Genomic DNA, 51,305 nt, shown 5'->3' with positions numbered 1-51,305 from the left:
AGGAGCAGGAAGTAAGGTCAGAGGATGGGGCCGGCTCCCCATGGCCTGTGGGCCATCGTAAGGACTTGGGCTTTTCTTCTGACCTTCAAAACTCACGGGATGGTGCGGATTCTATCTTTTTTTTTTTTTTTTGCCAGTAGCTTCTGTGTCTCGTAAGGGGGTACTTGGCTACGGGGAACAATAATGTAGTTTGAGTGACTCAAATAGAAGTTGATTTTTCTCAGTAACAATTTGTGTGATGGCGGCGACGGCACTGATTCAGCGGCTGGACGGTCAGGACCAGGGCCAGCGCCTCTGTGATCGCGTCCTTTCCCCATGTGCTGGATGCCTCGTCCTCAACAGCAGCAGCAGGTATGGTGTCCACCTCAGGCGGCCGGGAGCGGAGGCCGCGCTCGGGCGGTAACTCTGTGCCTTCCACCAGCAGGCAGAGGCCTTCCCGGGAGCCCCCGCTGCCTTGTCCCCAGGCCTCACTGGCCATTTCTCAGTCACCGGGCATCTCCCCAGCTGCAAGGCAGGCTGGAAAGGTGGGGACAGGACTGGCTCCACAGGGCCTGTCAGCCTGGGCACTAGTGCCGTTGGGCCGGACAGCTCTGCCACGGTGGAGGTGCTCCCCGAGGCGTGATGTGACAACCAGAAAGGTCTCCAGACGTTGTCCAAGGGCCAGAATCACCTCCAGGAGAGAACCCCTGGCTGAGACCACTCAGGATTTCTTGCTGGGGCTGGGCAGTTGTAGCCCTGAGCACACTGGGTTTGGTTCGCAAGGGAGGGGAGGGCAGCAGGGTGTCACGGGGTCCCTTGTGGAACTGGCACAGACTGGTCCCCATCCTTCACAAAGGCACTGGGGTTTGGAGGGGTGTAGGGGGATTGCCCAGAGTCACCGACCTCTCATGTGGCAGTGCTGGGGTACAGAGCGGGCCTGGCGACGGGCACCCCCGCTCCCGACCACTGGGGCTGGAGGCCAGCATGTGACACCATCCCAGTGGGGACATCACACCTGTGCCTGGAGTGGCACCGTGTGCCTAGGCCTCTCAGGAAGCAGCCTCACCTGGCGGCCAGGCAGCAGCATCTCACTGGGTTGTCAGGGCTTCTCTCACACTCTGTCCTCACAGCCTTGGAACCAGTTTTGCTGGACCCAGAAAAGCATCAGCTACAAAGTCGCACCGAGAAAAAGACCTGGTTTCTTGCAGTGGGTCCCACACTGACTGGCGGGTCCAGCCCGGCGCTTCGAGAAAGGGGGGCCAGCGGCCTGGGAGGCACAGCGAGCTGCTCTAGTGGAAACCCCTGTGGTGATCTCGGCACCAGTGTTTGCGAGAGCCGCTGGGCTTTGAGTCCCAGCTTCGCCACCTCCCAGCTGAGTGACCTTGGGAAAGTCACGTCCCCTCTGCAAGCCTCATCTAACCTGCAGACGGGTCTAATGGTCCCTAACCCACAGGGTGATCTGAAGAGCCCCTGAGGTACTGTGTGGGCCGTGGCCTGGAGGACGTGCACCGTAAGTGTTAATGTCACCGTCCCCCAGCTCTGTAACCGACCGACCTTCCCTTTTGGGGGGAGGTGGGAATTACCGACTGCCATTTCTGGGCAGTTTGGGACCTGCCAACCGAAAGGGCTCTGACGGGGCCCCAGCCGAGGGACAGCACAGTGCTTCTCTCCCCGTGTGGGGGCAAGGCAGTGCGTGTCTGCCTCCCTGGAGCCCGCCCGGGCCCTCCATGCTCCCCCGAGAGAGGGGAGGGCAGCTGACTCCCAGCAGCAGCTTGGTTCCCATATATGGGCAGCTTGGGGGCAGGAAGCACCCTTCCCATTCCTGCTGCAAAATGTCTCTGCGAGTCTCGACTTCTGGTCAAGTTGGCAGAACAAGTAAACGCTGGGCTCGTCCCCTCCCACAGCCACATTCAACTTACAAACTACACAAGTCATCCTCGAGAACCACCTGAAGCCCAGCTGAGCAAAAGCCCTACAACTAAGGACAGAGAGAAGAAGCCATGTCAAAGCCGAATATTGAATGCCAGCTGTAACTGAAAAATACATTTTAAAAAATGTCCCTGAACAGACCCTCTCACGGGTGTTGTCAGGGGCTGCCCCAATGGCCCCAGGTTCAGGATGAGCCTCTTTCTCAGGCTTTTGATGGGATGCTGAGAAGGGTGGCATTCATCCCGTCATGGTGGCCGCGCTGAGGGTGGAGCCTGGGGCTGTTGGGGGAACCTCTCTGAGAGGGACTCCATGCTGGGCAAACAGCCAGGAGCTGAGAAACCACCAGACCCAGGTGAGCCCCTGGATACAGCCATGCCTGAGTCCCTGCACTTCTGTGATAAGAACCAACGTGTTCCCTTTTCAGCTTACGTCAGTTCAGAAAGCTGGCAGAGGACCTCGATCGTCATGCCTGTACCTGCCCCATAATGTTGGGTGAGCCCTGGGCTCCGCTAAGGGACTGGCATCCCGGGGACCACCGGCAGCAAAAGCATGAGGCTGGAGTCCCACCTTTGTCACTAGAACAGCGATCCTGGGTACCTTACTTCACCTCTCCGAGCCTCAATTTATTTATCTGTAAAGTGGGATAATATTTCTCAGTGGTTATGAGAATTAAGTGAAATAAGGCTTATAAAATACCTGGCCTGGTGCCAGACGTGGTAAGTGCCTGATACAATGTAGCCATTGTCTGATAACAAACGATAGTGGTGAGTGGTGACAACAACCACTCCTGCTAATAAAAAGTAGGAGTCACAGTAGTCCCGTGGTGACTACCAAGAGGCTGCATCCCCGCCGGGCCCTGGGCTGGGACACTGGCTTCTCCCAGGCCCTCCCTACTCAGTCCCCTGTCGGAGATGCCCGTGGCCAGACTGCCGCCGAGTCTGCGGCACCTCCTTTCTCCACAGGTGCCACCCTGGGCCCTTGATGGGAAGCCAGCTTGTTTGCCCCCTGGGCCGAGACCAGCAGGGCTGGGCCCTCAGATGCCAGGCTCTAAAGCCGCAGCTCCTTCACCCCTGGCACCAGCAGGTGACAGCAGGTCCCTGCCACGAGCGAGCGGTCAGCTGTCTGCTCCGGCCACACCGATTCTTCCATAATAGGCTCCCTGACCTCTCTCTGGGGAGCCCTTCGGGTGGCCGTATTTGGCAGTTAAAAATACAAGATGTTCAGTTAAATCTGAATTTCAGAAAAACAGGTAATTCATTCGCATGATATGTCTCAGGTGTTACATGCACGTGCTTCAAAAATGTATTTGTTGTTTACCTGAAATTCATGTTTAACTCGGTATCTTTATTTTATCCGGCACCCCTGGGAGCCGTGTCCCCAGCACCCCCAAACCACGGGATTCTGCTGGGGGCCAACCGGCCTCAGGTGTGGGCGGGGTCTGACCAGTCCAGCTGGCCACACTGATTGGTTCAGAGGCAGGCATGTGACCCATTCAGTGACCAGTGAGAGCCTGGGAACTTGCTGTGACAGTTGGGAAGAGTTGCCCTGTCCCAGCTGTGCTTGCTGAGTTTGGAGTTGGAGGTGGCTTTTTTTTTTTTTTCTCTGTAATGTGAGGACAGCCTGCCTGGGAAAGTGAAGAGAGAGACGCGACATCTTTTGAGCTGCCTGAGCATCAGCCAGTTGGAGTGTTTCCCCTCCTCTCCCTTTGTCTCTCTCTGTCCTTGTAACCCAAAGAAGTCAGCGGGTGGCATTAAAAAAGTCGTAAGGTCACTCGTTCAGAGACAACATGAAAGGGACTTTCAAAGTCCCTGCGTGGGGCCTTGTCTTGTCCAGGCCGTGGCTGCCAAGCCAGCGTGGCTGTCATGGCATTGAGGTCAGGGCACTCTGGCTGCCCTGTCAGACGAAGAACACAGCTCGACTCGGTGTTTTCTCCTTTTCTACTTTTATTTTCTAGGACAAAACGTGCCCCCTGGCAGCACCCCGTGCCCCACGTCTGATGCTCTTGCACTGCCCTCATCCAGTCCCATCCACAGAGGCCAGCCAAGGCCACAAGGAAAAGGCACCGATTCTGGGGACTGACGACACGGCATGCCCACCTATTCGTCTCTGGAGCAGATGGTAACTGGCACTGGGAGGGAGGTGGCTGGTCCACGGGGAAGGGTGTTCTGGGGTCTCCGGAGCCCAGGGGGGCGGGGACCTGGCCTCAGGTTGGGTTGGGGGCTGGGCAGGAACCAAAGGACACAATTCCCACCTCCGTCCCAGCACTGACCCTATGGAGCCCTCAGCCTTGGAGTGGCCAGGGGCTGCTGGCCTCTCCTGGAGGGACACACCCTGGGCCGGGACACCCATCATCCTGGCCCTTTGCAGAGGGCACGATAACATGAAGCCCTGGGCACTGGTCTCGGCTTCTCAGGTCCGAGTTGTTGGGTTGCCCAGGGTGGGCAGGGCCGGGGGCTAGATGGCATCGCCCTCACTGTCTGACTCGATGACGTCCAGTGGTTGCAGACGCAGGGAGTCGTAGTTGGGGGGTGGGGTGCCCGGGATGGGCAGGGCCTGCTCGTGCGCGTAGGCGCCAGGGTCCGGGCCCCGGTCGGCCGGGTCGGGCTGGAAGGCGAAGTTGGTGTGGGCCTCCACGAGCTCGGCGACCGTGGGCGGCGGGCCGGCGTAGCGCGCCTGGGCCCGCCGCTGCCGCAGGCCCTTGGAGAAGGCCACCAGCTTGATGACCGTGATCCACAAGAAGTCGATGATGATCTCCGCGAACTCGATGAGGCACAGCACCGAGCCCCCCATCCAGAAGCCGAACTGGCCGCCCAGGTTGGAGAGCAGCCAGACGATCTGCGGGGAGTGGGGTCTGAGGGCCTGACGGGGTGGGGTCCGACCCCACCCGCCTGCCTGGAGCCCAGCTGTTGGCTGGGAAGGGGGAAGGGACCACCTCAGCCCTGGGACCTGCCTGACTCCTCTGCAGGGCTGGGAACCCTCCTCACCCTCGGGGTGCAGGGCGGAGGTGGGGGGCCCCCAAACTCACGTTGTACGCTGCTGACTCCTCAATGGTGCGGTAGTTGAATTCTTGGAAGTAGATATTGAGCTTGACGATCCCCTTCCTGCAGGAGGCAGCGCGGAGGGCTGAGGCCCTCTGCCCGAGGTGCGCGCACACGCACACACGAAAGGCAGCCAAAGGGCCACCTCTGCTCGAGCCTCTCACAGCCCAGCCCAAGAAGAGGCACCAGTGCAGCCCTCCCTGGGCCCTCTGGGTCTTGGGCTACGAAGGGCACCTCTGCCCAGCACCCATCCTGTGGGCCCCTTTCTGAACCAGCTCCCTAAAGCATGGGCTGAGGATGGGCTCTGAGCCCCCCTCTCCCACCCACCCCAGGAGGGCCCAGCCCACATGCAGTGGACTCTGCACAGAGGCCTAAACTTGCCCCTCTGTCGGGGGACCTGGGGCAGAGCCAGGGAGCCGGGAGGGCCTCCCCTTACACCTGATGGTCTTCCCAAAGGCTGTGCCCTCTCACCTCCGGGCTTCTGCCTGCACACCTTTGCCTTTTACTTGTCTGAATAGTTCCTACTCCTCCTTGGGGGGTGGGTTCAAGTGCCACCTCCCTATACGGACCGCCCTTATGTCTCAGGAGATGGAGGCTCCTTTCCTGCCGTGTGCCCCCAGGGAGGGTCTGGTACACTCATCACTGTGACCTCCGATTGCATCCAGGCCTCTAGACTTAAGCTTCCTGAGAGTGTGAGTCTGTGTCTTTCCTGTGCTCAATGCACGTTTATGTTGAATGGAAGAAAAGATGGATAAATGGATGGAGCCTGGGTGGATGGATGGATGGATGGATGGATGGATGGATGATGGATGGATGGATGGATGGATGGATGGATGGATGATGGATGGATGGATGGATGGATGGATGGATGCATAGATGATGGATAGGTGGCTGGATGGGCAGGTGGGTGGGTGGGTGACAGATGGAGGAACAGGCTCTCCTTTAGGGGGTGATGGACTCTGAGTCCCCCTGACTGGCCTTTCTCTCACTCCCAGTGCTTCTCTCACTTGCTCCTTGATCTGACCAGTGTGAGAAGGTGTCGGAGTAGCTGCCCTATGTCCAGACCCCTCTCTTGAGGCTCTGATTCCTGCCCTTTTCCGCCTTCCCCAACCCCTCCGCCCCCCAGACTCCAGACTTACCTGCTCAAGGTGATATTGGTGCTTTGGTCCCGCTCCTGAGACAAGACATGGAAAATCCAGTCCTGCAACCCAAGAAAGCAGCTGAAGCAGATGGCCCGCAGCATCCCCTCCCAACTGTGGGCCCTGCCAACTGTGCGAGCCAGACCACAGCTCTGTCTTCCTGAAGGACGGTGTCAGGACGGGAGCAGGAAGGTAACAGTGCACAGTGTGGTGCAGTCAAGCTCTCGGCTCTCCGGCTCATCCCCCAGAGCCCACCGTCCTCTGCCAGCTCTTTCCCACCCCGACCCTTGTCCTGCTGTCCCTCTGTCCGGGGTCTCCTCCCCACCCCTGCCCACGGCTGGCTCAGCGCCATCCTCCATTTTAACTCAAATGTCGCCTTCCTAAGGCGTCCTCCCTGACCACCTATCTAAAGAGGTTTCCCCGGTCATACTCTCATCATTGGTTTACTTCCTTCACAGCCATTATTACACTTGAAATGGCCTTACTTCTGTGTATCATCTGTCTCTCTGACTAGAAGGTAAGCACCGTAAGTCTGGGCCACTGCTGTGCCTCCAGCACTGGGGGAAAGAGGGAGCAGGGAGGGCAGGGAGGGCAGGGAGGCAGGAGCACCCTCTCCACGTTCCAGGCAGCCTGCGGCCTCCGCCCAGACCTGTCCCCCCGCCAGGTGCTTGGCCACTGCCCCTTCCCACCTCAGAGGCCTCAGAAGGCCAGTCGGCCATGGAGATGGTCATCTTGTACTGGGTGTCACTGGAAGAGAGAAGACACCCTGTGGCTGTCGGGTTGGCAGCGTTCCCCCCCACCCCGCCGCTGTGCCCTGCCCACCTGCACTCACTTGCAGGACTCCTTACACATCCGGATGCAGGACTCCCTCTGGTCCAAACTCCTGCGCAGCTCGGAGTAGCAGTAGGCTGAGCAGGGGAGGGGGGCAGAGACTCAGCAGTAGGCTGAGCAGGGGGGCGGGGGGCAGAGACTCAGCAGTAGGCTGAGCAGGGGGGCGGGGGGCAGAGACTCAGCAGTAGGCTGAGCAGGGGAGAGGGGGGCAGAGACGTGGAGTAGGGTCCAGGTGCTCTTCTCTCCCCCCGTGAGCCTCTGGCCGCCCTCTGCCCTCCGAGCCCTGGGCCCTAAGGTCTGTGGTTGCTGCTGGGGCGGTTGTCTCAGCCCCGACCCCCCGTCATCGAGACCCATCGAGCCCCTGAGCCCCCGCTGCAGCCATCTTGCCCCAGCCTGGCCTGGGGAGCCTCTCCCCGGACATCCAGACCCAGCTCAGCAGGTCAGGGCAGCTTCCTCCTGCCCGTCATCCCGCTCCTGGTGGAGGCCGGCGGGGGCTCCACTCATGTGAGGGGTCAAGTGTGCTGCTCTTATCCCCACATTTGTTGGTTTTAATAGGTGGTGGGACTCTGCCTGCCGCCTGCAACATCCACGGGCGTCTGGACTCCAGGCCACCAGGACTCCAGCGGCCCCTCCCCGTGGCCAGAGCCTTGGTGGGCAGTGCCCAGCTGGCTGGGTGCCGATGCTGGAGCCCCCACTCACCCCAGTCTGGGAACTCCTGGCTGTTGCAGTATTTCTCCCCGTGGGGCAGCGGGTACAGGTAATGGCCACAGGTGCAGTTCTGGATCATGTGGTCTTGGAAGCACGAGCGGATACAGGCCTGGGGGTGGGGGGCAGAGGGAGACACAGACAGAAGCGGTGATGTCCCCACCCGGCCCTGGAGGAGGGGCCCGGGGGGCAAGGACACTGGAGGAGGGGGGAGGGGTCTGGCGGGGAGTGGTGCTGAGGTGGCCGAGCTGTGCCTCCTGGCCAGCCCGGGCCTGGCCCCTGCGGAGGGACTCATGTCAGACCCCAGCTCTGTGAGGATGGCCCCCGCCGCTTTCAGAGCTGGGGCCCCACAGACGACATGGGGAGGGGTGGCTTGTTCCGAATACTAAAGCTGACCCTGGGATGGAGGGAAGATGTGGGCGCTGGCTCCGAGTGCCTGCTTCCTGGAGGCGAGGAGATGGGTGATGTCTGAAAGCCTAGCGCTAACGAAAGAGGAAGTGAGCTGCAGAAGGTCCCCTGGGAGGGGGCTGGATGTGGCGACTGTACTCCCACTGGGTTTCCAGGTCATTCCGACCGGGTTTCAGCCCACTCAGGGACCCGCTGTGTCCTGCGGCCAGCGACTAACTTCTGAGCCTCAGTTTACCCATGGGGGAAGGGGGCGGCAGTCGCACTGTCAGCTAAGGTCGTGAGGGCTGGGCCAGGCCTCTGCAAGCAGTTGGTCTGGGGCAGGAAACAGGGCGGCGCAGGGGGAAAGGCAGCGGCAGGGAGGAGCGGGGCTGGGGCGTGGGGTCCCCCGAGAAGTGCTGGCTTTGGGCACGTGTCCTGCATTCGTCCAGACCGCATGTCTCCTCTGGGAAGCAGGGGTCCCCCAGCCCCATGACTGAGGCTGGGGTGGGGCGGGCGGACAGAGCACGTGACCTGGGCCTGGGTCTTTGCCACAGTCTGGCTAGCGCGGCTACTGCCCTGGAAGAAGCAGTAATTGAGGTTTTTCTGGGAATGGGGTCTCGGGGGTTGGCGCCCCTGTGGCTCCGACTCCACGCTGCCCACCTCGCCATGCTGACTTGTCTGTCTGTCTGTCTGTCCCTCCCTCCAGAGGCTGGGAAGGTCCCCGAGTTCTCATCACAGGCAGGAGCCCCCCCCAGACAGGAGGTGGCCACACCAGCCAGGGCAGTGTGTGCGGTGGACGAGGTCTCACTGGACAGGGTGGGCAGGCGGGTGGGCACGGGGAGGGTGACTGAGGTGAAAGAGAAGACCTTGCCCTGCTCAGGACTCTCAGACACAGAGGTGGGGCACTGTGTGGCCCCCTGTGATGCCTCAGTTTCCTTTTCTGCCAAGGCAAATTGGGCTGGGAGAGGAAGTGTTAGTGAGAGGTCACTTTTGTCACCTTTGCAAAGATTCATTCTGTCCCCTCCACTGGGGCCAGGTCTGGGGTCAGGCCTCCTGGGATGACCCTGGAGGTCAGGACCAGAGGGAAACCCCCAGCGGCAGCAAGGGAGCTTGAGGCTAGATACAAAGAGGGACTTCCAGGTGAGTGGACGAGGTATTCACACTGGCGTCTCTACACCATCTCGTCACTCTTCAACAGAATAGAATGTACGTTTTAGGGTTGTGTGCAAATTAAATGGTTTAATCTGTGTAAAGCGCTGGGGAGAGTTCCTGGCATGATAAGCGAGCTATTCTTAGCACATGGCTCCATATAATAGTTAGTAACTGCGGTTAGTATATTATTGCCCCACTATTAATAGTGGGGGTGTTGAAAGGATCAAATGATGATGCAGACCCTTAGCACAGCACCTCACACTCACTCTTGGGGGACCCCTAGTGAGAGCACTGCAACCCGGGGCCTCCCCAAGGGCACGCCTGCTGAGTGGGGGCGAGAGGCGGGCAGCCCTGGGCCCTGGTGAGAACGCAGGGGCTGGACTCGCTCCACAGCCCCACGTGTCCCAAAGTCCACTGCACCACCGTGTGGTGACGAAAGCCCCGCAGAGCCAGCCTGCCGGGAGCAGCTCAGAGATCTGAGCCCTGGGCCGGGTACCGTGGACGGGCTCTGGGGTCACAGTGTCCCCACCTGGATGGAGTAGGTCGTGTTGTAGTCACTGTAGAGGTTTCGGATGGGGACGTCAGAGCCGTTCACGGTGCACCGGCTGTAGGGTTTGCCTTTGCGCTCCAGCTTGTCCTGTGTGCAGAGAGGGTGTTCGTGGGCGCCCCCCGTCACTCCCAGGAGGCCCCCTCTGCACCCACCTCCCATCATGCATGTGGGTCTCGGGTGCTGAAAGGGGCTGGAGGGCCGCAGGCCCCAGCAGGTGCCGGGTGGTCATCGGCCTCAGGGCATGGCCGCCCTGGTGGGGGTCCGGCCAGAAGGGAAGGCAGGCGTGGACCGTGAGGGAAGGCCGGGGTGGGGGAGGCCTGGATGCCCTCCTCTCGGGCCACGGAAGGTTGGTGCCGGGCAGGTGGGCGCCACCCTCATCCCCCTCAGCCCGCCCTGGCGCTGCGTCCGTACCACCAGCACCCCGATGGAGGTCTCCGTTCCAGACATGGCGTAGACGCCCTCATCCTTGACAAAGGGGTACGACCTCTGCTCGTGGAGCAGTAGCCGGGCGCCGGCCGTGGACGTGAGGAAGGGCACGTAGTCTTCCTGGCCTATGTCCAGGATCAGCTTCAGGCCTGTGGGGCAGGGGGGCCGAGCGCTGCCTGACTCACCCCCAGGCTGAGGGGACACTCACCACCCTCTTGTCCAGGCCCCGGGTACACTTGGGGGAAATCCAGTGTCATTGTCCTCTCCAAGGCCCCATCCTGGTCCAAGCCACCTCCGCCTGCTCCCGGGGCTCCTCTTGCCTCCCCGCTCCAAGATCTCTTTTCCACACGCAGGTAGATCCAGGGGAGCACACAGCACCCCCCGCCCGTGTGCTCCCACAGGTCCTTGCTCTCTCCATCCAATCCTTCTTAGCGCTCCTTCTTGCTGCTGGCCCTTTGGGAATTCTGTTCCCGCCCTCGCCCTTCACCTAGAAACTCCTGTTCTGCCTGTAGATCTCAGCCCCAGTGTCATCTCCTCCAGAAGCCTTCCTGGACTACCCAGACTAGGTCTCAGGGTCTCGGTTATATCCTCTCCCAGCTCTGCAGTTCTTCAAAGCACCTGCCTCACTCTTGTGATTCCTCTGTTATTGTCTGTCTTCCTTCCCCACTCGACTCTTCCCTCCCAGACCTGATATTTTGTGCACCCCAGGGCTGTGCCGGGGGCGTGGGTCCATACAGCTGGCGTTTATTGGGCATTTGCTCCAGCCGAGTGCTGGGCTAAGTGCTTTTCTGTACACAGTCTCACGGGTGCTCAGAAGAGGCAGATGAGGTAGGTATTGCTATCATCCCCGTTTCACAGATGAGGAAACCGAGGCACAGAGAGGTGACGGGACTTGTCTGAGGTCACCCAGCGAGGAAGCGGGGTCGAGGGGTTCTAACACAGATCCTCACCTGCTCCCCTGTAAAGCGAGGTGACTGGCACCTCTGATATGCAGTGTGGTGAAGGGTGGTCAGCCCACCCGTGTACCTCCAGACCAGCAGCCCTGATGGCTCCTCTCGGTGGCAACCCAAGAGCGGAGGGAGGATTTGCTCCTAGCTGTGCTGGCTCTCGGCCCGAAGGCCCCTGGCCTTTCCCTGAGACCGGTCTCCGCCAACGACCCTCCCACTTCCTTGCGTCCATCGGATCCTTCATCCTCTGTCTGCCCCTGCCATCCTCTCTCTCCGAGAGCTGCATAGCAACGAGGCTGAGTCAGGGCTCTGCCATGTGTCAGCAGGTGGTGTGGGTGAGTTATTAAAACTTCCTGGGACGCCCATCACGGGTTGGTGCCCGGTCTTGGGCCGGGCGGTTCTCCCGATTATGTCACAGTGACCGCATGACGGGCACACTGCATGGAGGCTACTGCAGGCCGCCGTCGCCTGGGCAAACTGAGGCTCCGAGAGCTTAAGTCTCGAGCTCAGCATCGCCCAGGGACTGAGGGTGGAACTGGGGTTTCACCTGAGCTCTTGACCACTAAGCAGTCCTGCTTCCGGGCCCTCGCTTTGCTCCTGGGCAAAATGGGGACACCTGCCGCTACCCCAGGGAGGTGGGCATGGGGCAAAGGGACGGCTGGGAAGGCACGGGGCCTGGCCTCCCTGCACACAGGACAGACTCCCCCAGGACTGCTCGTCCTCATGCTGGTCTCCCTCCAACCTGGGCCCTGCCCCTCAACGCCTGATGGCAGTTTGGTCTTTCAGCCCCGCATGGTGGGGAGTTGAAAGCCCCAGGAGGACCGAAGACTTACCGAACTCAACTCCGGGGTTGGCCGAAGGGAGTGCCTTCTCCTTCATGCCCCAGTTGAAGATGTAACAATTGCCGTAATCAGGAAGGAAGATGGACGTGAAGTTCCTGAAAGAAACAGCAGCAGCTGGAAGCAGGACCCACCCGGCCGGGGCCTCCCCGGCTGTCAGCTGTCCAGGGCTTGACAGCGGGGCCCTGCTCTTCGCTTATTGCTCAGACAGGTGAGCTACAGGTCCCCGCATCCATCCCCCTGCACCTGTGCACAAGCAGACTCCCTTGGGAAAGAGGAGGAGGGGGCCCCTGGGGTCGGGCCCAGGCTCTCTGGCTTAGCCAGGAATTATGAAAAAGAAGTTGCTTTGATGTTTTCATCTGTCTCATCTCCAGGGTCTTGTAAGCCACATCATGGGTTGAACGGTGGCCCCAAAAGATTTGTCCAGGTCCTAATGCCAGGGACCTGTGAAGTGACCTTCTTTGGAAAAACGGCGATGAAGGATCTTGAGATGAGATCAGCCTGGAGCACCCAGGTGACCCCTAAGTCCAGTCACAAGTGTCCTCACAAGAGACACAGGAGGAGAAGATACATGTGAGAACGAGACAGAGTGGAGTGATGCAGAACAAGCCGGGGGACGCCTGGAGCCCCAGAAGCAGGAGGAGGAGGAGGGAGCCTGGCCCTGCTACACCTCAGTGTCGCGCCTCTGGCCTCCTCTGTGAAAAAAGAAGTCCCTGTCATTTGAAGCCACCCTCTCCGGCAGAATCCAGAGCGGGTGGACTAGACAGCCTTGGGAACTCGGATAAAGAGGGGAGTGGACCGAGGTGGAGGATCAGGAGGGGTGTGAGTCAGGAGACAGTCCACGCAGAGGCCCAGGTCACACAGCAGCAAAACGAGGCATGAAAACGACCCTCTTGGGGGCCTGGCTTATGTCATGGAAGTGTTTCCTAAGGAAATAATCTAACAACAATGAGAAATGTTTCCATAAAGATGCTCCCAGAAGTAGAGAGACAGTATAATGTAGTTTCAGAGAATTCAGTTTAAAAAAAAAATTTTTTTTTTGGAATTGGAACTTTTCAAAATGAAAAGTTATGCAAGTGGAGAGAACGAAGCCTGCCACCAGCTTTAACAGTCGTCACCCCAGCCAGTCACATTTCACCTCCACCCGCTCTCCCTTCCAATTATTTTGAAGCAAATCTCAGACAGCATAATTTTATTTGTAAACGTTCCATACGTATCTCTAAAAGAAAGAACTCAAAAAGTCAGGCTACTACCAAGTTAAAAATAATTGGCAAAAATCTCTGCGTGTTATTAAATATTTAGTTGAAAGTTCCAGTTGTCTCATAAATGTCAATTTTGTTTTCACAAGTTATTTGCCTCATGATCCAAATGATAACACGTGATTGGCTAATATGTCTCTTAAGTCTCTCTTAATCCACATCTCCTTCCATCTGACTTTTTTTTGTTCTTGCAGTACAGCTGTGAAAAGGGAGCTCTGGTTTGACCCAGCTGATAATTGAAGAGGGAGTGACACAGTTAGAGAGGATACAAATTAGAACGCCACATAATACAAAATACAGGGTCATTTTGCTCCCTGGTGAGCGAGCGGCTTTGGGCAACATGTACCGGTGGTGACCAATCCAGCACAGACTGGTGAGCAATAGCCTCGCCAAAAACCAACCAAAACCAGAAACCAGCCCTGAAGAGGACGGGCATCTGTCTCTACCATTGACAACAAGTCCTGGAGACAGAAGTAGGTCTAGAGACACCACAGCAAGTCAACCTGCAGAATCCAGACCATAGGGAAGTCAACACCATAAATAACCCACGTTCTTCAGCAAATACATCGTGAGAGAGAGGAAAGGAGGCAACCTCTCGTTAAAAGGAACTCGAGTGAGAGATGGGTCACAATCACAGCGGGCGGACTGTAATCGGACCCTGATAGAAACAAGCAAACCAACGAAGAAGCAGCCCCTTTACCAGTGTGAGACGACAGGTAACGGATGACACTGAAGTCATCGCTACGTTTTCTCTCAGGTGGGATAAAGGGATGATGGTTCTGTTCACAGGAAAATGGCTTCCTGTTTTGCAGATACACCCTGACGTCTTTACAGGTGGCAGACAGAGGAGCAGGACCGGCTGCAGAATGGCACACGAGAGAGGGGTGAGCAGCACCCGCCGGGTCTGCGGGGGGGTGGGAGGGCCCTGGGAGGCCACCATGCTCTGTTCTGCCTGTGTGTGCACGTGCTCAGATCTCCATGAGAAACAGCTCCAAGTGTCTTTGGATGTTTTTATAGTCTTTTTCTTACTCTGTTAACAACAGGAAGGAATGGGCTCAGAGCATCCAAAGCACAGAAACGTCACTGCACGTGGGACTGTCCTCTGAGCCCTACATCCCGCAACAAACACTGACCGAGCACCCTTCATGGGCCAGGCATGGAACGTGCAGGCGTGTGTGCACGTTCTCTCATGTAAGCCTCCCAGGGACACCGTGAGGTCAGCGGCCGCATGTCCCTCCCTTCTCATCGGCTTCGGAAGCCGTTTCCTCAACCTTTTGTCTCACTGTCTGCGCTGGGAGGCTAAGGAGGGCCCAGGGCCGGCTGTGAAATCTGCTCTGGGAGCTGGTGTCCTCAGCAGTGAGAGGGAAAAGCAAGAAGAAACCACACGTGTTCACCCAGCAGCCATCTGTTAATAGGCAGACACTAGAGGCCGAGACCCAGTCCTGCCCTCGGGGCTGAGGGCCTCATGGAGGACACAGCCGGACAAGGCTCTCAATTCGCATGTGTCTCTGGCCCGGCCGCCTCTGGGCACCTCTCAGGCACCCACCCGGGTCCCAGCCACCAGCACAGGTACCCGGACCCCTGCAGGAGCCTGTTTCCACCCAGCTCCCTCCTGCAGGCGGTCAGGAAGGCTGCTTGTGTGAACCATGAATCAGACCCGGGCACGCCCCTGCTTAGAACCTTCCAGAGACACTCCAGGGAAACTCCAAGATGTTCCCCAGTTAAGGCGCTTGTGCCCACCGGCCGCGGTGCATGCCTGGGGTGTTCATTCTCTCTGAACAGCTCACCAAATAGGTACGGGGCTTCCCATCGCCCAGGTTGCATGTGCTCTGAGGTGTGTCCCGACCTGCCCACTACTCTGTCACTGCCCTGCTTGTTTCCTTGAAGTCACCTCCTGGATGGTACCTCTTACTCATACGAGTAGCTGCCACCAGTCAGAACGCAAGCCCAGAGAGGGCAGTGCCCGTCTGTCTTGAGGGAGAAAGGAGTCCGAGGCCGAAAGCCCAGGGCCTGGGGCCATCCAGCCCGTGGCTGTCACTGCGGAGTGAGCTGGTGAGCCTGGGGAGGTTCCTTCACCTCTCTGTGCCTTGTCACCCCACCGGTCACACCGGGGCATATTGGCATCCGCCCAAAAGGACGGGGTAAGGGTCGGATGCCAAGCACTGAGGTGCTGGCTGCCACCGCTCACGCTCTCCCCTCAGAGCCTGACACACAAGAGAGACAGTCAGTAAATATTTGTTAATATTGTGACTTAGAGCACGTGACCAGGCATCCACAGAGATAAGCATGGAGGAACGCGCCTCATTGGCCCTGGGTGGTGGGGAGGGTCAGGGAAGGTTTCTGGGCGCAGCTGAGGCCTGAGCTGGGGCTTCCAGGCTGAGTGACAGGCCGCGAGCTTAGGGAGTGGCGGGGGGGCGGGGGGGGGGGGCGGGCAGCACAGTCCAGGCCTGGAGGGGCGCGGGAGCTTTGGGCGGGCCCCGTGGCGTCTGCATCCTGTGTGGGCTCAGGGCTGTGGCCACAGGCCCTGTTCCACGGGACACGGTGTTCCCAACTTCCTGGGATGGTGCAGCCCAGGGGCGGGGGCTGCCCAGGGTGCGGTCCCCTCCTGCCCAGGGCTACACTCTTGGTCTGCAGTCCCCACCTGCCAACTATTTGCATGTTGATAAGACTCTTTACCCCGACAGGCTGCTCCCAGGACAGGCCGCCTCTGGCTCCAGAGGCAGGCGTTCCCTCCAAAACCTTTCCTGGGCCAGGGGCAGGCGTGCGGACAGAGACCAGCCAGCCTCCCAGGGGACCAGGGAACAGGGCATCCGAGCAGGAAGCAGTGTACCAGCAGCGCTGCCGTGTGGCAGGGGTTGGGCAGGCTCCCTGGGACAGAAACTAGCAGCTGCTGCCTGGCTTACGTAATAGAGGTAATAATAATAATAAATAGTTACCTGTGCCCACGTTCTGGTCCCCAAACACCACTGTCCAAGAAAAGGAACCAGAGCTCCTTGGAAAAATGGCTGATTCTAGGACGGAGGACCTCACCATGCCAGAAAGTAAGGAGTGCTCAAAAATAACAGACAAATGGATGGAGACAGGTCCACGGGAGTGGGCAAGCCCCAGTGGACGTCAAAGGGGTTCTGTAATAAAACTGACAGGTCCAGTGGCGGAATCTCCTCACAGGGTGATCTGATCGGGTCACCCCCCAGGCCTGTGACTGTTTAGTGAAAGGTTGGTCTTTGCCGTAAGCAGCCCTGTCCATTGTCCATGGTCAGCCGGGTTAGCAGCCTTTGAAATACCAGAGGGACCCTCTTTTCAGACCCCTCGGAAGACCACCTTCATGGAGCACACAGTCCTGTTAGCTGTCCTGTAATCCAGTCTCCACCTTGCTTTCTCCCACCTTCACGAAATCGTCCTCCACACGTCCCTTCCTTAATTCCTAGTGTAGAAAAGAAGCTGCGAAGTGTCACTCTTGGAGCATTTGAGATCTTGCTTCCTGGCATTGTGGTCAGGTTGGCTCACATAAACTGATAAAAATTCTCCATAGGGTTGGACATTCTTACGTCGACACTCCCAGTGGTCGAATTTGAGTAGAGAATAAATAGCGTGCTATTACTGGATTACAACCCAAATACACACGAGTCCGTACTGGTAGAAATAAAGGATTGAGCAAATAGAGGAGAGACAAACCCTCCTACAGAGGGTTCCAAATAGTATATGTTCCCCTCCGCAGGACACTGCTGCTGAGTCCCCCGCTCCCTCTGCCACCCCCACCCCAAGAGGGTCAGCTGGACCTGTGACTAGTCCTCCCGATACATACAGTCCATAGAAAGGGAAGGCGGTTCCCTCCCACGGGAGAAGCTGGCACACAGTCAAGGTCATGGGGGGTGTCACATGACTGACGTGTACCCCGATATGATGTGATGAGGACGTGTGCTCTTCTTCCCCCAAACCCATCCTCTCTACAGACCCACAGGGAGCCCTTTCTGTGAAACACCTGAGCCGTCCTCTGAAACTGTCACGGTCATCCAAACCAAGGAAGTCTGACAAGCTGCCACCGCCCAGGGGAGCCCCGGGAGACGCGATACCTCACTGCAGCGGGGTCTCCTGGATGGACTTCTGGAACAGGGTAAGGCCACCAGGGAGAGCCAGTGAAATCGGAACCAAGTGTTTAGTGAATGGTGATGTGCCAATGTCAGTTTCTCAGTTGTGACAAATCACCACAGGGAAACTCTGTGCGATCTCTGCAACTTGTCTGTACGCCTGAAATGATTCCACCACTAAAAAGTTGATTTTTAAAGTGCTCCTGTAATTCTGTGTGCCTCCAGGAAACGTGACCTAAGTCACCGAGGCCCAGAAAGGGATGGTGTGGACGGCAGGGCCCTCGCCCTGGTGCTCACCTGTAGCTGCAGGGCTCCGCCCCGAACAGGCAGGCCAGGATCAGCTGCTCGCCGGGGTAGCCCATCTTGACCAGCTCCAGGGGCGACACCTGCGAGAAGATGTTGGTGGCCTGCAGGGTGTACCACTCGGTCACGGCCTGGGTGGCGCTGGTGAAGTTCCGGAAGGTGCACACGGTCCCGTTGGCGGAGCACTGTGGGGGCCAAGAGGGGCTGCTCTGGGGGCGGGGGCTGCTGGCAGGGCCCCTGTCGCAACCCCCAAGTAGGGGCCCCAAGCACTGCCAGCCGCCTTCCCCTGGCTGCACTTTGGGCCTGGGCTACCCGCTGTGGCCCGTGGAGAACGTGCTCGGGCTGCACTCACACAGCTGCCTGGTGACAAGGACACGCGCACTGCCACCAGCCTCATGTGTGGCCTTACACACTCGTGCACACATACACAAGGCACATGTTCACACGTGTGCACACACGCCCACACATAACGCACACAATACGCACACACGCGCACAGACACGCCCACTTTCTGACACCACAACCACCTGATGTCTTGGTCACAGCACGTGCCCACACACCTGCATTCACACACGTGGCATCGCACTCACGCCCATGTGGCACATACACAGACAGGCACACTCGGACCTCTGACCCCGACTCCGTTCTGAGTCCCCTCCCAGGACGTGCAGAGGCAGCTCCCTGGAGGCCGCGTGGGCCATGAAGGACCCCAGACTCCGCCTCCGCCTCCGCCGGGGGAAGGACCTGGGGGTGGATGGCCCCAGCCTGAGCCACCACCAAGGGTGAGCGTCAGAATCGCCAGGGAGCCTCTTGCAATCCTGATTCCTGGGCCTGGGGCCCAAGCTGCCCATTCTGATCCTGCAGGACGGGGGCCGGGGATCTGTGCAATGACGGAGCCCCCAGGGCACCCCGAGGCACCCACAGTGAGGTGTGGCTTTGCTCTGGCATCCGCCGCGCCGCACCGCTGTGGCTTCCCGCCTGCCCGCGTTTATGCCCATCTTTTGATGATAAGACTGTAATTCCGCCTTCAGGAAACCACCCCTCCTCCCTCGCTCAGTCCACGTGGTCCGACAGGCTGACGTCACCCGCAGCTCCACGGCACATGACCCAGGACTGGCCAATCACAGGAGCCCATCCTCCAGCCCACAGTGATTGGTTTAGGGGTGAGCATGTGACCTGGTGATCAGTCCCAGGGCTTTTGCTGGGACCCCTGGGAAGGAGGAGCTGTGTTTTTGGGCAGAGGGCTGTGCTGGTGGGGTGCGGGTCTGGCATTGCCAGGGCCTCAACTGAGAGAAAAGCTGAACCACGAAGGAGAGAAACAGCCGTGATGACAGCTTTCGAATGCCTGGATCCCGCCACACCTGAACCCAACCCACCGCAGGACATCTCAGTATGTGAGTCAATGAATCCCCGGTCTAATGAAGCTAGTTTGAGTTGGGTCATTTGCATCCCTGAGTGTCTTGACGAACATACCAGCTAGTTCTATTTTTTAAAAAGCTTGGCAAAGACGCAAAGTGAGCGCTGGCTTCCAGCCTGCTTCTGCCCCAGCGGGACCCAGATTATGAAAGGAAAGAGCCCCCCTCTGCCTCCACTGCATCGGGCCCACTGCTTGACGTGTGCCCGGGCCCCACTTACTAGTCTCATGGCCACTTTGCACCCCTGGGCATTGCAGCCCCTTCTTAGGGCTGGGCTGCTGCCGGCTGAGCCGTTGTGATTGTCCGCAAAGAGGTCCAGGACCACTGGGTGGCGGGGGTTCCGCTCATCGATCAGGACCAGGGGCGTGTGGTTCCAGATGGTGAAATTCAGGCCCTTGGTTGCATTGGCACGGCTTGGCTCTGTCGCCACAATCCTCTCCAGGACGGCCTCCATCAGTTCATCCAGGTCCTTCAGCAAATGCCTGACTTTGGAATATCTGGGTGGGGGCGAGGACTGGTCAGCGGGGGCAAAGGGGCACCGAGAGGCAGAGCAGCTGCAGCCGGGGTCTCCTCTGACTCCAGCGTGGCTGTCACCACACGGGAGAAGAACACCCTGCCCAAGCACCCGCCCCTCTGTCCACCCACCTAGGCGTCCACGCGTCCACCCTCTCATCCACCCACCCACTCAGCCCCTCGTTCACCAAGTGTTTCATGAGCATCTACTGTGTGCCAGGCACTGTGTGAAGCAAAGAGGATATAACAGCAAACAAGACAGAGCAGGTCTGTTTCCTTACGAAGTTCACTTTCTAGTGAGGAAGAATCTATTTGCTCACAGGTACTTACTACTTATCACATGCCAGCTGCTAGGTGCTTCCTATGTCTGACTTTGTTTAACCTCTGCTGTGATTCTCTCCTCACCTCCCCATACAGATAAGGAAACTGAGGCCGTGGGAGTGGCTGTGATTTTTCCAGGTCCCCCCACTGATGAGGGGCAGATTTGAGCCTGGAACCTGGAGCAGGTGGGCTCCTGTGAGCGCACGGTGTGTGCCCGGGGGTTCTGCTGTCTCCCTCCCAGGATGGGGAGAGGAAGCGCAGGGAGAAGGGGCAGGTCTGTGGTCCCATGGCCCTAATTTTGCAGCAGTGATTTTGGGGCCAGGAGCCAGTTTCGGGGGGATGAGGAGGATGGGACTGTGGGGCAGGCTTTTAGTATCTGCTCTCAGCTCCTGGAGGCTCCCACGTTGGAAATGGCGGCCGGTCAGTCTGCAGACACGTGTCCGCACCGCCTGTCCCCGGAACAGTAAAGCAGCCCCGTGTGCCCACAGGGAGACAGGGCTTGTGGGTGTGGGGGCTGCTGTCGAGCTTGGTGGGTGCCAGTCCTGGCATGCCACTCAATGGCCCGGGGCAAGTGAGTCTCTCTGCGGCTCTGTTCTCTCCCCTACCAATGGGGAGGGGGAGGCGGGGGGTTTAAAACCTTTCCCCTGGAGGGCTGTTGGGAGGATTCGGTGAGGCGATGCTTGTACCCCGGGCAGTCCTGCTGTTCCTGTAATTATTAAGGGCTCTTTAGTCATGGCAAGGACCCACCCAAGCAGGCAGGGGACCTATTACCAGAAAGAAGGGACTTTCTGATGACCGGAAATGACATCAGGACATATGAATTCCCTTCTAGGCCCTCTTTTGGACAAGAATGTTCTCTGTGACTCAGCCACGCTGGTCCTTCTTTCAATTCCTTGAGTGCACCGAGCTCTCCCAGCGCAGGGCCTTTGCACGTGCTGCGTCCCTCACTTGGAGCCCTCTCTTCATCCTGCCTGGCTAACTTCTACTTGTTACTGGGGGCGTTTTTCTCTGGCTGACCCCCTGCCTCTCCTCAGCCCTGATGAGGTTGAGTCCCCTTGTGTGTCTGTCCCCTTCATAGGCCTTGCCGTCGAGTGGTTAAGCGGTGGCAGCTGTGGACTCAGATCAGGCCTGGCTGGCTTCCAGTCCCACAGTTTCCCCCTGGTTGTCTCTGGGTAAGTTCCTGACCTCTCTGAGCCTCCATTTCCTGACCTGTAAATTGGGGGCTACTACAGTACTACCCACCCCTAGGGTGATTGTGTGGATTAGAATGACATAAATTGACATAAATTACCCAAAGAACACTTAACACACTGCCTAGTATTTCGTAAGCCCTCGATGCATAATATATATATATATATCTATATATCTCATCACTTTATATTTAAGGGAAAAAGGATTAATGTTTGTTTTCTCTGGTAGGCTGTGAAGAGGGCAGGAACTTTGTTTTATTTACTGATGTATTCCCAGAGCGTGGAACAGTGACTGGCACATAGTAGGTGCTCAATAAATACGAATTGAATCAATAGCTGGGCACTGGGGTACCTGAAGGCAGGGAAGGCCAGATGCTGCTTTTTGAGGTTCTCTTTAAGCCTAGGAGGTTTGTGAATTTTGACTCTTACGTGTTGCCAAAGGGTAAAAGCGAAGAGGGTAAGGAAGAGAAAGAAGGGAAGGAAAGAAAAGGAATAGGGAGAGAAAGGAGGGAAGCAAGGGGAGTAAGAACAAGGAAAGGGAAAGAAAAGGGAAGGGAAGAAAGGGAAGCTGGAAGAAAGGGGACCAAACACAGAGAGAAACAGACCAGGACTCCTCCCCCTGCCTCCCCTGTATCCCCCCAGGCCGGTCCTGCGCCCCGGCGTCCACCTACTGGAAGGGGCTGGAGTTGCAGATGGTGACCGCGGGGAAGTACATGGCCTTGAAGCCCAGGGAGAGGGAGACGCTGACGTCCCAGCTCAGGTAGGTCCTGATGAAGACGCCCCACTGCCAGAAGACGAGGGAGGCGAAGAGCAGGGTGAGCACGAACCACGTGGCCTTCTTCTTGGGCCCCTCGCGGATAATGCGCTTGGGGCCGTGCGTGTTGGTGTTGTCGCAGTACCACACCAGCAGCTCCTGGTAGGTGTAGCCGGGCCCCTTCTGCAGCCGGTGCAGGCACTTCACAAGGTACTTCTTCACCTGCATCACCGTCCCTGCGGAGACACGGCGACGCTGCGTCAGATGTCCCAGTCGCGGCCAGGGCACCGCCTGGGGACCAGTGTGCCAGGGGCCAGCCCACACGGCCTCGTCGTCCCTCCCTCCCTCTTTTCTTCCCTCCTGCCGGCGATCACCCAACCAGCCCGCCAAAAAGCGTTTACTGAGTGCTTCCTGCATGCCAGGCATGGACTTAGTCCCTCTGGACTCAATGGGCAGAACAGTCGAGGTTTCTGCCCTCTGGGAATGCTCAGCCCAGCGGACAATTCACTTGAACTCTCCACCCCTCAGGTTCTCATCTGTAAAATCGCGACGGTTGCCTGTAATCTAATCGATAGGTTTGCCGAGGGGGTTACATTAGGTGACGCACAAAAGTGCTCAGCGTGGCAGCTGCCATTGTCCTAAGACATTAGCTGGTGACACGGGTTAAGGAAACAATCCGTCAAAAGCTCACGGTTCCTAAACAGGATGGATCAGAAGGAAACCTGTGGTGTGCGTTCCCCGGGCAGTAAGGGTGACGGTGACTCTTGTAGCTGTGAGGACGACAGAGGACTCTGCCACTTTGTGGAACAAATCGCTTTCTCACGGCTTCAGTGTCCTCCGGCTGGGGGTCCCTGAGGGCGCTTGTGAAGACGAACCAAGGTACTTGTCACGGAGCCTGGCACACGGTGGCTTCTCAGGAAGCACCTGTTTGCTCCTTCTTGTCCCTGGCTGCTGCAGCAGCACCCCGGCTCTATGCCTGGAGCCCCAGCTGGCCAAGCTCACCTCCTTCATGAGGTTCCTGAGGGCTGCAGTGACCCCGCCCTCCTCTGAGAGCCTCGCCTTCTGCCCCCCCCCCCCCCCCCCGTGGTGGGTAGGGAGGGGCCTGAGGTTCCTGCGGGCGAGTGGCCAGTCTCCGTCTCAGTTGGTGTGAGATACCAGGTCGAGGGGCTGCTCCCATGACCCCAGTTTGCACCACTGGGACTCAATTCTGTTTCTTTATGCTGGAATAACTGAGGAAGAGACTCCCTTTTAACTAAGGCAACGAAGCTGGTGGTATTTGGCACGACAAATGGGGAGACTGCCCGGGAAGAAAGCCAAAGCAGAGGAGTCACAAGATGGAGAGAGACAAGTGTGACATCCTTTGAACCCCTGGATCCAGCTATTCCTGAAGCCATTTATTCCTGGACTCATCAGATATGGGAGCCAACACATTTTCTTTCATACTTCATGCTGATCCAAATGGGGCGTCTGCCATGTGCAACCATTAGAATCGTAACAAAAAAGACATTCACCTCATTCTACCCAGTGTCATTGTCACCGTAATAACCAGTGCGAGAGAAACATCAAAGAACTACGCGTTCCAGGCACTGCAAGGGGCTTCTAATGTCATTTCATTCTTATACAATATTATCCACAACTTGGAAAGAGCTGGGGCTTTGTCCGTCCTGTATAGTCCAGTTCCCCAAGGTCTGGACTTGCACTTCAGGCTCCAATAAATAGCTGTGGGAGACAAGACTTCTCCGGTGTCCACATTTTCCCACTCTCATGGAATCATTCTGATTCACTCGAGGAGGAAATCGCAGCTTAGTCCAAGCAGGTCCTTACCACCATTTTAACAGCCCCGACAACCTCCCCATTTAACAGCGAGGCCTGGGGCTCAGAGCCTCAGCAGACAACAGTGTCTAGTTAGAAATAACAACCTTCTGTTTCCCCTGGCATTATTTTCAGGCAGGACCTGCTAATTATGTCAAGAGATACTAGCTTTTACTTTAGTTCTTAAACCCACTTACGAGAAAGAGAGAGAGAGAGAGAGAGAGAGAGAGAGAAAAGAAAGAGAAGAAAAGTATTCAGTAACAACAGTATCGCAGGCAGCAAAAACTGTGGCGATGACAAGCAAATTACAGAGGTTTGTTGAGTCCTGGCTTATCTTCTAACCATCGTTTGGCCTTTTGGGACGTTAGCCAAGTAAGAACCCATAAATGCTACAAAGGATTCTATGTCAGATTGCATCCCCACGGTGATAGATGGTCTGTGTTTGGAATGTATACACAGCTGGTGTGGAAAAGTTTAAATCTGTTTACAGCTCAAACCAACCCACGCAGGCCAAGTGGAGACGGAGCCCTTAACATGGACGCAGGAAGCATGGTCACCGCCAGGCTTTGGAAAGTCACACATGGCTGCCTACGTCTCGGCCCTTAACTCATGGCAAACGTTTCTGAGAGCAAGTTCGAAAACAATTAATGTCATGTACACCTGTTTCTGTTAAGAGAAAACATCCACTCACTTTCAGAGACAAAATTTCCCTGAGATTTGACTCAGTCTCGTGGTGGCAGGCTAACTGGCAACCCAGCACGTGTCTCTGCTATTATTTTGATACATGACATGTAAATACTATTCATAAGGTCAATTTGTCTGAACCTTCTGAATGAGACGTTGCAAAAAGAGGACCCAGGGGCTGTATTGGGTTTGCACAAGCTTTTTTTTTTTTTTTCTTTTCTTTAGCACAGTATTTTTTTTATAATTCCCTTTTTAACATAACAGCTTTACTGAGATAAATATAATTCACGTACCATAGAACGGCTCTGTTTAAAGTGTAGAATTCAGTGGATTTTAGTATATTCAGAATTATTCACTGATTTAGTACACTCAGCACAATAAATTTTAAAACATTTTCATTGTCCCCCCAAAAGAAACCCTGTACCCATCAGCCGTCACTCCCCCACCCTCCCCCACCCCGAGACAACTATTCAGCTACTTTCTGTCTCTATAGATTTACCTGTTCTAGACATTTCATATACATGGAACCATACGTTATGCGCTCTTTTGTGACTGGTTTTCTTTCAACTAACATAATGTTTTCAAGATTCATTCACGTTGTACCGTGTGTTAGTACTTCATTTCTTGTCACAGCCAAATAACATCCCATACAGTGGACATTTATTTATCCAGTCATCAGCTGGTGGATATCTGGCTATTATGAATCATACTACTATGAACATATGTGTACACGTTTTCGTGTGGATATGGTTTCATTTCTCTTGGGTACACACCTAGGAGTGGAATACCCACTGGACCATATGGTCATTCTATGTTTAAGCCATTTGAGACCTGCTAGACTGTTTTCCAAAGTGGCTGCGCCATTTTACCTCCCCAGCAGCAGTGTGTGAGGGTTTCCATTTATCTACATTCTCTTCCAACACTTATTATTACCCATTAAAAAAAAATGATTGCAGCCACCCTAGTGGGTGTGACGTGGTATCTTATTCTGGTTTTGATTTTGCATTTTCCTGATGACTAATGCTGTTAAAATCTTTTCATGTGTTATTGGCCAATATATCTTCTTTGGAGAACTATCAGATCCTTTGCTCATATTTTAATTGGGTTATTTGTCTTTTTATTACTATGTAGTAAGAGTCACTTACTACTATATTGTTCTATCTAAGCTCCTTATCAGACGTAGGAGTTGCCAAAATGTTCTCCTAGTCTGTGGGTATTGTTTCGCTTTCTTGATGGTGTCCTTTGAAGCACAGAACTTTTTAATTTTGATGATCTCTAATGTGTCTATATTTCTTTTGCTGCTTGCGCTTCAGTACACTAGCTAAGAATCCATTCTCTAAAGCCAAGGTCATAAAGAGTGATTCCTATGATTTAGTCTAAGAGTTTTATAATTTTAGCTCTTATATTTAGGTCTTTGATCCAGTTTGAATTAATTTTTGTATGTGACGGGAGGGAGGGGTTCAACTTCATTCTTTTGCATGTGGCTGTCCGTTTGTCCCAACACCAAGACTATTCTTTCCCCATTTCCCCTTGGTACCCTTAGTGGTTTTTTAAAAAACATTACTTAAATTCAAGAAAACTTAAATAAATGGGGAGCTATACCATCTTGTTGGGTCAACAGATTCAATATTGTTAAGATATGAATTAACCCCAAATTAAGCTTTGGAGTTAATTCAATCTCAGTCAACATCTCAGCAGACTATTTGCAAACGTCAACAAATTGATTCTAAACTTTACACGGAAAAGTAAAAGAACTAAAGTAGAAAAAAAAACACCTTGAAAAAGAAGAACAAAGTTGAAGGACATATACTATCTGAATCCAGATTTACTATAAGGCGCAGTAACCAAACAGTGTGATATTGGTGCAATGAGAGACATACTGACCAATGGAATAGAGAGTCCAGAATTAGACCCTCAAATGTGCCCCGGTAATTCAATGGAGAAAGGATAGTCTTTTCAACAAAAGAGGCTGGAACAAATGGATGTCCATATTTAAAACAAAAACACAAAACTGAATTTCAATCCCTCCCCCACACTACATACAAAAATTAACTTGAAAGGGATCAGAGACCTACACACGAGAGCTAAAACTATAGAACATCCAGAAGAAGTATAGGAGAAAATGTATGCGATCTCCTATCAGAGATCTTTGTGATAGGGCACTAAATCATGAATCACAAAAGAAAAGAATCTTATAAGCTGTACTTCATTAAAATTCAAATAGCCTCTTCAAAAGACACTGTTAAGAAAACGAAATAGCAAACCATTGGGAGAAAGTACTTGTAATATGTCTGATAAAGAACGTGCATGCAGAATCTATAGAGAATTCGTAGAACTCAATAACAAGACAAACAAACCAACAACCAATGGGCCAGAAATTTGAAAAGACATTTCATAAAAGATGATATGCGAACGAGCCAATAAGCCCGTGAGGAGATACTTCACCTCTTTAGTCACTGGGAAATGCAAATCAAAGCCACAGTGAGATGCCACCTCCCACCCGCTGGGACTTGAGCTCCGAGGGTCAGTGAGGACGTGAAGCCATGAGAACTCTCCTCGTGACCGGTCGGAATGCAAAATGGTACAGTCACTTTGGAAAGCACTTGGGCGGTTTCTCAGCAAGTTACATGGACTCTCATCACCTGACCTAGAAATTCCCCTTCTGTTTCTCCAAGAGAACTGACAACATGTTCACACGAAGACTTTCCCGTACCCTTTTATAGAAGCCTTATTCAGTAATAAGTCCAAACTGGAAACAAGCCAAATGTCCACCAACAGGTGAATAAATAAACAAATTGGGGCCTCGCCCTACAATGGAATAGCCTTCAGCAATAAGGAGGAACTGGCTATTGATAAGGCACAACCACATGGATGGATATAAGAACATTACCGTTGCGTGAAGAAGCCAAAAGAGTGCATACTATATAATTCCATGTATAGGAGGCCCTAGAAGAGAACTATTAATCTATAGAGACAGAAAACAGATCAACGAGTCCCAGAACAGTGAACCGACTAGAAAGATACACAGGGGAACCTTTTGGAGGTGATGAAACTATTCTCCATGTTGAGTGGAGATGGTGGTTAATTGGGTGAGTATACGTTTGTAAAAACTCATCAAACCCTGTGCTTACAGTAGTGGAGGCATTTTATTGTCTATCAGTGATGTCTCAATAAAAGTTTTAACAAAAATTTAAATCCACTGCCATTTCAAAATAGTGGAGATTGTCTTCGTCTTTTGAAAAATCACGAAGGCCCGACAGGTGTCCTCACATGGCAGCTTTCAGCAAAACTGGCTAGCAGCTGTTCCCTGAGGGGGAGCGTGTGTTCCCAGCTCACCCCAATTCTCCCCAATCTCTATTTTCTTATACCTAGCCCATGTTACTCATTTTTTTTTTTTAATATCCTGCTTTGGCATATGTGGACATCTGACTCTGTGACCCCTGTAAATAAATTGTAGGTTAGGCGCTTTCATTAAAATCCCCTGTACTTATTTTTGCATCCAAACCTCAATTATCCAAGGTTAGCAGGGAATAAGCATTCCGGGTAGCTGGATTTTTATAGTTAATTGAAGGTTCACCTGAAAATGGGTTTGACTCTGGTTATTGAAAACTCTTTCATATGTCTGCCTCTGCTAGGGCAGCCCCAGAACAGGGCTGGCTGTTCCCGAGGCCTCACCAAGGTGAGAAGCGTAGATGGGGTTCCCTGTCCCAGGCTAGAGAAACTTTAGGGGAGCGGTTAGATTCTCTCCAGCGCCCAGCACATCCACTGGACGTCATTTCTATTTGTAAATACAAATATTACGTGCATTGCAGACCCAGACTTCGGTCTCTACATTCCGTTCTCTATATACCAGGGCTTCGTAGAAAAATGACCACTTTCTGTGCAGGAAACGTACAAGATGAGTCTCGTCACACCAAAAAGCCAAGGAAGCCGCCAGAGGCTACTGAGGTCACACAGAAGGACTATTCGAAGGGGTTCTCACTGGCAAAGATGGGACAATTGGAGCAGCTTGGGAAAAAAACAAAAAACAACTGCAATGCATCGACACACATTAAATGCAAAGAAGCCCATGAGTTCATCCTAATACGGGGACTGGGGAAGGAAAACCTGGATGCTGCTGATGGATAAGTGTCATTCCTAGCTGGGTCCCACGCGGCTGTTTTAGCTCCATTTGGGGCACAAGAAGCCGTTACATTGTGTGAACTCCTTAATTTTCTGCAAGAGCCCGCAATTTTCAACTCGAACTCCAGCCCAACGCCTGTTTTCAGACCGCCCTTGGGCTAAGAATGGTTTTTGCATTTTGAAAGGGTTGCAAAAAGAAAAAGACGACGTGACAGAGGCACGTGCGGCCTGAGAAGACGTGACGGGGCCTTCCACGGCCCGCAAAGCCTGAACTCTTCTTAACTCGGGCCCTTGACACACAAAGTGCGTCGACACCCGATCTACGCGTCCTGTGTGTTCGCATTAAATAAAAAGAAATCTTTCAAATGGGTATTGATACCACTCTTTGGAAGTTTGATTTTGTTATTTCCCCACCGAGTCCCTCCTAATGGAATGTTTCCCAAACAGCCGCCGTCTGCTTACCACCTTCACACACTTCGCTAAATGCCTACTTGAATCGTCCTCTCACCGACACTCTCCATGACACCTGACCTCTTGCACGCGCTCTGGTGGGTATTGGGGACATCTGCAGGGGAACAATGGCACTGGCTGTCCCCTCTGCTTGCGTATATGCCTCATTCTCCCAAGGCTGGGTTCACCATCACCTTTAGATCTTCCCGTAAACTCAGTGTGACTAGTGCAGGCAAGAAGGAAGCGGCTCCCTCCACAGCCTTCCACAGGCCACCAAATGCCCCACGTCAGGGACCAGAAGTGACTTACATTCCGGTGTGGAGCAGACAGGACAGGGCTTGGGAGGGAAGCCCCAGGGGGGGCCTGGCTGTGCTGTTTCCTGTAAAGTGGGAATAATAGTACTGTGTCTTCTAGGCGGTTGTCCGGATTCAGTGAGAGATGCGAGGGAAACACTGCATGCTGGCCGCACAGGTAAGCCTGGATGAACAGTGAGTGCTATTGTTCTTATCATTATTTCACGCAAGGAGAATTATTCAAAATGACCCTGAGTCTTCACTCTGGGTTGTTGGGACTGTCATTTGTGGGGCAATGGCCAGCAAGAGAAGTGGCACTCACGCTCTGCTCCTTGTGGAACTGAGTCTTTCTCCGGCAAGGGGTCCCCAAGGCCCCCAATGGCTGGCAACTGGCTTTCCCAGACAGTTCCTGGAAACGCTGCATGTAAACCCAGCCTGCCTGGCACCCCAGCCGTGTATGCAGCCCAGGGCTGCTGGCCACTGATAGGACCACTTTCTACACTTGTCCCATCTGAAGGGAGACCCAGCGGCTGGGATGGGAGTCCCTCCCCAGGAATGGAGCCCTTTCTACCCCAGGAGGTGTCCCTCATGCTTCTCTGTGGGGAGCCTGGGACATCAAAAGCATCGTTGTGCTGCTGGCTCTGGCCTTGCAGGTTTCCCTATGAAGCCCTTTCTATAACCCACACCTCCCGGTGGTCTAGCTGCCTCCTGCTTCTCTGCACGGCTAGTCCAGCCCACAGGAGGCAATTGGTGAGGCAGAGCCCATACCTGGAAGACAAACCCCCTTCCTCCTGGGCTAATTCTAAGCTACCCTGGGAGAGAAGTGGCCTGGGCTCCCGTGGGGGGCTGCTGCGTGCAGCTGGGGGGCAGGAGACCTCACCCCATGTTCTTCCCTCCCTGTACCTTCTTTAAAACCCCAAGACACCTAGTAATGACTCAGGTGCCAGCACTCTCCCTTGGTCCTCAGGCAAAATGAAACCATCTTTCCTGAAAGGCTGATTACGACACGAACTTGGTAATCTGGGGGTGTTGGGAAAGGAAGAAAACCCGTTAGGCCAAAGTCGCAAGCACTGACTTTTCGGCTGGAAGGCTAAGACCAGCGCGATCACCCTGACAGGAGCCAGCGTGGGACAGAGCGTGTGGGGCAGACACCCGCCGCCATCTTCACCCCAGCCCTAAGCCAGGCTCCGTCCTGTCACCTGCCAGCTGGAAGCAGCCCTGCTGTGCCAGTCGGGCTGGTCCTGGATGAAAGATGAGTAATGGTGTCAGGTGAGTGCCTGGTGGTGCCGGTGGTGGAAAACTGGCCACACATTGCAGGGAACATGTACCAGGAGCCTGGGAAAACCTGACCTGGTCTCTAGACATAAAGCCGTCATTGGCCCCCGCCGTGCCCTCCCCTCCCCATTGCTCAGTGCTCAGCACACCACACACCTTTGCCCCTCACCCCTCGGGCACTACCCAGAAGCAGGTGGCAGGATCTGAAAGAGAGAGCATTTGGGAGGAAACGTACGCTCTGTCAACCCTTCCTTTGCAGTGGGCTGACATTCCTGGTGCAAATGAGGCTTCTGTGGCCCCAAGAAAGACTTCACCTGGTTTCTTTGCTACCCATCGGGGGACCGGAAGGACTGTCCAGGTTGTACCTGTTCAGGTTGGAGGCTGGGGGATGGGAGCTGCAGGCCAGCCTGTGGCCCACATGCCCAGTCGTGGGCCCCCAGGGTCTGCATCCACATGGAAGGGTGCCGTTTTCTAATTCACTTGAAGGCACCATCTGGGCTAGCAGGGGCGGTTCTGTCAAGAATCAGTCCTGTCAAGCAACCTTTGGCTGGGCTGGGCCATATTTTCAAAAGAGTCTCCTGTCCCTTGGCTGGAATGTGGGGATGAATTTCCTTCCATAAGGGAAAAAAATGCAGTAAAGATAGAGTTTGCAGGAAGGGCTTCCCCAGGACTCCCTGGGTGCTGAGCCAAGCTTTGGGCTTGAATCCCGCTGTGCTGTGCAACCTCGGGCAAGCCAGACAGTGTCTCTGTGCCTCCATTCCCTCATCTGAACACTGGGGACAATACGACACCTACCTTGGTGGGTGTTTGGAACAATGCCTGATTCATTAGCTCTTACTAGCTGTCTCAAGGGCCTATGCAAGTAAATAAAAAGGACGGTTTTCCAAGTACAAAAAAGAACACCGCAGCATTTAAAATGAACAGAACAGTTCAACAAACACCTGTAACACGACGCCAACCAGACAAATGCCACGCAGCTCGGGTGGTGAGACGCACCTGCTATAGGAACTCATTTTTGATAGTGAGAATTATAAAGGTCACAAAAGGAAATGACCCAAGGATGAGGAACCTCCGTCCGCACTCTCCTTGAACTTGGGTACATCCTGAAGGCACAGACCGGGGGACCCCCTTCTTGGTGAGAATCCATCACCTATCCTATTTCCCCGAAAATAAGACCTAGCCGGACCATCAGCTCTGATGCATCTTTTGGAGCAAAAGTTAATGTGTGGCCTGGTCTTATTTTACTGTAAGATCGGGTTTTATCTAACATCATATAAGACCGGGTCTTATATTAATTTTTGCTCCAAAAGACGCATTAGAGCTGATGGTCCGGCTAGGTCTTATTTTCGGGGAAACACGGTACTTCCTAAGAGTCACTTTTACCAGCTCCAGCCAAGAGCTGAGAGTCAAAAGCCTAGAACCCTTTTATTGGTTGAGAGACTGACACGTCCACAGTGGTGGGCTGGCCCCCTGGGGCCCATTCCTAGGCCAACACGATAATCCAGAGTCGAAAGGAAATCTCAGATGCACAGACCCACTTTTAAATCTCACTTCAAAAATAAATATTCACGTTCTGGAGTGGGTGGCGAAACCAAGGCCCACAGTTCAGAGCTTTGCTACAATGTTGCAGGACAGGACTTCCAGGTTTTAGGAGCTCAGCTCACGCACCTTTGCCGACTGCTGGTTTCCAGTACTTTCTGGATCCTTGATCCAGCTCACACTGGAAGGGTGAAGAAGCTCCAAGAAGCTGCCTCTGAAGCCAGAGGCCTCTTGTAGCAAAGGCAGGTCAGGGGTGGAAGTGACGATGGCCGGCCACCTGGCTTTGTGTTCTCGGGAACTAACTTTTGATACACAAGGCACGACCTTGAATGCTTCCTTCGTGATTTGGGCTGCAACTGGGTACCAATTATATTCTCATTGACTCAATATCTTTCTTTACGTTGACTCATGCTTGTTTTTGCTTCCATACCTCGTTAAGCTTTGTCCTAAGCAAGAATGTCCACAAAATCATAGGCTTGATGGTACTAATTATATATGTTTTCTAATACAACATAAATAATGACTCGTGAGATCAAAGACATTTGTCAGCCCACCATCTACAAACCACCTGCACACGCCACGCTGCACAGGGAGACAGACCGAGCCACGGCCTTGTCTCTTGAACTCACCAGAGGAGATAAAACACGTCTCCACTTGTCACTCTAGGCCAACCTGCCGTAGGGACCCCTCGGCCTCCAGCTGCCGTGCATGGCGGAATTCTTACAGAACCCGTTCTGTGGGTTTTTCCGTTGGTCTACGATTAAATCAGCCTCCATCCCAGGAGTAGCCTGACATATGTCCACCACCCCAGCCCAAAGACCCTGAACTCCAAGACTTCAGACGAGGCCATAGCGGCCAGAAAAACACTTTCTTTTTGAATGGCCTTTTAAAGAAGAAACAAGCATGCTTCTGGCCATTGGCCAACGCTCCAAGCCTTGGGACCTGTCTTGTCATGAGGCCAGAGTGCTCCTGGCTTGTCCTTGTTCGCTGGTGGCCAAGTACCACAGGTGGATTAGAAAGGTGACCACACCTTGTGACGATGAAACCCTCACTGCCTGGCTTCCCGGCATGGATACTGATGTACACGGCAAAAAAAACTAAACGCACACACAAAGCAGAAGTGTGCGACAAACAGGCACGTGGTGACAGAGCAGGGAGCCGTGAAGAAGGGTGGTGAATTGTTTTCGTTTTAAAAAAAATATGGGTCTATACGTATCTATGTGCATAGGGGGAAAATTAGATGGGATTAGCCAGGATGTTTATAGTGATTTTCTCTGGGAGGAAGGATCTGTGGTTACTTTTTAAAAAAGTGTTTTCTGTTTATCTGTTTTGTAACTTTCCCACAGTGAACATACATTGCTTGTGTGATAACAGAAAATAATGAGAAAGGGTTTTTATTTTTATAGCAACATGGAAGAAAGCTTATGATAGAATGTTACTTCGTAAAAGTGAGATTCTAGCTATTATAGATAGAAAAATGGATTGTCAGGAAAATGGTTATTAGAGCAGGGGGAATCGTAGAAGAGCTTTTTGTGAAATTGCAGGCTTCTTAGAATTTAGGTGCGACTCTGGGGTGAGGGACAAGTGGAATGCTGGGTTGGTTGGGGGTGAATGCTGGTGTTGGCAGAACAGGATGAGGGGGCCTGTGAGAGAACTTCAGATCGGATGTTACACTTCAGCTGTGTTCTAGTATATGTCACTGCTTTTCAAAACTGGGTTACTTTTACAGTAGGAAAATCTGCCTGGGGTTCCAGGCAGCCCAACAATTCTTGCCACAGTTCTGGCAGGGGGACCTGTCTCTCCTCTCGGGGACAGAGTGAGCCAAAGATGGATTTGAGGAGGTGCCAGCTTCAGAACGTGTATTTCCTGGATGGCTCCTGTTTTCCAGCCCCTGTTGACAGAGGCTTGAGGCTGTTCGCTTCCTTATTGCCGAGGACTCAGGGACACTAGGCTTTAGCCCGCGTGGTCACAGTTGCATGGGAAACACCTCACCCACCAGGCCCGACGCCAGGAGCTGTGCCACGGTGTCCCGATGGGCAGACGACCGGCAGATGTCCACGGTGAGCACACAAGCCCACGGACGGCACTGCCCCTACCCAGCCGTGCAAGTGGCCACTTGCCCGGGGTGGGTGGTGTGTGTTGACAGCCGGCGGGGAAGAATGTGGCCAGTTTCATTTGCTCCCTCCCCGCCTCCGTGCCAAGGCTGGAGGCACCTTGGAGCAGAGACGATCTGCCCAGCCGTGGAAGGTGCCAGGGGTGTGGAGAGTAGACGTGGAGGAGGAGGTGGTTATTCCTCTGGGAATAGAATGCAGTGTTCCTGACGAGAGTCAGAAAAATAAGGTCAACCTGGTAATATCATATAGTAGGTCCAGCTGGAGGGCCTCTCTCTGTTTTCCACTGGGAGACACGAATGAGTGTATTGCTACTGAAAATGTGAGCTTTGGAGCTAGACAGACTTGGGTGGGGTCTTGGACCCACCACGTCACCCCTCAGTTGTCTCATCTGTAGACGAAGCTACGCTGGCATTGGCACCTCCCTCCCTGGGCCTTTCTTCCCAAGGAGGATGAAAACGAGATAATGCATGCCAAGCTTTTGGCACAGCGCTGAGTAAGTGTCGGCTATTATTATCATTATTGGGGAAAGAAAGGGGAAAGCATGTAGGTGGCCACTAAGTTTACATACTTACCTGCAAGGCCGCTTTAGAAAGCACAGGTGCCGGAAGGGGAGTTTCCCAGCTCTATAAATGAATGCTTTGGGTTTTTGGATGGCACTTCCCGGAGGCTCAGCTATCACCACGCATCACACTCCCCTCAGAAACTTTCAGTGGTTCCCGGTATCTGCAGAACAAAGGCCAAACCCTTAGCTGGCCTTCGAGACGCCTTACAGTGTGGCCCCAACCTGCATGTCTTCTTTTATCCCCCGCACTTCCCTTCAAAATGGGGTAGTGTGTAAGAACTTGGGTTCAAATCCCAGCTCTGACGCTTACTTGCTGTGTGACCTCGTGGAATTGACTTACCATCTCTGTGCCCTGGTTTACCCTTCTGTAAAAGGAGAGGGAATAGTAGCTGCTTCATTTCCCAGTCCCTGCTGAAAAGAAGTCGTCTTCCCACCCACCCCCCCGTAGCCCCTTAATATCTCCCGTGGACCAACCCCTCCTCATCTACCTGCCCTCACCTGCCTCGTACCCTGGTTGTTTATGTCCCTCTCTAATCTCTCCTTAGACAGTACTTGAGCTTGCAACTTGCACACAGAAGGTGCTCAATAAGTATGTCTGGGCTTCAGGGCTGGAGGCGGGGTTGCCATTCAGCTGGAATTCCTTGGTGTGGTTACCAGGATTGATTATGGCTGGAAACCTGTCCAGTTGGTAGGCGCCTTTCGCCTAAACATTCCGTGTGTGTAGGGGTGATGTGGGATAGGGGAGAAGAAAGCCACCTGGTCTCCTTCTAGTCCCCTGCCAGTTGGAGCTGAACGGTGTCCCCCCACAGTTCCTATGTGGAAGGCTAACCCCCAGGACCTCAGAACGGGACTGTATTTGGAGATACAGCATTTAAAGAAGTGAGGAAGTTAAGATGGGCCGGTCGGGTGGGCCCTGATCCAATACGACCGGTGTCCCTATGCGAAGAGGACATTGGACCCCCAAAGAGACACCAGGGAAGTGCTCTCTAAGGAGAGAGGCCTCAGGAGAACCGGCCCTGCAGACACCTTCACCTTGGACTTCTGATGACCTTCAGAACTGTGAGAACACAAATTTTTGTTGTTTCAGCTGCCCTGTCTGTGGTATTTTGTTATAGCAGCCCGAGCCGACTAATGAAAGCTGTGACAAGGAACCAGTAGGCCTGAGGGGAGGCGGGAGGGCTCCCTGGTGAGTCTAGAATTGGGCAGATGATCGCAAGGCCACCCCCCACCCCTCAGGGTAGGACTGGTTTCTGCTCCGGGGTGAACCTGTTCTTTTATTCACCAACTAATCGGTTCCATGCCCTTCCGTGGACACACTCCCTTATTTTACCACCTGCCTCTGAAGTCCTTCCTTATTTCTAGGTTGAAGTCACTAATGCATGGCACCATAAACCTGTTCCAATGACGATATTCTCCTTAGGCAGAGACAGAGCCAGTGGCGGAACCTTGGGTCCTGAAAGCCTTGCGTTAGAATAACACCCCACATTCCGCACTGTGGTCTTGAGGGCCCCTGAGGCCAGGCCGCTGTGCCCTCCAGACTCACCTCCTGCCCTCTCCCTTCCTCCCTTCTGCTCCTCCAACAAGCCCTGGTCATTCCACCGCGGGTGCTTTGCACTTCTTGTTCCTGTGCATGCCCCCTGGTCACTGGTCCCCAGCAGCCGCTCCAGCTTCCCTGGCCAGGCATCAGGGTCACTCGGCGAGCTCTCCATACACACACGCACACACACACACACACACACAGGCGCACACACACATGCCAGGGCCCTCCCCGCAGCCCCTCTGACTCCACAGGTCGAGGCGGGTCTGGCATCTGTATCTGGATTTTCAACTTCCCACGAGCAGCCTTGAGGACCATCACCCTAGCTCACGGAGCTGGCCACTTCTCTGAGGCCTCAGCTCCAACGCCACCTTGCAGAGGCCCACCGTGCCCCCCAAGGCCCCAGAGCACCCTGGCCCCCAGCCCTACTTATTTCCACCGTGGACCTGACACCATCGAGACTATCTCATCTGCTCCTTTGTTTCCTCCACGAGAGTCTTCAGCTCCCCGCGGGTGTGCGCCAGCCCCCCTCATTCCCAGCTTTGCCCCTTTCTCTGTCCAACACAGAAGCCGCTATGCATGTGTGACAACTACTCAGCCTTGGGGACACCTCTTGGCGGTCTGAGAAGTGCTCTCAGTGGAAGCAAAATCCAGGTTTTGAAGAAATCGGATAAAAAACAGACGTAAAGTATCAATATTTTGCGAGATGAGAAGAGTTCCACAGGTGGGCAGTGGTGACAGGCACACGACTGTGGCTATTTAACATCACAGAACTGCTTAGAAATGGTAAAGATGGCAAATTTTGTTTTGTTTTGTTTTTTAGCACAACTAAAAATTTAAAAAAGATGTGTTGCCCGAAAAAAAAAATCTCATTAATAATTTTTAATGTTGATTACATGTTCAAGTGACAATATTTTGAATATAGGGGTTCAACAAAATATTAAAATGAATTTCACCTGTTTCTTTTTTACTTTTTTCTTTTTTAAATATAGCTTTTAGAAAATGTAAAGTTGCTTACACAGCTGAGACTGGTAGCTTCTGTTCTATTTCTCCTGGATGGCGCTGACCTACCCATGGTGAGCACACAGTAGGCACTTCACTAGGAGCTGACTCTTAGAGTGAAGACAGGTGCTGCAGATACCATGTTTCCCCAAAAATAAGACCTAACTGGAAGATAAGCCCTCGCATGAGTTTTCAGGAGGACATCCCCTGAACATAAGCCCTAATGTGTCTTTTGGAGCAAAAATTAATATAAGACCCGGTCTTATTTTCGGGGAAACACGGTAGGTGCTTTTCTTGTGCAGAAACAAGCTGCTCGGTCTGCCAGGCTGCCGGAGGCTGAGAAGAAGGTCGTGGCAGAACAGTTTGCACAACGAAATGATCATAACATGTATTGTTATGCTGATAGTAGCGGCCGCGGTTTGCTGGGCACCTGACAAGTGCCAGGATCTGTCACAGCACTCGACCTACTCATCAATCCTTGTGTCATCACTGCCTCCATGGTGCAGCCAGTGGCCCAAGGTCACGCAGCCGGCGAGCAGAGAGCCAGGGCTGCCCTGGCCTCCCCTACGCCCGCCCACACCAGGCCCCAGGCCCCGTGCCGTCCTGTCCCGTGGGACTGACTGCTTGGGACAGACGGTGGACAGGGCCTTCTGGCGTCTGGAGCCAACGAGGCAGCCAGTCCCTGCTCTCAAGGGTCCAGGAAGAGAGGTACAGGATTCATCATCTCTGATCAACTCCCGCTCACCCATCCGGGTCCGGCTGCCAGCCCTCTCAGGTTCAAGGACTTTGGGAAACCGGTCTTTACCCAGTGGTCATTCTCGTTCAGGGCAGTTGTGGTGGACGGCACTGGGCTGAGCCAGACCTGCAGGAGGGCCCGGTCCATGTTCCTGGGGCTGTAGCCGCCACAGCCATCTGTGGGGTGTGGCCTCTAACGCCACCCAGGGCCTGAAGGCCTGAGCCCACCCAACACCCCACATCTGGGGCTCAAGTCTGTGTGAGCAGGGACCTCGCTCCGTGACAGCCACCGTGACACCTTTGTTATGAGACACACCGCTCAGAATCCTCAGAAGGGGGAAGAGGTTTGCACCCCACAGACAGAAAAGTCTGCCATCTCCAATTATGTCTTTCCACTGTGGGCCTGACCGTGAGGAAACCACTTGGTCAAAGAGACAGTTGACTGAAGAAGCCAGGGAAGCCCCGCCCTTGGTGACGGCAGGGTGTCCGGGGGATCTCAGGGCAACGCCCCCCCCAACCCCAGGGCCAAGCAGACCGTGCAGAGCCCAGGGCAGCGTTTCTCAGAGTCTGACCCCCCACCAGCAGCATCAGCACCCCTGGGAACTTGTCAGAAAGGCAAGTCCTCAGCCCCCACCCCAGGCCTCCCGAATCAGGAACTGGGGGTTTCCACAGCCCCCCAGGAGATTCGGGGCCATGCTGAAGTTTGAGAGCCAAAGCCTACGACTCCAAGTACCGGGCCCAGCAAATCAGCATCTAGCAGCTTGTTGGAGACACCACATCGGGGTCCCACTTGACTTACTGACTGGAACCTGCACCTATGGAGACACCCCGGGGACTTGAGCATGTGCCTCGACTTCCCTTACCAACGGGCCAGGCATCTCACACACACGTGCTGTCAGGAGAATGAAGCCAGGTAGGAGCCAGCTGCTTACTGCCACTTGGAGCAACGTGGGCTCAGGATGGTCAGATCTTCCAGTTTTTAAAAGAGACTCTGCCATGTGAAATTTCCTGGTTGAAAAATTATTGTGTGGGTCACGCATAATGAGAAGGCTGCGGGGGCCAGCCTGCAACCCTGCCCACAGGCCCTGGGGCAGGAAAGGTGCCTGCATTCTGGAAAAGCTTTCTGAGCTTGGGACAGCCCTCCCAGGCGTGGCAGGAGGCACCCAGTAGGGACTCAAGAGGGGCTGGGACAGAGGTTCCCAAACTCAGCAGCGTGACGGACTTACCTGCTGATGTTTAAAATACTGACACCTGGCTCCCCCTCATCACAGTCTGATTGACCTGGTCTAAGGTATGGCCCGAGCACCAAGCTCTTAAAAAGGTTATTGCAGAATATAGCAGGGTCTAGGGACTACATGCCAGAGCAGGGGTCAGCAGATTACTCAGTGAAAGGCCACACAGTACTGGTTTAGGCTTTGCAGGTCGTACGGTCTCTGTCACAGCTATGCCACGCTGCCACCGCCGTGCAAAAGCAGCCATAGGTCGTATTCAAAGATCAGACGTGGCTGTGTTCCAGTAACACTTTATGTGTGAACACTGAATTTTGAGCTTCCTGAAATTGGCACGTGTCCTGGGAGATTGTGTGTCTCTTGGGTTTTTTTCTAAGCGCGAGAAAACGCCTTCTCAGTTTACAGGCTGCACAAACACAGGAGAGGACAGAACTTGGCCTTGGGGCTGTCGGTGGCTGACCCTCGGGCTAGACGGATGAATTGACGGCATGGAGGTTGGCGCTGCAGGCCTCTTCCTTCCCGACATTTACTCGCACAATCGCCCCTACACAATCTCCGAAACTTTAGTAGCACTTGATTATAAAAAGGTTATGTTGACAAGGTGCGATCAAGTATTGGCTTGATCTGGCTCTGAGCCAAAGACTAGCTTAGGCCCCAAATCCTTCGCCGCCCTGGCAGGATTTCAGGGAGCTGCCTTCCGATGGGAGAGTGCTAGCCCCACCTCTCCAGCTGGTAGTATCATTGACCCTTAATGTGTAGTGACCCCTCACGCAGCGGACACTGCTTAGAGCTTAACCTGAATCATTTGATTTCCTTCTCACGGTAACTTCCAGAGAGGGAGGACGAGTATATACCCATGTGCATTATGATATACCCATTTTTCAGGTGAGGAAATGGAGGCACAGAGAGGTCAGGCGATTTGCCCAAAGTCACACAGTGAGAGCAGTAGAGCAGAACTGAACCCATGCCTGTCTGACTGAGGGCCCCCTCTTACAACCACTTTGCTGTATTGCCTCTCAATCATCTTTGTTAATGGATTAATTAAAATCTGTGTCACCATCACCAACGCTCAGGCACAACCTTCTCCAGGACACGCATTGGGCAGCAAGGCTCCCTCCATCTTGACTGGCACCAAGACGCAGGTCAGTCTTCTCTGCCTTGGACTGCAGCCAGGCCTGGGGCACCCAAGATAGATTCTGCACCCTCTCCGGGAAGAAGGAGGCTTATGGAGCGGCCCCGTGTGGCTGGGCAGGACGCACACTGCACAACGCTTGTGGCATCATCCACAATGTATTCTGAATGACACCCCTGGAGTTGTGGGGCGTACAAGCCACGCAGATGTTCACGGCAGCCCTGGAGGCTGGAGGTGAGAGGCTCAGGGTTCCCTGCCACAGGGCTGGCCTTGGGTGCCCACCATCACCGCCGTCCAGAAACATGTCATCGGAAAGGGAGAAGGGTCCAGAAGACAGTGGCATTGTGCATGGTGGGGGTCGGAGGGCAGCTTTGGGGAACCTCTTGGGTCAGGAGCAGGGACAGGCTGGCTCTTGCTAGGATCTCCTCCATCCAGCTCAGGAAGGGATCCTGCTGCAGCCCTGAGCCCTCAGCTCTGCTGTCGGGGGGAGCCCCCTTGTCAGCCCTCCACACCTTGACTTCTTAGGGAGCGAGGAGGGCCCTTGAGTGTGCTCTCCAGTCCTGCCCCCAAGTGCCCTGCACTGGCCCTTTGTGCTGTTCTCACGCTGCCTGGGCACCACCTGTCCCTCCACATTCAGGGCTGCTGGGAACTCCCAATCCCATGCCCACGCTCTCCCCTCAACTGCTGCTTCCCTCTGCCAGAGTGTTCGCCTGTGTTTGTTTTGCTTTTATGATTTGACCAGGCCCCGTGCCAGCACTTTACCTGCATTGGCTCACGTGACCCTCATCACAACCCTATGAGGCAGAAACTTTGATCGGCCCCATTTCAAAGGCGAGGACTCCGAGGTTCAGAGAGGGTAGGTCACTCGCCTGGAGTCACACAGCTAGAAAGAGTCAGAGCTAGGAATCTAATTTGGGTCTTTCAGACTTTAGAGCCCAAACTCTGACGGGTCTTTCTAGGGGATGGATATGTCATGTCCTCTGGATCTGTTTTCCTATCTGCAGGTTGGGCTTTGGGTCTGGGAAGTTATGTGGGTGTCCATGACATTGGGGCTGGTGGTGGTGGGGATGGTGGGGATGGTGGGGGTGACGCTGACCATGTGCCTACTTGATAGGCTTATTGTGCAGATTAAATGAGATTAGTCAGGCAAAATATCACTCCCCGTGCCTGTTCTACAGCAAGCACTCCGTAAGTGCTGGCTCAGCTGGGCTCCCTGTGCCCTAGACCTCCAGAGTGGATTCCACCGCATTGAGTTTGTTAAATAAACACCTTCCTCAAACACTACGTGAAAGGCATGAATCAGAAACAAGAAAGGGAAAAAGGGTGACATTTTTCTCCCTGGGATCCTCCGGTTTCCTGTGAAGTCTCCGTTTCCTGCCAACCTCTAAAGTCGAGCGTGGCTGTTCTGAGCCTTGGGCCCAGGCTGTGGGGATGGCCACATCCCAGGCCTTCAGGGAGATGTGGAAGCTGAAAATCTGGTGGTCAGGAAGGTGAGGGGCTGCTGCCCACAGCCACAAGCGAGGTGAGCTGGGCGCTGGCCTGGCCTCTCTGCTGGGAGAGATTGGGATCTTCGCCCACGCAGAGAGTCAGGGCAGTTCCTGGGGGAGTGAACGGCTCAAACCTCATACTTGGCTGCAGGTGAACCAAGGCCTTGGAAAGCCCGTCGTGGCGTAAAACTTTCCATTCCTCTCACTCACCTCTCAGTGGTTCCTGGGAGCCGGGAGCAGAGTGGGGTCTGCATCAGACGCTGGGGCTTGAAGCCCCCCCATTTGCTAGTGCTGCATGACCCGAGGCGAGTTCCTTAACCTCTCAGCAAAATGCAGACAATGGCACCAGTTGTTTCCCGCACTTGGAAGGGTACAAGGAGACCACGTGAGAGAGCTCAGTTTCTCCCGGGGCGAATATTTGTACCTACCCTTTGTGATTGCAGGAAGAATTCCATGCAAGAACACTTGCCTGGCAGGTAGTGGAGACTTCAAAAGCACTGCCTATTATTGTTATTTTTACTGTTGGGGAGAAATCCACGTGGGACCCATCGGCAGTTACTTGAGGAACTGTATCAGGAGTTGAGAGAAACGGAGGCCTTGTCACCTGTGTGTAAGCCAACGACACAACATGCAGTGGCCACACCTCCTCGAAGGGATGAGGTGTGGCGGGGAGGGGTCTTCAGGGCAGGTTTTTAGCCAATTAGATCCTGGGATCCAACAAGACCACAGCCAGCCCCTCTCAGGCAGGGTTGCCTTGGGTGGCCCCGTGGGAGTGCAAGCGTCGGAATGCGGGTGGCGAGGACCCCGCAGGGTAGGGCCGCAGGTCTCCTGGGGACCCACAGACGTGGCTTGCTCACCACAGTGTCTCCAGCACCTAGCCCATTGTTGGCACCCATCCGTCCTTCCTTCATTCCACAGTCACTGAGCGTTCCTGGGAGCTGGGGCGGCACAGTGAAACAGTGAACAGAACAGAAGCAAAACCGTGCTGTCTAGGAGTTTAAATTCCTGTGAAGCAGTGGGGCCGCACTCAGGAAACACTCCCTAAATAATCCCCAATCCTGGAAAATGGGCATCCCCCGGCGGTCCAGGTTCTGCCTTCTGTGTTCAAAGGGCCAGGATATGGTCAGTCGTCTGGTGTCGGGGGTCAGACAGGCTCCGGCTCCAACAGGCAGCACGTTACCACCGCTCCGTACAGGTACACCCAGGCCCTGATGCCCACCTTTCAACTTTCCCTGGATTCTATAGGGGAAGGTGTGTGTGCGGTGCAGCCCGGCCTCTCCTCCCACAGCCCCGCCCCCACCCTTTCTCAAAGCCCGGCGAGAACAATGCAGCATTTCTGGAGTTAATCGGGGCAGGGAGAAGGGTGAGGCCAGCGAGTGGGAGGCAGTCAGCGGCCCCCCGCTGCGCCCTGAGCTTGCTGACACCTCAGAGGTATGACTGTCCGCAGCCCACGGGGCTCAGAGGTTCAGTCTCTTGCACAAAGTCGCACAGAGCTGAGCTCCAACTGCTGTCTGACTCCCAAACACTTAATTGTCATGCAAAACTCCTGTCCAATGAAGACAAGTATGGAGTGGGGGAGGGATTTTAACGCCTAAACCTTGGCGGTGATGCTTCCGAATTTGTCTCCCCAGGGCTCCCCTTCCTCCATGGTCCCCTCCCTTCGTTGGGGAGCCCCGACCACACTTCTATACATTTGACGTCCCCTCCCCACCCAATGTCTAAAACAGCCCGGAAACGCTGCCTGAATTCGGACTCACAGCCTCTGACCCAGAACACGGCTTCTCACTGACCAAACTCGCCAAAGCCTCTATCCAAATTCTTTTCACCTGGGTGCAAATCAATGAGAAAGGACTCAGGTGATCCCTTCTCAGTTGGGGGGTGGTGCCTTTCAACCAGGGAAAATCAACAAACTCCACACACAGACACAGGTGAGAGATGTGCGTGTGGAATTTCAGGAATCAGCCCGGTTGAGGGGAGCGTGTTTGGAGAGGTTGCAGCCCGGCCCCTGCTTACGGCCCCGGATGGAGCCAGCTCGGGTGCAGCTCTTGGAGGAGGACACCCTTGACTTCCTGGATCTTAGCCCTGCTTCTAGGGCTCGGCTCAGGAGTGAGCTCCCTGGCACATCAGGAAGAAGCAAAGCGGCCTGGATTGTCCTGGAGGTTTGGAGGGTAAGGACCATGTTTTCCCTTGGCCCCCACTTCCCCAGCCTCCAAATCCTCGAGACCCTGCCAATCAGAGAGGCACAGGGGAGGAGGGGAGAGCGGGGGCTGACTTCGGGCTCTGTTGTTAGCGCTGTGTGTCCCCTTAGGCAAGTTCCTGAACCCCTCAGAGCCCCAGTCTCTTACTGCCCCCCTTCTGCTGGGCCCTTTACCGGTACGTCAGGCTCCCCAAGCCACCTGCCAGCAAACCCATCCCAGGGAACTCCTCCTGGCTCAGCTCGGGGGCCCCATGGCCGTGTCTTGGTTAAAACACTGTTTCCTTAGCATGAAAAATACATTCCTTTTTTAAAACCAAAATCGGTAAGGCTTTCAGGCTTGTTTCAAGTTCATTTATTTAACAAACATTGATTTAGGATTTACTGTGTGCCGGGCACCTTTCTAAGGCCATTGACACAGTTAGTCGCCTAATATCCCTAACAGGTGAGAATTAATAGCATCTCCAGACGAGACAACAAAAGCCACAGAGAGGTTGAGTAACTTGCCTGAGGTCACACAGCTCATAAGTGGCAGAGCCAGGATTCAAATCACCCTGTAGGTTAGCAGGGCCCAGCTTAAGAATTGCTGCACCTTTTGTGTATTCCCCATGGCCAAGAAAATTTTGTCTGGCTTTACATTTTGTAATTTATGTTACGGAAACACATCATTCTTTTGTTTTGCAAATACTACAAAGTGACAGACAAATACAGACGATGCTTTTGCAAACTCCCTTGACGCCTGCCCCCCCTTTCCCTGCAAATCTGCTGGTCTAAATATTTGGTCCTCCAATGGAAATCCCAGGGATTCAGAGCAAGTGCTTTGCATGGAGAAAGTCACTTCATCCTTGGCACTCTGACAGCCCCATTGTGCAGGTGAGAAAACCGAGGCCTATAAAAGTACACACGCTTGAACCAAACTACACACAGCTGACAAGTGGTGGAACCAAGGACGAGACCCTGAGCAGTCTGATACCAAAGCCCCTATTTCTTCTTCTTTTTTTTTAAATCATCCCTAAAAAAGGGATGATTTTCATTGTGGCAAAATATACAACATAAAAGTCACCATTTTCACTATTTTCCGTGTCCATTTCAGTGGCATTAGCACATTCACAGTGCTGTCCAGCCATCACCACCATCTATCTCCAAAAGGAAACACTGTCCCCGTGAAACACTTCTCTCCTACTTCCTTTCTCTCTGAATTTGTCTCTGCTAGGTACCTCCTGTAAGTGGGACCGGACTGTATTTCTTCTTTTGTGATCAAAGGCCCCGCTTTAAGAAAATTTAAATGCATTTTTTTGTTTGAAAACATAACAGGTAATTAGAGTAGTGGTCAAAGTGGGGATTCACCTCGTCTCTGAAGTTAAGCGTGTTTTGAATAAGGAGAAAGCAGACGTGTGTGACTCGATGTTATAATACAATAGACGTATGGGAGACGCAGCATCCAAAGAGCACCAGGTAGTAGGCAATGAAAAATCAGCCTCCTCACCCGCGAGCCTTCCCTTCCCTCCCCAAAGTCATCCACTGTCACCAGCTTCCAGGGTGTCACCCAGATTTTAACGCACGTATACAAGTATATTCACACTCGTGTCTTCCTACCGAGTCCCTTTGCAGGACACACACACAGATGACAGCATACGATACTCTGTCCCCCACGTTGCATTTTCCCTTTAGGATAAATGCATCTGGGAGGTGGGGTCACCTCCATCCATGAAGGGCTACGCTTTCTTTCCATTGGCTGCGTCACAGCCCTTTGTGTGGCTGTTCCCACACATCCAGTACTGAGCTCCTTTCTGATGTGGTTTAAATACTAGTTTCTAACCATTTTCTCTTACATTCGCCCCGACGGTCTTTGTTCTAACATGTGCCAATGCACGGATATCCACTGGGTAATGTCCCTAGAGGTGAGATGGGGACATTACCTAAACGTGGATGGTTTTTCCAACTCCCCCCCCACCCCAGGGTACCCCAGTCTGTGCCCCCACAAGCAGGAGTCCCGGTTTCTCAACCAACGCTGAGTGTCACCCAGCCATCTGGCAGGTGCAAAACGGACTCCGTGTGGTTTTGTGCATTTTTTTGTGTGGAGTACGGCTGAGCATCTGTCCATCTGTTTGAATTCAGCGTGTACTTCTTTCTTTTCGTGTCAACTGCCACATCGCATGCTTTACTCTTTCTTTTTTGGATGGGGCAGTTGGGCTCTGATTTATTTGCAAGAGCTCTTTATCCACGAAATGAACTCTGGGTCGTAAGAGTGGCAACTGTTTTTACTCCTTTGACACGCCTGGGTTTATGGGTGTTTGGGGTTTCGGTCACGCAGAAAACCTTAGTTCTGATGTCGGCAGACCTAGCAGCTTTATCTTCCAGGCCAAGCCTGTGCTTGCAGCCATTAGGCTGACGGTCCCCTCTCTCCTGGTCAGGGTTGCGAAGGGGACCTGCGGAGGGGGCCTGCCTCTTTGGTCCCCTGGCCGGATGTGACTGTCTCCACCCTGGACTTACCTCCTTATTACTTGACCTGGGACCTCTTTAATGGCCCTCCCTGCACCGTCTCACTCGTCCCCACTCAGCACCACTCAGGACTTGCCTGGACACACGTTGCCCTGGGGACCAAGGGAGAAGAGACTGCACAGAGAGCCTTCCAGGCTCAGAGAACCTCTAATAACAGGTTTTTTCTGGGGCCAGGAAGGAGTCCTCAGCTGCCTGGGGCATCCTCTGCAAATGAAACTTTGCCCCAGGCCCTCAAGGTGGGCAGACTGGAGCTGGACGGCTAGGAAGCAGAGCAAGTTCTAAAGAAGGAAGGCCCTGGGGGGGGGGCCACCGGGCCCCTCAGCACCTTCCTGTCTGTCCAGCCTCCCAAGCTGAGGGGATGTGTCTCTGTTTCAGGACGTCCCCTCCAGCTTCGGTCTCTGCCCTCCGCTCTGCCACGGACCCCCTGTGCAAGCTCCTGAGCCAGTGACTGACCTTCCCTGAACCTCATGAGCAACTCATGAGCAAGTGGGGATCACAAAACCTGATCCCCAGGGAGCATGACAAGCACGATGGGTGGTGATTATAGGAGCACTGCTCACGTAGGGGCACAGCGAGCACTTGTCTCCTTTCCTGCCACGAGCCCCCTCAGGATCTCAAGGTCCCTTCCTGCCTCCCCAGACTCATCTGCCTGCCTCTCCCTGTGCTTGGAGATGCCTTACCTCAAAGCCACGTAGGACTGACTGCCTGTCACCTCCTCCACCTGCCTCCCTCGGCCATGCCTCCAGCCCTTTGGAAAGGCTGTTTCCTCTGTGTGGCAATGCCTTTCTCACAGTATGCTCCGAGAAACTCCTATTGAACCTTCAAAACCCACCTCAGAAGTCCCCTCCTCCTTGTATCTTTCTTTGAAATGTCGTCCTCTTCCCGTCCTTGGGCAGAACAAATATTTAGGGTTGCAGCCTCTTAGCTGAAGGAGCTCAGCGTTCCTTTTCCATCCTCCCTCACGCGTGTCGACCATGCCCACAGAAGTTTAGGGTGCTGACTCATTTAATGCCTGAAACTACCCTTTGAGACATGCTACGTATTACCCCTGTTTCCCACGTGAGGAAATTGAGTCACAAAATGCTAACTAGCCTTAGATGACACAACTCATGCGTGACAGAACCAGGATGGAGAGGCTGGCAGGGGGGTCTGCACGTTCACTTCCACACTCTGCTGCTCTTTATAAATGAGGGTGGGCCAGGTGGCGCTGGGGCACCCTGGAGGGTGCCTGCCCCACCTACGGGAAAGCCACCTATTGGGCCCCGACTTGTCAGCTTTCCTCCTCTTCTCTCAAGAGGATGCAGAAATACGGAGTGTGGGGTGACATCTCCTACTTTTTCAAATCTTGGGAGTGAGCTGCAATTTTTAAAGGGGCTTGGGCCCCGTAAAAGCTGCCCACAGGTCTCCTTTGTGAGTTCTGCTGTCTCCGATATCTCCCACGTGGGACCTCGGCTGACTGCGTTTCTGCAGCTTAGCTCAGGGCTGGGCACACAGTAGGCCCTTTGTAGGTGCAGTGATACTGCGGGACCCTGTGGCGAGCCGGGCGTGGCTCTCAACAGCAGAGACCTCATCCTCAGCCCCACTCAGCACGCAGGACTCTGCCTGCTCATGGGGTGTGGCGAGGTCCCATGGTGGCTCTGAGTGTCACCCCCACCCCGGGGGGTCACCTCCGGGTCTGCCCGATCTGGTCCGGGACAAGACTTCCTGCTTCCCTAGAGCTGACAGCACTCTCAGTGCTTTGTTTCATCACCCCGCTGACCCACCCAGCAGTTTGGGGAGGTTGTTGTTCTCACCATCCCCGCGTTACTGCTGTGAAAACTATGCCTCACCTGGGGAAGGGGATTGCCCGGCTAGGAAGTGGTGGGCGGAGCTGCGCTGGCGTGGAAGCCGCTCTGACTCTAGCTTCCCCGCGCCGGCTGTGTCGGGCATTCGGCAAACCTTGGATGGTCCTGGCACACATTCCAGGGCAAGGGCACGCTCACACTGTCACACCGGCACACGTGTGATACCCCACGAGGACCTGGACCCTCCGAGGGGTCAGCCATGCTTCCTAACTCCTCTGTCTCCTGTGGGAGAGTGGGGGCAACGTGGGGAGCGTCTGGAGAGAAGCCCTGGACGCGGTCCCTTTTGGGAACTCTGCCACGGGGACCTGGGCAGGCAGAGCTTGTGGCCTGGCTCAGTGTCACACCTTTGGGCTCAGCAGGAACCCCGGTGGCGGGGTAGTGTTTGACCTTGGCCATGGACAGACAGGAGAGAGGTGTGCGAACGTACACCTGTGTAGTGCACATGTGTGAATATAGGTGTGTGTGCAGGCGCCGTACACATGTGTACGTGTGTGCAGTGCACGTGTGTCTGCCTTTTGCGTGTGCATGTGTCTGCATGTGCGTATGCACGTGTGCATACACAGGCGTGTGCAGTGGAGAAGAGGGGAACTTGTCCCCCAAATTCAGATTCCCTGCAGTTTAGAACAAAGAACTCTTAACCCAGAGATGTCCGTTTACCCAAAAGGCTGAAATAAAAACCAGTCTCCCAGTTTTTATGACCTAAGGGTGGAAAACTATGCAACAGTTAAAATAAGTAAGCTGGATGTAGGAGTACACGCAACAGCATGAATAACTCTCAAGGAAATGGTAACTGGGGGGAGGGGAAGCCAAGCTGCCGAACGATATGGATGGATTTTACCATTTCTGTCAAACAGCCGCCCGCACGATGCAGCTCACTTACTTTCTGTGGGTGTGCATGCATCGGACGGCACGGGGGTCGGAAAGATCTAGAAGGAACACCCCCAATTATGAAGGTGGTTGCCTGTGGGGGGCGAGGAGGGCAGGAGCTGGCAGGTTATAGACAAAGGAGAATGGACCCGTGTGTTCCTCATGGAATTACATCGTCGGTGGTAGGAGTGGTGGGTCACTTGTGGATGTCATTTTGGGGCCACGGGCGCCTGCGCTTGGGGGGCCTTCACGTGGACCACCTACGCTCCCTGGTGCAGATGAGGGGGGCTGCTGTGCTGCTATGGATGGGAGAAGCTCTGCTGTTTCCTCCTACACTTCTCTGTGCCTCAGTTTCCCCTTCCACGCTAGAGGGGGAAGGTCCCTCTCCGTGCGGACTCCAGGCCGAGCCCTCTCTGTTCCCCCTGCCCCAGCACTGTGCTTCCCCCTGCCCCAGCACTTCCAAGCAACAAGACATTCTCTGGACACCCCCCCTCTGGGGGTTCCATCTGGCCTTCTCCCCAGCACCCCCAAGGGGGGCGCTAAGCAAATACACCCAAGTTCTCCCAGAGGCAGCTGACAGGTAGGCTCTGGGGTCAGACTCCCTGGGTTCAAACCTGGGCTCAGCCACTTGTCACTGGGACCCAGCGCCGCTCCTCCCCACTCTGACCCTCAGCGCTGCCCTGGGTGCAGCGGGGACAGCAAGAAGGCCGCACACAGGGATGCTGGCTGGGCGAGGTCAGTTCATTCCAGCAAAGCGCTGTGCTTCCGGCGCCTGCAGGACGTCGGCGCTCCCAGTGTCCCGCTGTCATCCCGCCGAGCGACAGCTCAGCGCGCCCCAACGTCCTCTCTGACTCCCCAGACGCTCCTGGGACTCTCCGAGTCCCTCGCCCCAAACTCCCGGGACCCTCACCCCGCAGTCCTTCCCCTGCGCCCCCGAGGCCGGGTCCGCGCAGTCCCCAAGCGCCTCCCGCCCCCAGTGGGAAACTGAGGTCCGGACAGCGGAGGGCACGAGCCTCGGGCGCGCAGGAGCAGGCGCCCGGACAGGGCCACCCCTGCGCTCGCCCGCGGTCGCTGTCATACCTGCTTCCCGCGGAGGCTCTCGGTGGCCGGGATGCGCCCCGCTGGCGGCAGTGGAGTGGCTGTGGCTTCGGGCTGGGAGCGCGCGGCGACAGGAACCTGGAAGGAGCCGGCGCAGGGGCGGGGAAGCCAGGAAGCGCCCACGGGCGGAGCTTGGTGGCGCTCAAGTCCCAGCTACGCTCACCGGCCCAGCTCCACTGCCGCCTCCCTCCGCCCCTGGTTCTCACCCTCGCCCCCACCAAGTTCCGGTCCCTTACACTGACTCACATGCCACATCCACGCACACCCAACACCCAGCCACACCGGTACTCCCCTTCTCCCTCCGCACCTCCGGACCCCCACACGTGCCACAGTGATGGACACAGACCGCCCTTGGACACAGACAGAGCACTGTCCCCGCAAACCCCTGCAGGACATCGCATGCCGCACGCAACGCTCCATCCAACCCTGCAGTGTTCCTGAACGAACGCCTGTGCCGCTGCGCGCCCGTCACCCCACCCCCACCCCCCAGGCACAGACTGCGGCCAGGTGAGGACTTCAGGGAATTTGCAGAGAACAGGCTCCTGCCGCGGACTTCCCCAGAAACGTTCCTGAGCCTCACCGCACCTCTGAGCCGGCTCACCTCTGCTTTCCCCAGGCCCTTCTTCCCTCTGCCTCTGCCAGCCCTCCAAGGTCACTCCCAGGTCCCTGCCACCCCCTGAAGGCACCACCCCCGCATGAGGAATCCAAACAGCCTCCCTGAGGTTTGGCCTCTGCTTTCCTACAGGGATCCCACCCCACAGGCTTCCCCTCAAGGTCTCAGCTCACAGCCAGGCCTCCCCCTCCTCGGGCCTCCCTTCCTTCCATCTCCCCTTCCCTCAGGACAAGGTTGCAAGGACTATCATTTCAGCCAGTTTTTGCCGGTATCCGTAACATGGGTCTTCACCACCACCCCCCACAGCTAGCCCCCCAGGCAGCCTTCCTTTTCTCTTACTGCTGTAACAAATGACCACACGTATACTGGCTGGACACACACCTTTATTACCCAGCCACACACCTTTATTACCTACGGTTCTGGAGGTCAGAGTTCTGACACCACTCCAA

At 54.7% G+C, this 51,305-nt stretch overlaps 1 protein-coding gene and 2 long non-coding RNA genes across 5 annotated transcripts; 2 read left to right on the top strand and 1 right to left on the bottom strand.

Annotated features, from left to right (window-relative positions):
• Positions 1–3,843: 3,843 nt before the first annotated feature.
• SCNN1B (sodium channel epithelial 1 subunit beta) lies at positions 3,844–50,365 on the bottom strand. 3 transcript variants are annotated; one of them, XM_033102059.1, is made up of 14 exons: positions 50,226–50,357; positions 34,627–34,777; positions 21,683–22,001; positions 19,208–19,484; positions 17,567–17,757; positions 11,917–12,020; positions 10,122–10,285; positions 9,690–9,797; positions 7,616–7,733; positions 6,918–6,993; positions 6,775–6,832; positions 6,086–6,147; positions 4,934–5,009; positions 3,844–4,743 (listed from the first exon to the last, which is right to left on the bottom strand). In XM_033102059.1, the coding sequence occupies exons 3-14, from the start codon at positions 21,991–21,993 to the stop codon at positions 4,363–4,365; spliced, it is 1,926 nt and encodes a 641-aa protein (XP_032957950.1). In that variant the 5' UTR covers positions 21,994–22,001; positions 34,627–34,777; positions 50,226–50,357; the 3' UTR covers positions 3,844–4,362. The 3 variants fall into 3 exon arrangements, with proteins under 3 accessions (XP_032957950.1, XP_032957951.1, XP_032957952.1); XM_033102060.1 differs by lacking the exon at positions 34,627–34,777 and having other exon boundaries at positions 50,226–50,365; XM_033102061.1 differs by lacking the exons at positions 34,627–34,777; positions 50,226–50,357 and adding an exon at positions 26,707–26,837.
• Positions 13,601–14,406, top strand: LOC117019846 (uncharacterized). The gene is made up of 3 exons (XR_004422576.1): positions 13,601–13,897; positions 13,994–14,065; positions 14,225–14,406. It is a non-coding gene; the product is annotated as an uncharacterized LOC117019846 (long non-coding RNA).
• LOC117019845 (uncharacterized) lies at positions 18,792–31,527 on the top strand. Its single transcript, XR_004422575.1, has 6 exons — positions 18,792–18,966; positions 20,900–20,993; positions 21,654–21,771; positions 29,248–29,304; positions 30,094–30,395; positions 30,661–31,527. It is a non-coding gene; the product is annotated as an uncharacterized LOC117019845 (long non-coding RNA).
• Positions 50,366–51,305: the final 940 nt, after the last annotated feature.

The sequence above is a fragment of the Rhinolophus ferrumequinum genome (genome assembly GCF_004115265.2).
Source record: "Rhinolophus ferrumequinum isolate MPI-CBG mRhiFer1 chromosome 15 unlocalized genomic scaffold, mRhiFer1_v1.p scaffold_54_arrow_ctg1_1, whole genome shotgun sequence".
Classification (NCBI taxonomy): Eukaryota; Metazoa; Chordata; class Mammalia; order Chiroptera; family Rhinolophidae; genus Rhinolophus; species Rhinolophus ferrumequinum.
Note: the sequence above shows the minus strand (reverse complement) of the source record. Positions and strands in the feature narration are given on the sequence as shown.

Coding starts and splice junctions, on each gene's coding strand:
- SCNN1B (XM_033102060.1), bottom strand. CDS start 21,993: ATGCAGGTGAAGAAGTACCTTGTGAAGTGCCTGCACCGGCTGCAGAAG. Junction 12,021..17,566: donor GCGGAGCCCTGCAGCTACAG/GTGAGCACCAGG, acceptor TGTTTCTTTCAG/GAACTTCACGTCCATCTTCC. Junction 6,148..6,774: donor GGCCTTCTGAGGCCTCTGAG/GTGGGAAGGGGC, acceptor CTTGGGTTGCAG/GACTGGATTTTCCATGTCTT.